Source organism: Littorina saxatilis, linkage group LG5 (assembly GCF_037325665.1).
Source record: "Littorina saxatilis isolate snail1 linkage group LG5, US_GU_Lsax_2.0, whole genome shotgun sequence".
NCBI classification, from domain to species: domain Eukaryota; kingdom Metazoa; phylum Mollusca; class Gastropoda; order Littorinimorpha; family Littorinidae; genus Littorina; species Littorina saxatilis.
Window position 1 is genome coordinate 21,509,840 of NC_090249.1, and position 72,089 is coordinate 21,581,928.

Consider the following 72,089-nt stretch of genomic DNA (forward strand, 5'->3'; position numbering starts at 1 on the left):
ATATGTTTCAGCTTAACTGTGTTCAGCTATTGCCTTCACTATCTGTGTCTTTGGCTTGGCCATATTTGGACATTACCGCAGCTTCTGGACATTGTATTATAGCTAGTACTTTCTGTACATGTTTTTAAACCTCAGGTTGTAGGTTTTGGACACTATCAGCATCACGGTTTTCCGTGGTGACCTCATGGGAGCACGTATACTTACCGGCTGCCTCATGCGCTATTCGAGACTTTCTGGATAGCTATCTGCTTTGCCAATTTGTTTCATTCTTGTCTCTCTCTCTATTTTGGGGGGTTGGTTTTGGTCACCAACTTTATTGAACGTGTGTTCTCTTTGAGTCGTGAGTTGTTTTGTTGGTGTCATGTGTATGCATTAGATACAGAAATAGCCTACTATTTTTGCTTTGTTGGGTCAAATCTTTGTCGTTAGGTCAGTGATTCTACATCTGTGTTTAATATTGATAGTGTCTGTTAGTGCATGTGCATGCGTGTTTGTGTGCGAATGCGTGTGTGTGTGTGTGTGTGTGTGTGTGTGTGTGTGTGTGTGTGTGTGTGTGTGTGTGTGTGTGCCCATTTGAAGGATACTAAACTTTTCTTTTCTATTTGACATCACTGTAAGTTGTAACGGTCTTGATTCATCCAGTCGTCACCCAGTTGCCGGTGGACACTCCAGGCATATATTATGATGCTTTGAATATTGTGAATATATAATCTGTGTACAGTATACCATTTACAATGCTGCAAATTCTTATGTCAACCATCTGTGAAATCCATGTATAAAGAGTCACTTGTATCTTATTCTGCATAATGACCCGTGCTATAGTAAATTTGACCTTTTCATTTACGACATGCTGTCTGTCACACTGTCCATGCAATTTCCCCCTTCCATGCGCCCCCACACGTGCCTTCTATTATCTCCCTCGATTTTGCTGGTAATGCCATCTCCGAACTGGGTGTGTGTGTGTCAGTGTGTGTCTTCTTTCAAACTTAATCAGTCTCAAGGTGACCTATTCCTATGACTCAATGACAGAAATCCGCAGATTATTTTTCATGTACTGATTGACTCGAGATTTTGTGTGTGTATGTGTGTGTGTGTGTGTGGGGATTATAACTTAATGCACCTTAATAAATGACGAATAAAACGAATTTTCCTCTTTATTGTTCTCCTGATTTGAAACGTTCAAGTACATGAATGAAAGGTCATGCGTGTGTGTGCGTGTAATAATGCGGTGGCGGTGGTGGTGGTGGTGGTGTGTGTGTGTGTGTGTGTGTGTGTGCCAGTGTGTGTGTCAGTGTGTGTGTGCGCGCGCTCGAGATTGCATATGCGTGCGTGTGTGCGCGCGTGAGACTGAGCGCAGGTGTGCGAATTTCCGTGTGTGCACTGCACGTGGTGTACTCTACAGCTCACAATGAGGTTACAGACAACAACAACGAACCCACCAGGGTCAAAGCGCTTCATCACCACAACCGGACAGGCATCCAGAACATTCTGTTTACGCAACATATAAACGATTGACACTGTTTGTTTGCACCATACAAACAGGTCACAAGGAACAATCAAACAAAATGAACAACCTCTTCAAAGACTTCTGTAGCGTCATCACTCAATGAAACCGGGGCTTGCAAAGCAAAGGGAATCATGTGTGTGTTGGACACACACACACACACGCGCACATACACACACACTGCCACACATACACACACACTCACACACACGCACACACACACACTGACACACACAAACACGCACGCACACACAGAAATAAAAATAAAAAGCTGTATCGCCTGCTGCAATGTATTTCCTCAGTAATTCACAAAAACATTTCAACCAGAAGTTAAAGATACCTTCAACCTATTGTAAGCTATCATGTACACCACCACAGATCAGTACAGGCTTTTACATGTTAGCCACTTGCACTCATACCATAACTCACCAGTCCCACTGATTTCTCTTCAGAGCGGAATTTGTATGTGTGCTGAATTAATTTTGTAAGTCAATCTGCAATATGAATTTAGGAAACAAAAATTCCAGCTCTGCACATAAAGCAAGATTTTGCTGATTAATTTTGCAGATTGACACAGCTTTCAGACACAAAATCAATTCATCAAAAATGATGAATAAATCGGTTTTTTCATCAAAGTCACTCTGCAAAATAAATCAGCTTGCAGATTGACATATCTTTTAAACACAACAGAAATTCAATGATGAATAGATCGTATTATCTAAAGTCACTCTGTAAAACATTGGCGACATTTGTCTTTCAACAAATTACCCATCCTGCACAGAAATGAGGGAGGCGGCAGATTCGTGGTAGGTCAGTATCCAAGCTGAAGGCTGGTATTATTTCATGTGACACAAGGACATATCCGTGGTGTTTTACACGAGGGTTAACAGTGGAAGGTAGGTACAGTGTGACTCGCTTTTAAGACTTCAAAGGACCTCTGACAAACAAGAAAAAGAGGAAGAAGAAGAGACCTACAAATATCTGAGAAAATCAGGTTTTAAAAAGGAGGGAGTCTGAAAATGGAGGCAAATTTACAGAAAAACTGGAAAAAAAGAACAGACTAAAGAGGGGCCTTTGATTGGGGGTCATAAAAAAAGGGTCCCGCTGTATCTTAAAATTTGTTTAAGTGTTTTTCTTTTTTTCTGCAAATGGATTCCAAAACCTGTGGTTCACAGATGGAGGTGACCTGGCTGGTGCGAGACAAAAACACAATCAATCACTCTTGATCTGTTCATTGGTTGCTTGTGTGAAAGGTCGCATTGTTGTGTACACATCATGTATCATCTTACGCATGGCGGGGCTGGATAGTACCAGATTAATTTGTCCCCGATTCACTGATATATCAGGCCTGAGATTCGTTTTGTGTGTGTGTGTGTGTGTGTGTGTGTGTGTGTGTGTGTGTGTGTGTGTGTGTGTGTGTGTGTATTAACGTGTGCGAGTGTTTGTGTGTGTATACGTGTATGTGTATGTGTGAGTGTGTGCGTGTGTGTATACGTGTATGTGTGAGTGTGTGTGTATGTGAGTGTGTGCGTGCGTGCGTGCGTGTGTGTGTGTGCGTGTGTAATTGTGTGTGTGCATCAAAGGTAAAGTAGAAAGACACTTTACCTGTCAGTAAACTTTCTATCTTATATTACATGTACTTATTCATCTCCAGGACTGAGAGAGAGAGAGAGAGAGTGAGAGAGTGAGAGAGAGAGAGAGGAGGAGGAAGAAAGGGAGAGAGTGGGAGAGAGATGTAATTCCTTGTCCCTGAGTATTATTCAAATCCATTTACACATGATAATGCATAATTATGTAACTGTATAATTCACATCTGGTTTAAATGCAATGCACAAAGACAAAGAACAAAGGGGGAAAAAAACAAATAAACAGCAACAGCAACAACAAGAGCAAATGCTCATATAACTCCCATTCGTCATACGTATTGTGAATCAGAAACAAATTTCCTTTTGTAACATACATATGCATACAAAAAGCTCTTGACACTGTGCTCTAACTTCAAGAAAATTATGATAATCTTGTCATTTATCCCCCTAGAGGATCAATCCTAATATTTGAGCAGTCAACCTGACTAATTGGATCAAGTCGATCTGGAGGTCCTGAAACCCTCAAGAGGGCGACGTTTCAAAGCTCTGGCTCCATACATTTTCAAAAAAAGATAATTTCCAACTTGAAAGTTGACCAAAACCCATTGCTTCTATAAGCAGGGTCCCCACTGGTTTTTAGAAACAAAATTCCATGACTTTTCCATGACTTTCCATGAGCCTCAATAACATTTTCCATGACTAGGTCCACAGGTCGCCATTTCCGAACACGCAAACTTTTTACGTCTTGTCACTGCCAGTTTTGACACTGGCTTGCTTTGCACTGAATTTGAGTCAGTTTCTACGCAGTGTCTCTTTGACAAGCAAGTCAAGCATTTGCTACGCAGTCAGATTATCGGTAATGTTTGCTGGTCCTGTCATTTCACTAAACTGGACCAGCCACTGTTTGTATCCATCTGCACTTTCGTAAATTCCGTTTCGTAACCGTCACTGTGACTTGACGAACTGTCATTTTTTTCACCGCGATACACAGTTCATTGCGATCTTCCTCGGTAATTCGTTCCAATTCCGCATACTTTTTGTTGTCAAGAAACAACTCGAAAGAAAGTTTCAAACTCATCATCCTCCATCTTGCTTGTCGAAGCGCTAAAGTACTTTATCGATGCAAAAACAAAAGCAGAAAACTTCGACGAAACCAACTCAAATGCAGCGCAGACGACACGACGAGATAACGGAAGGAAGTGAGCCTCGCTTTGGCTAAAGTGCCGTTAAAAATACCGTTATTCTCGTATGCAAATACGAACGAGAAGTTGGTCATACGAACAAGCCTTGTGCTGGCGACGCAAATCGGGGAATGGCTGGGCAACGAAAATCGCCGCTGGCGTGCTAAAGGTTAATTTTTTTTTCTTTCTTATTTTTGTTAAATTCCATGACTTTCCATGACTTGAATTGAAATTCCATGACTTTCCAGGCCTGGAAAATTAAAAATCAAATTCCATGACTTTCCAGGTTTTCCATGACCTGTACGAACCCAGTATAAGTATCAAGTGTAAAAGCAGATTTTCTCTGCATATATATTGTATATAACAGGTATACAAAGCCAGTGATCTTGATGATGGATCAGACGGGCGCAATGGCTTAGTGGTAAGACGCCGGCCTCCAAAGCGGAAGGTCGTGGGTTCGAATCCTGGCCGCGCCTGGTGGGTTAAGGTGGAGATCTCCCAGGTCAACTTATGTGCAGACCTGCTAGTGCCTTAATTATCCCCCTTCGTTTGTACAGGCAAGCACAAGACCAAGTGCGCACGAAAAAGATCCTGTAATCCATGTCAGAGTTCGGTGGGTTATAGAAACACGAAAATACCCAGCATGCTTCCTCCGAAAGCGGCATATGGTTGCCTAATTGGCATTGTCAAAACGATCAGACACATAAAAATCCACTCATGCAAAAACACGAGTGTACCAGGGAGTTTCAGCCCATGAACGCAGAAGAAGAAGAAGATGATGTATCAAAAGAAAGGGTTATAATGCAAGTACGTCCTCCCTGGCGAGGGAGGCCGGTGTGACCAACATTTGAGTGGCAACATAGTATTACAAGAGGCGAAGCCTTCAAGGCTCACGTAAGAAATCGACAAACAGTAACACAAACTCAATCACTCCGTCACACATACACACACACACACACACACACACACACAGTAAGCATAGGTGAAACTGTGCAAGAAAGCGAGACCCTGGATCTGCCAACTAGTCTCGGCCCGCTCACAATAACAATGACCGAGACTTTCAGTAATTCCTTTGCGTGATGTCTAACCCTCTTACGTCATTATGATTGTGACGTCTTCAAATAGTTTCTATCACACACGTCAAACACTTTTGACCGAGACGTAATCTTCTTATGCGAGCTTTATCCATAGACTCGGAAATGTTAAAGTTTCTATCACACACACACACACACACACACGCACAGACAGACAAAGTTTATCATCGCATAGGCTACACTTACGTGAGCCAAAAAGGTTTGTTTGTTTATTTGTTGCTTAACGTCCAGCCGACTACGCAGAGCCATATCAGGACGAGGAAGGGGGGGATGAAGGGGGCCACTTGTCAAGCGATTCCTGTTTACAAATGCACTAACCCATTACTTGTGTCCCAGCAGGCTTTAGTAAAACTAAATTAATACCTACTGGAAGATTACCAGTTTCCAGTATGTTAAAATAGGCTTAACCTATCTACTGCTGGACTTACATCAGAACACTAACAGATTAAACTATACATGAATCGTGAGACAAGCGGCAAGAGAAGAGATTTTTGGAAAAAATACAGGTGAATGAGCAAGAAGGCAGAAAAAAGAAAAGAATTCATGAAGAAAAAGAGAGCATGACAGGAAAGAGGAACCAAAAATCTACCTAACAGCAAACTAGAAAGCTCCTGCGGTTCCAAAAACAGGAGGGGCCTTTAATTTCATAACCGCAGTGCCCCACTGCGGGAAGCCAAAAAGGAACATGTAGAAAAAGACCTGAATAATAATACTAACAATCAGAATACAGTAATGCAGGTAACATCCTATTAGAAAGTTGTTAAGAAAAAGAGCAACATGACAATACAAATCACTGTGTATTGTAAACAAACACAAAAACTGTTGCTTGAAAGCTTGGAAGACAACTGAGGTATGGGACAGCAATGAACACTGACCATATTCAATGGCAAGGACCTATCGACTCAAATAAAAAGCTTCCCTATTGCAACAGCCAGTCACTTTGCAGCATGAACATTGACTGTTTTTATGTCTGGCAAATCGCCTGGCACAACAACACATGTGGTCATTCCTATATAAATTCATTTGTATGGTTTTAATAAATTCCCTTCATCAAAATCCAGCGACAAATCTAGAATCACAGAAAAAACGGCATGCAGAAATCACAGTAACAACACTACCAAAGTAAAAAGACATGCTTTCTCTATCAAATTGATGCTAATAATAATAATAATAAAAAACGCTCGCGCTGGACCCGAGTACTCTTCAGACTGGTTCGCTCCCCCAGTATGAAAGTTTTTGTCTTGTGTACGTTTAAGACCAAGTGATTGCTCTGTGTGAATTACAGGCATTCCCTTTGCTATATAAATACATTGCATGCGAGCCGAGGATGTGCTTTACAAACAAACACATATACACACTCATACACACACAAACTCATGCACACACACATTCACACACACACACACACACACACACACACACACACACACACACACACACACACACACACACACACTCTCTCCCTCTCTCCCTCACTTTCTCTCTTCCTTACACACACACACACACACACACACACACACACACACACACACACACACACACACACATGAGTACAGACTCATGCACACACACACACACACGCACACACACACACACGCACACACACACACACCCACACACACACAAACAGTAACACTAACACATGTGCACAAAATCTTGAACACACACACACACCGCGCGTATGAAGCCGGCTGGCTTCCCTTCGCTCGTTCATAAAATTAGGTCGCGCAGCAAGCGAACTCAGTGGCACACGCAGCGTATCGTGTGCTCAGGCCCAGTGACGCTGTTCTATTAGCCGAACAGCAGTTCTATCCCACCGCGAATTGCGCCCACCGCCAAGAGTCGTTTTTGTGGATTATTTCGCATTTAGGTCCCAGGTAACATTATGAAGTTTTAATACGATCAATCGGACCTATTATCAAGTTAGTGTATCAACTTTTGAACGAACTGCGCCCAGTAGTTTCCCAGCAATAAGCTGTTAAGTCGAGACAGACAGACAGACACACAATTAAAGTCTGTTGGACCCTAGTACTGCGTACTCAGGGATAAATGAGCATTTATATAGCGCAACATCATAACTTTACAATTATGCTCTTTGCGCTTGACACATTTAAAATTAAAACACAGTTATACAAGTATTTACATCTACATTCATAGTCAACAACGCTTAATTAAAAGCATACACCATCAAACATACATTACAAAAGATTCTTCCACTAACTAAGTAATAAAAACATGAATAAAATAGGTAGTAAAAAACAAGGAAATACCAGCTGAATACCCTTAATCAAACAGAACATGTTATCAACAATGCTGAAAACAGTCCTAGATGTTTATATACATAATCACTAAAACAACAAATACACTACATGTAGCCTGCTGATGGACTGAGAAAACAAAATCAGGGGTTGTATTTCTTGAAGAGGTGCGTTTTAAGTGCTCGTTTGAATGCTTGGGGTGACTGAGAGTGGCGGATGTGAAAGGGGAGAGAATTCCATTGTGTGGGTGCGCAGAAAGTAAAAGTGCGTTGTCCGTATGTTTTGGTTTTGGTGTGTGGAATGGTAAGGATGCGACAGTCAGAAGAGGCACGGAGTTGTCTTGCTGGAGAATAGACGGTGAGGAGTTCAGAGAAGTAAGCAGGAGACGAGCCAGAAAAGAAGTTAAAGCAGAGGGTGGACAGTTTGTAGTCAATGAGGGCTTGAATAGGTAACCAGTGCAGTGTGTGAAGAAGTGGTGTTGCGTGATCTTGTTTTCGTGCTTTGAGAATGAGGCGTGCTGCCGAGTTTTGGACTTTTTGTAGTTTATGCAGGAGGTACAGAGGACAGCCAGAGAGAAGAGAGTTGCAGTCATCAAGTTTAGAAAGAACAAAGGCACAGACAAGAGTGTTAGTTGTTTGAGAGGAGAGTGTGTGGCGAATGGTGCTGATCTTACGAAGCTCAAAATAAGCTGCTCTACAGACTAAAGATATATGTTTGTTAAGGGTCATGTCAGATGAAAGGGTGAATCCAAGGTTTCTAGCTGATGGTGAGAAAAGAATGTCGGTATTGCCTATTTGAACAGAAACAGATTGGGGAGAGGGAAATGTAGTGTTCTTCTTTTTGCACAGTAAGACTTCAGTCTTATCATCATTCAGTTTGAGTTTGTTATCGACCATCCAAGATTTAACATCAGTGATGCATGTCTATATTAATGTGACAGGGAAGGCTACCGCTCCTTTCACAGCAGACTCTGCACCCGAGTTGTTGGCCTTTAAAGTCAACACCGGTGAGTTGTGGAATTCTGTTTGTGATGGGGTCTGGTGGTTTCCGATTGTCTGTATGTTCATGGAAACCTTCGGGTTTGCATAACAGTTTTTATAGGGCTAAGAAATTAGCCCTAACATTTTCAATCCTGTTCGATTGCACTTCGCTTCCCGAGGTGATCGTAGTGTTACGGCACACGGTTACATCTGGCGCTTGCGAGCAGGGATGGGACTCGGCATGATATGTTCAGGTAATGGCATAATATGACCACTGAACATTTTCGTGCTGTTCCCATTCTGCGAACTTGGGATGGACAGTGGTCCCCCGGTTCGGAACTTCGGGACGAGGTTCATTCAAACGGGGGCGATTGTGACAGGGGAGGCTACCGCTCCTTTCACAGCAGACTCTGCACCCGAGTTGTTGGCCTTTAAAGTCAACACCGGTGAGTTGTGGAATTCTGTTTGTGATGGGGTCTGGTGGTTTCCGATTGTCTGTATGTTCATGGAAACCTTCGGGTTTGCATAACAGCTTTTATAGGGCTAAGAAATTAGCCCTAACATTTTCAATCCTGTTTGATTGCACTTCGCTTCCCGAGGTGATCGTAGTGTTACGGCACACGGTTACATTAAGCTGGACCATGTGATTAACCAACTCGAGGAGGAGCGTTAAGTTGATACATCTATTGTTTCTTTAAGCTGGTAAAAGTAAACCTTCTTTTGGTATTAACTTGCTCAGCCACTGTTTGACTCTTGTATCATAACACTGTTGCGGCCGATCTAGCCAGAGTAATCGTTTTTAAGACGCAGTGCATGAGTCACAGCATGAAGAGCAAAGATGTCTTTTTTTGTCGCAGATAACAATGCTGAACCTGTCTGCAGAGGTGACTGTAGCCTCAAGAATCTTGTGATCTTGGTTTTCTTGTAATCTACTGCAGTGCTCGTAGTAACAAGCAGAATCTGTGTAAAATGATATGTCACAACTTGCAGAATCTGTGCAAAATGATAGTCACAACTTGCAGAATATGTGCAAAATGATACGACACAACTTGCAGAATCTGTTTACGGTGATCATCACAACTTGCAGAATCTGTTTACGGTGATCATCACAACTTGCAGAATCTGATTACAGTGATCATCACAACTTGCAGAATCCGATTACAGTGATCACACCATTTGTAGAATCTATCTACAGTGATCATAACAACTTACAGAATATGTGTACAGTGATCGTAACGACTTGCAGAATATGACTACAGTGATCATAACAACTCGCAGAATATGACTACAGTGATCATAACAACTCGCAGAATATGACTACAGTGATCATAACAACTCGCAGAATCTGTTTACAGTGATCATAACAACACGCAGAATATGACTACAGTGATCATCACAACTTTCAGAATCTGTGTACAGGGATCATAACAACTCGCAGAATATGACTAGTGATCATAACAACTCGCAAAATATGACTACAGTGATCATAACAACTTGCAGAATCTGTGTACAGTGATCATCACAACTTGCAAAATATTTGTTCACAGTGATCATAATAACTTGCAGAATATCTGTATACAGTGATCATAACAACTTGCAGAATCTGTTTACAATGATCATAACAACTTGCAGAATCTGTGTACAGTGATCATAAAAACTTGCAGAATATCTGTTTACAGTGATCATAACAACTTGCAGAAGCTGTTTACAGTGATCATCACAGCTCGCAGAATATGACTACGGTGATCATAACAACTTGCAGAATCTGTTTGCAGTGATCATCACAATTAAACTCACAGAATCTGACTACATTCGATCATTGTCACAACTTGCAGAATCATGTCTACAGTGATCATAACAACTTGCAGAATCCATATCTACAGTTATCACACCATTTGTAGAATCTACACCATTTGTAGAATCTATCTATAGTGATTGTCACAATTTGCAGAATCAGTTTATTGTGAATGTTTGTCTTAGTGATCGCCACAACTTGCAAATTCCATCTATAGCCCTCTGTAGTTGACAGCTGTCTCCAGTTCTCTCATGACTCGCAGACAGAGCTCCTCCTTGAAGGGGAGCGTCACACACTGCACTCCCACCGGTAGTCCCACACAGTCCTCCGTGTCACAGCTCTGCCGTAGCAAGCAAAACAAACACCATTTGTTAGTGCTTGAAGGAAATGTTGCTGGCGCAATGTAATAAATATACACTCAAAACATCAGATTTCAGCAAAATGTGAGAGCTTCCGACTAACAATAATTATACAACTCTGTTATATTCATTTCATTTCATTTTCATTACTTTAGTGTCCCATCGCTGGGAAATTCGGGTCGCTTCCTCCCAGTGGAAAGCTAGCAGCAACAGAGTCGCGCTACCCAGGTGTCTGCGTGTTTAGGTGTATTCAGCCACCTGCACTAATGGCAGAATGACCAAGGTCTTTGACGTGCCATTGTGATGACACGGGGGTGGGACATGGCTTCCGTCTCTGGGTCTGCACATGTATACATGTATGCAACCTGACCAGAAAATAAACACACTTTTGGTTCTGAAAATAGTGATTTTATTCAACACAGCAAACTGAAAGCTACCTCTCTAAGACTTGTGAAATGTATATTCAAGGATATGACCGTACTAGAGTGGTGTGCATGAGACAGGGCCTAACTGGGTGGGACCCATGCAAGCACTAGTTCTTATTCGTTAAAATCTCAAACAAGTCTCAATTTCAACCAATCTGACTCAGCCCATAGTTTCCCCCCAGTTGGGCATCTTCTTGAACATCACCCCTAGTGGCAGAACAATGTAAATCTAACAGATTTTTTAATTCCAAGACGCACACAACTGTGATGCAAAATTTTTGTTGTGGAGATCTCAACATAACTTGTCACCTTTTTCAGCAACCTCTCCAGGCTGGTTCTGGCAGGGAAGAGAGCAGGATTGTTGGCATCAGCTACGTCCTGTGAGGTCACTTTCGTCACAGGCAGCACACCGGCCGCAAAGTTGACCAAGTTGTACAGCGCTAGATTTGAACCTCCAGCTGTTCAGACAAGAAAAAAATATGCAAAAGCTTTGTGATTAACACGTCAATAAAAATATGTGAAAAGTGGAGTATCGTAAAAGTTAAGACTATTGCATGACAGTTTTTTTCCCAGACAGGAATGAAACAGACATTCTATTTTGTGTCTGTCCGGAAAAGCTGACCATGAAAAACCTGCTCCTAAATTTAGTCACATGCGGTGGCAAAGTGAACCGTCTTCTAGCAGTTGTCGACAGGTCCCTAAAGTTTGGTATACCGGGGTGTATCTTCTGGCCAAACCTGTCGACATACTGTCTCTAGATGTGGAGAAATCTGCAGCATGTGTTCATGGATCACAACATGAAATGCTTAATAAAAGAAAGTTATGACCACTTACTTGTGAGCCGTCCAACATCGCAAGTTCTAGGGGCAGGCGAAGGAAACGCAGAACATATGACAGCATCTAGATCCAGAGACTTCCACTGTTCAGTGAACTTCTCTCTGTATTCCTGTCACATAAACAATTTTGTTTGACTGCATGTTTGTCATCCCCTTGTGCCCCTTCCCCCTGTCGATATGATATGGCTACATCTGCTGAAAACGGTAAACCATCCAAAGCGTAAAAGCTTATCAGTATTACCATACACAGTAAAGTTGTAAAAGGATGTTTCTGTTCACATGCAATTCTCTATCTATAAGTCCCCCCCCACCCTGCCCTCTCTCACACACACACACACACATACACACATACAAACACACACACACACACACATGCACGCAGACACATGCACTCACCAGCATTAACTCAAGCAGGTTATATAATTGCAAAATCATTTTTTTCATAGAAACTCCAAAAAAATCACCAAAGCAAAACAAGATTTGTTTCTTATGCTTCGTATACTGAATATGTTTCAAGCTTTAAACATGTGCACAGTAGTGTGTATGGTATGGGAACGCAAAGCAAGAGAAAGAATCTTTTGGGGAAACGGTGTACAAGTTCATTTCAAAGTTACTCAGTTACTTGCCTTCCCCTGAGTAATCTTTACACTACCATGACCCAAAGATTGATAAGAAAACAATATGACAAGATAATTAATCTTAAAAAACGTTTAAGAAAGATATGAGAAGAACAAAACATAAGATACATATAAATTAGCAAAGGGAAATCACGAGTTACCTGTATTTTGACCACATGGCAGAACCAGTTATATGTTCGTCTGAAATGAGAGAACAAAATGCCTTGTTCAGGAGGATCGATTTGCATAATTAAAAAAAAAAAAGATAAATAAATAAAAAAATTAAAAAAGAATGAAAGAAAAAAGTACATCAAATTACAAAGCAACTGTTTAAATATATTCAACTTTGGTTGTAAAGTGACACAGAAACACAGACACACACATACAGAGACAGACGTTGCTCGCACACATGCAAGCACATATACACATTCATGTAAGATACAGGCACTGACATACAAATAAATGACCAACCCTTCTTTCTTGAAATGGGCAACTGCTCTGCTAAGGACAGGTTCCTGAAAGTAAGAAACAAAACAAAAACAATGCAATCATGAAACAAGAAGCACAGTCGGAGCAGATCGCGACCTTCATTGACATTTCATGATTTGTGTTTCATGCATTTCTCCACAAACTAGACAAACCACTGCGTTCATTAACAAATGCTGTCTCTCACCTATTCTCCCAACTGTATTAAGTAATACAACAATGAAAACCTCAGACAACAACAAACAAGTCGCGTAAGGCGAAAATACAACATTTAGTCAAGTAGCTGTCGAACTCACAGAATGAAACTGAACGCAATGCAACGCAGCAAGACCGTATACTCGTAGCATCGTCAGTCCACCGCTCACGGCATAGGCAGTGAAATTGACAAGAAGAGCGGGGTAGTAGTTGCGCTGGGAAGGATAGCACGCTTTTCTGTACCTCTCTTCGTTTTAACTTTCTGAGCGTGTTTTTAATCCAAACATATCATATCTATATGTTTTTGGAATCAGGAACCGACAAGGAATAAGATGAAAGTGTTTTTAAATTGATTTCGAAAATTTAATTTTGATAATAATTTTTATATATTTAATTTTCAGAGCTTGTTTTTAATCCGAATATAACATATTTATATGTTTTTGGAATCAGCAAATGATGAAGAATAAGATAAATGTAAATTTGGATCGTTTTATAAAAAACATATTTTTTTTACAATTTTCAGATTTTTAATGACCAAAGTCATTAATTAATTTTTAAGCCACCACGCTGAAATGCAATACCGAAGTCCGGGCTTCGTCGAACATTACCCGACCAAAATTTCAACCAATTTGGTTGAAAAATGAGGGCGTGACAGTGCCGCCTCAACTTTCACGAAAAGCCGGATATGACGTCATCAAAGACATTTATCAAAAAAATGAAAAAAACGTTCGGGGATTTCATACCCAGGAACTCTCATGTCAAATTTCATAAAGATCGGTCCAGTAGTTTAGTCTGAATCGCTCTACACACACACACACACAGACAGACACACACACACACGCACATACACCACGACCCTCGTCTCGATTCCCCCCTCTACGTTAAAACATTTAGTCAAAACTTGACTAAATGTAAAAATGACAACAAACATCAAACCTAAATACCTACATGAAGTGTCCTATTCTGAAAGGAGACAAGGAGATGTCCTTGCAGTATGATATATCTTCTCTCTTCTTTTTCGTTCATGGGCTTTCAAATAGGGCAAACTGCAAAACCTGAACTGTGAAAACATCTTCTCTCTTCTTCTTCGTTCATGGGCTGAAACTCCCACAGCTTTTACGTATATTACCATTTTTACACCGCCATTGAGGCAGCCATACGCCGGTTTCGGGGGATGTGAAAACATCAAAAAAGCTTCTTACTGGAATTTCATTGAGTATATGTTCTCCACTGTTCGATTGGCAATCTTTTAAACCATTAATTATTGCTGAAGTTTGAATGTTGGGGAAGAAAAGTCAGTCAACTTAATTCTATGAAGTATAACCCACTAACACACACACAAAAGTGTTTTCAACAAATGTGTGCGGGTTCAGCTGTAATTATCGTCGTCGTCACGCAATTTTGGCGTAAGTCGATTTTTGGCGATTTTGACTTTTTTTTGCGCTTTGGACTAAGCAACTCATTCTCCGTTACCTGGTGCTTTCAGAATCTGAATGTGATACCCGGAAGTGGTGAAATCCACCCGTGAAGAAATAGCGTAAGTTTTGTTATGTGCAGAACGGCATAACTCTACCAAAGAATGTGTACCATACAGTCACTGACTCTACTGATCAGAGAAATATGCCACAAAATGACGTAACAGTTCGAACAGTTTTTTCTCTCTCTCCTGAAAAGTTGTAGAAATCGACTTACACCAAAATTGTATGTCGACGACGATATGTATTTCTATACATCAACAATGCCAAATTTGTCTGAATGTTCATGCAGATGAAACCTGCAGAAGGGAAATTCTCTCACCTTGAGAGAAATCATTTTTGCCAACAAGGAAAGCAGCCATCGAGGTAACAATGTCATCTTGATAAGCTTCAGTCCCCCATCAAGATAGTCGCCTTTTCTGTGTAAGAAAATGAAGCAAACCTTGAACCAAATGAAACAAACAGGAAGGAAAGGAGAAGTTAATTTTGTTTGCAGAACAACTAAAACAAAAGCAACAAGCAGCAGCTATGTATATACAGAATACAGACAGTAATCACATGTAGAGATGGAATTGAAGAAACTGATTAATATAAAATTTCAAGTATCTTGCCAACAAATAATCTGGCAAACTATTGAAGAAAAAATACAGCAAAACAAGCAAAAGCTCCAAAAGCAAGATAAATTTAAGAGTAACAGCAACAGCAACAACATCATCACCAACAAAAGCAACAACAATTATAATGACAACATCACAAGCAGCAACACCAACAATAATAACGGCAATTAACAGCAACAATGCCAAAATATGTTTTAAAAAAAAAAGCATTTCTACTTCAAATTTCTTCAAAAAGCTCTTTACAACTGTGTTCCGGCTGCAGCAATGTAAAAACCAGAGGCACCATCTCTCATGCAAGAATAAAAATCAGCTGAACCAAATTATGCAAAACCAACTGTCAAGAGTTCATTATAGCAGCCTAAAGAATGCACAACATATTTAAATTGACTCTGGCAGGACTTGTCTTTATTTCGGTAATCTTGAACTTTAGCGTGTTAAATTCATAGCTCAGAATCCAGAGGCATTTAAGTCTCCAAATTTGTAGAACCTGCACTTGTAATCATAACAAGTCATTTTAGATCCCTTTGAAGTTACGGAATGAACTCCGATGAACTGTACGAATGCATTTTGTTTACATGGGTCAAAGAAGGAATTATCCGTATGATCAGACAAGGGAGACAACTCTTTCGTGTAAATGATGTCCCATGGTTGACAACGTACGCCATTTTCGGTGCATTTTCGTCGATTGAACAACCAAATTAATTAATTATGCAAGTTTGAAGCTCAATCCGTCAATTAATTTCACGACAAATGTTCTTTGGCTTGCTTACATGGATTTGTATCAAAAATAAGTAAAGAATGTCACTGGATTCTGAGCTATGAATTTAACACGCTAAAGTTCAAGATTACCTTTATTTCTTAGTGGTTCCGTAGAATGTTGTCGTACAGTGAAACCCCCATTTTAAGGCCTCCAAGAATCTGAGAAAACCAGGTCTAACAAAGGAGGGAGTCTTAAAATGGGGGTACATTTACAGAGATTATGAACAAAAAGTCTGAAAAAGCTGGGTCTTAAAAGGGAGGGAGTCTTAAATTGGATGGGGGTCTTTAAAGGGGGGTTCCACTGTATCTGCAAGAGCAGAGAAGATGAGAGGGAGACTGACACTTTGCTTCTCAACGTCTGTCCCTGGTCGGCGCCCAGCATCGTGCCAATGAACAGCTCAGCAAACTTCTGGGAATAGTCTATGGGGCTAAACTCCACCAACTAATCAAAAGAAAACAGCAAAAACGGTTTACTAGAAAAGAAGCAGCTTTTCAAAAGGGAGATGGTGCGCGCACGCACGCCCCACACACACACACACACACACACACACACAAACACACATACACACACACCATATATTACAACTGGAGGCAACCAACTGCTGTAATTACGAGTGTGCTTCACTTGTTTTCAAATTTGTCAGAGACAAGAAGAGATTTTTCACAAAGAGTCAACAACACTACTGACCCCCAAATCCTTCCCTAACCTCCAAGGAAGCCAACAATAAAGGGCACATTTGAAACTTTAACATGTTCAGATCAAAAGTCTGGTGACTTAATAAAATAAACAGTTGAAAGAAGATACAAGACAAAATCGTTGGCAACCATTCCACAAGAGAACCTCACAATTTACAGGGAAAGCAACCTGAATCATCATCAATCAATCAATATGAGGCTTATATCGTGTGTATTCCGTGGGTACAGTTCTAAGCGCAGGGAATCATTTATTTTTTCAAATTTTTATTTTATGCAATTTATATCGCGCACATATTCAAGGCGCAGGGATTTATTTATGCCGTGTGAGATGGAATTTTTTTACACAATACATCACGCATTCACATCGGCCAGCAGATCGCAGCCATTTTGGCGCATATCCTACTTTTCACGGCCTAATTATTCCAAGTCACAAGGGTATTTTGGTGGACATTTTTATCTATGCCTATGTAGTGTACACGAAGGGACCTCGGTTTTTCGTCTCATCCGAAAGACTAGCACTTGAACCCACCACCTAGGTTAGGAAAGGGGGGAGAAAATTGCTAACGCCCTGACCCAGGGTCGAACTCGCAACCTCTCGCTTCCGAGCGCAAGTGCGTTACCACTCGGCCACCCCATCATGACAGCCAAAAAACAAAACGACAAAAATGAACACAGCAACAACCCATACTCATGTAAAATGACAGACCTCCAAATATCTGAGACAATATCGAGTCTTAAAGGGGAGGGGTCTTAACAGGGATGTACATTTACAGACATTAAGAACAGTCTTAAGGTCTTAAAAAAAAAGAGGTCTTAATTAAGATGGGGGTCTTGGGAAGGGGTGTAGGGAGGGGTACCACTGTACAACCATCACCTACAGTATGTCCAAGATCCTCCAGAACCTTCTTGGCCTCTCTTACAGCCCTGGAAACCACTGGCACTGGCGGTAAGTTGCCGTCCCATGTGTAATATCCAATTCGCAATCTGTGAGTGCTGTTCAGCAGCTTTAACATAAACAACATATGGTAAGGAAAACTTTTTTTGCTGCTGACACACTGGAACATGTTGATGTCTTCATGAACATTTTCAGTATTACTATTACATATTAGAGAATTTAAATAAAAACCATATATGCATTTATAATACACACACTGTCTATGATTTTAGTCAATTACAGCTGCTACAGTTACACACACTTTCTACCTCTCTCTACCTTCAGCGGTCCCTCTCCCTGTCTCCTACTCTCTCCCTCAATTTTTTCTCCCTCCCCGTTTCCCTCTACTCTCTCCCTTTCTTTCTTCTTTTTTCTCTCTTCAATTTGTTCTTTCTTTCTCCCCTTCTCTCTCTCCCTTTCTTTCTTTTTTTCTCTCTTAATTGCCTGTTCTTGAAATGGCTAGGAAGGAAGAGATGCATCCAGCTCCAAAATCCAGCTCCATCCCTCTCTCTGTCCATTTTTCCTCCCTCCCGCCCTCCCTCTTTCTCTCTCTCTGTTGGTCTGTCTGTCTCTCTCTCTCTCTCGATCTCTCTCAATTTCTCTCATATATCTCCCCTGCTTCGGCATTTCTATCTCTCTCTCTCTCCTCGTAAATCATATGAAATGTATAAAATGGATGAGAGTGGTAAAAAAAACTGGGCCTCAAGTGTTTGTTGTAAATTGTATGAGTATGGTTTTGGTTTTGTGTGGTTGAATCAGGGCGTTGTTAATGAAAAAGATTTTTTGTGTGTTTTTAGGGAAAGGTTGGTCGATTGCAGATGGCAAGAGTGGGATTATCATATACAAAATAGTGATAGATTTGCTGTTTATCGGACATTCTGTACTGTACATGACATTAAACCCTATCTTTTGTTGAATATGGATAGACATCTAAAGTTTATTATGACTAGGTTTCGATTAGGTATTTCAGAAATTGCTGTGCATTCTAACCGATATAAAAAACATAATGCCGATCAGTTGATGTGTCCCCTTTGTAAAGAAAAGCAAGAAGATGAAGTCCATTTTGTTTTTTGTTGTCCATACTTAAACAGATTAAGAGAAAAATTTATCCCATTTAAATATTATAAAACCCCAAGCACTTTTAGACTTAGCCTGCTCCTGGCCTCACCTCAAGAAACTGTTATCAGAAATGTATCCCTGTATTTGTATAAAGCCTTGAAATTAAGAGATGTTGTAACCTCGTAGTTAAAGACCGTGTAATATATGTTTTATTCTGTAGTGTTGTGCGATTATTATGTTATTATGTTGTACCTTTTCTGCACCTGATGAGTTATATTAGTTGCAACGTGAACCGTTTGTTCACACCCATTCATAAGGGGCTATGGCCTATTGAATAAATTATCTGCGTCTGCGTCTCTCTCTCCCTTCCTTCCACCCTCCCCGAGCGTCCCTCCTTTCTCTCTTTCTGTCACTCATTCTGTCTCTCTGACCTGTTGTTGGAATGGCAATGGAGGAAGGAATGCATCCAACTCGAACATCCAGCTCGATCCCTCCCTCCCTCCCTCTCCCACGTACTCTCTCTGTCTCTCCTGCTCCAGTTCTATCTCTCTCCCTCTCCATTCCTCCCACCCTCTCCGTCTCTCCCATCCCTTCTCTCTTTCTTTTTATCTCTTTTTCTGTCTCTGACCTGTTGTTGAAATGGCAACGGAGGAAGGGATGCATCCAGCTCGAACATGTCTGGCGATGACAGTACCCTCGTCAGCACTACCAGACTGTCAACATCCCGAGCCATTGGCCCTGGTACTCCTGAAACTGTGTGCAAAATTCTTTCTTTTCAAAGATATGTTCCAGGCAGACTACCTTGCAAGTAATAACAGATCCTTCCAGAATATTACCTGGGACAAGATCATCCTTCCATTTGAACACATACCAAAACTCTGTATCATGGCTGCTCTGTGTGCAGGATGGGATTTTGTTTTGTTTTTTGTTTTGGCTGAATTAATTTTGTAACTGACACCAGAATTACTTCGTAAAAAATTCCACTCTTCATAGGAAGCAATAATATACCCACTAGTGAAGTGGACGATATTGCTACGTCATGGGTGGTCTCTCTCACGTATGTAGGATATAATACATGATACACAGCCTCTCCAAAGTTGAATGTGAACTTTTTGAAAGAGTACTATACATGTATGTGCCTTCAGCAGTCTTTGTCTCATTGCATATATTTACTAACGTATAATCAAAGCATAGAAAACTAAAGTAAACATTCATTCTTACTTTGTGTCTGCCCCTTGGTCACAGTGTAAAATCCCATTTTACTGAAAAGCAAAAGCATTTTGTGATATACAAATATCTAAATCCAATACACAGACATTCAAACACACACACACACACACACACACACACACACACACACACACACACACACTGACACACACACTAACTCACAGACAGACAGAAAGTTTAAATGTTGGATCTCTATATTATGAAAGAAAATGCATATAATTTAAACATCTTAAAGACTTCCAGCCACATTGAACATTACTCCTGAGCATTCGGCTGGCATTTCACCTGAAAGAAATTCTTTGCAGGTGGATAACGCGTGTCCCTCAACACTCTCACCCATGCAAACAGACTCTCACCTGAACCTCCCAAGAGTAGGCTTGAGCGAACAGCAGCCACAGAAAGATGCAGGGACCCTGACGCTCCCCCCAACGTCTGACCCTATGCCAATGATGGATCCCCCTGCTCCGATGATTGCCCCTTCCCCACCTGATGACCCCCCAGGTGTGTGCAATACGTTGTGTGGATTGGCTGTGCTTCCAAAGATTGGGTTCGAACAGGTGTAGCTGAAAAATAAATTTGAACGTCATGAAAAGTATACTGCAGACCAAGTTCAAAGATTTCTTCCCTTTCACAACCTTGTTTTCTTGGATTTTCTGTTCATAAAATTGTAAATATACCTCTATAACACAAAACACATCACAATGGTGCTGGTGAACAGGTGTATCCCCCCCCCCCCCCCCCCAAGTTCCCCCTCCTAGCTCTAGACAGACAAAGATAACAACCTTAATCACAGATAATAACATTAATCGACAAACTCATTGCAAAAAAGAGCAAAAAGAACACTCAGTACAACATTGTTGTTTCAGTAAACAGCTGCATGTGTCACAACAACAACTGTATGATAGCTACGAGTTTATACAGCAGTTTATATGCCTAAGGATTCAAATCATTCATCTTACCTGAGCATAGCTTGAGGAATGTTTGTCCTAACAAATGGAATTGCCCCATGCCTCTTTAACACCTGAAAATTGATTTTTTTTTTTAAACCATATAACATCTAATTCACATATTCATAAAATAATAAATAATAATAAATATATTTTCTAAAGGGCAAGTCCCATAAATAGCTCCAAACACTTCACAATGATAATGATAATGGTAAGCAATCATACGCGGCAACTGTTTATTTCCTGGTTTGCTATTCAAATTCTCATCCTTGTTTCTTGTTAATTGTTATCAAAATGATTCATTGTTCAAGATTATGAAGTATATGGTAAACCCTTTATTTATTCATGCTGCAGACTCAGTTTTCAAGGATTAATTTGTACAATTCATTGAATTATTCAGCATGACTGGCCCTCGACTACCATCGCTAAAATTCTGATAGTGGTGTATCTCAGAGCATTTTGTTGTGTCCTGTAGCACTGTAATGCTACCCTTACACTGTGCCGAATTTTAATTCGTAATGATGGGAACATGGTCGCAAGACATTCATAAATGTTCTTAACCATTCGCCACCATTCGTCTATTGTTCCGAGCATTAGCAAAATGCTCCTAATATTCGCAAGGAAAGCATATTCTAAACTTTTTCGCAACGTACTCATAAGTATTCGCAAGCCATTCGTAATCATCGCAATGTATTCGTAGCGCTCGCAAGGCATTCGCAACCGTTAGGTCTTGTCCTTGTGAACATCTTGCGAATGGTTGTGCCTGTCTTACACTGTGCCGAATATCCTTGCAAATATGAACATGTTGTATTTGGCAAAAAATACGAATGGACGAAAAAAAAATTGAAAATTCGAAGCCTTACGAATCCTTGCGAATGTATTATGAATGTTGTGATCAGTGGCCTTGCGAGTGGTTGCAAACACTTTACAAATGAAGCGCATATGCAATCGAGTGATACGAATGCCTTGCGAGCGCTACAAATACCTTGCGATGATTACAAATGGCTTGCAAATATGTTGTTAACAAGTGAAGAATATGCCTTCCTTGCGAATATTGGGAGCATGTTGCTAATGTTCGCAACAATAGACGAATGGTGGCGAATGGTTAAAAACATTTACGAATGTCTTGCGAGCATGTCCCGATTATTACGAATTATTGGCAAATTCTATTCGCAAGGACAATTCGGCACAGTGTAAGAGTAGAATTACAAACAATGTGAATAGGTGTAATCGCTTTATTCGTAAAGTGTTTGCAAGCACTCGACTCGCAACACTCCCAAGGCCACTTGCAACATTCGTAATAAATTCGCAAGAAATTCGTATATGGATTTGTTTTCATTCGCAATTATTGGTAGAAATTCGCAAGCACTCGCAACCATTCGTAAAACATTCGCAAGAATTCGTAAGGCTTCAAATTTTCAATAATTTTTCTGTCCATTCGTCTCTTGTTTTTGCCGAATACAACATGTTCATAATCGAAAGGATATTCGGCACAGTGTAAGACAGGCATAATGGCGAGTTATTGGTTTGACTTTAAAACTGTTGGGCAAAAAGAGGCAGCTGTTACATTTGGCATGGGGAGAACCAATCATGTCCCTTCAGCAGTGATCCCATGTGGTCTTGTATAATAATAATAATAATAATACGAATATTTATAACGCGCACATATCTCACCAACAGGCGACTCAAGGCGCACATACACTCGTTCACACACACGGAGACTTAAAGTCACTAGCACACACACACACCATCAAACATTAAAATATGTACAGTTATTCAGGGTGGGATGGGGTGGGCAGTGTATAATGCATGGATTATTTGGAAAAAAGGAATGTCTTGAGTGCAGATTTGAATGATTCGAGGGACTGTTGTTGGCGGAGGGGGAGAGGTAGTGTGTTCCATTGGCTAGGTGCTTGGAAAGAAAATGAGCGTTGACCTGCTGTTTTGAGTTTGGTGTGGGGGATGTTGAGCTTGAGGGAGTCGGCAGATGATCTGAGTGTTCGTGAAGGGACATAGAGAGAAAGAGAGTCGGAGAGATAGGCAGGGGCGAGACCATGGAGGCATTTGTAGGTGAGAGTGTTGATTTTGTAGGTGATACGGGCAGGAACGGGCAACCAGTGGAGCTGATGTAGGAGGGGGGTGATATGATCTCTCTTTTTCTTTCGTAGGACAAGACGGGCAGAGCTATTTTGAATGCGTTGGAGACGAGAGATAGAAGAAGAGGGAAGACCCGCCAAGAGAGAGTTACAATAGTCAAGACGTGAGAGAATGGTGGAAGTGACCAGTTTGGCGGTAGCATCTGTGGTGAGGTATTTGCGGATAGTGGCGATGCGGCGGAGTTGGAAGTAGCAGGTGCGAGAGACAGAAGAGATGTGTTGTTTCATGGAAAGGGTGTTGTCTAGAGTGACTCCGAGGTTTTTGACAGCAGAAGACAGAGGGACAGAAGAGTCAGAGAGTTGAAGAGAGTCGGAGGTGGCTTTGGAGAGTTTGGATGTAGTGCCTATTAGGATAGCTTCAGTTTTGTTGCTATTGAGCTGAAGTTTGTTTTCTGTCATCCAATTCTGCACGTCAGTGATAGTGTCAGAGATAGAGGAAAGAAGAGATTCAGACTGGTCAGGGGAAGAGCTGTTGTGAAGTTGAGAGTCGTCGGCAAAAGAGTGGTGGAGAACGTTGTGTCGGTCAAGGATGTGGTCAAGAGGTTGAGTGTAGAGAGTAAATAGTACAGGCCCAAGGACTGAGCCCTGAGGGACTCCGCACTCAAGCCTGATGGGGTCAGAGTTCAGTTTGTCAATCGAAACAGTCTGGTAGCGGTCGGTAAGATAAGAAGAGAACCAAGAAAGAGCTGTGCTATGGATACCAAAGGTGTGCTGAAGGCGTTGAAGGAGGATGTTGTGGTCGACTGTGTCAAAGGCCGCTGATAGATCAAGTAGTGCAATGGCAGAGATTTCAGCTTGGTCAGTGGCAAGGAGGAGATCATTAGTGATTTTGAGAAGGGCAGTTTCGGTGGAGTGGTGAGGACGATAGGCAGATTGAAGCGGAGAGAGAAGATTGTTGCAAAGAAGGTGAGAGTTGAGTTGTTTCAGGACGACTCTTTCAAGGAGTTTGGAAATGAAGGAAAGGTTTGAGACAGGGCGGTAGTTGCTGAGGGTGTTTGGGTCAAGCGATGGTTTCTTCAGTAGAGGTTTGACAATAGCAGTCTTAAAGGAGTTGGGGACAGTGCCTGTTTGCAGAGAAGTGTTGATGATTTTGAGAATAGAAGGGAGGAGTTCAGGAAGACAGTCAGAGTAGAGTTGTGTGGGAAGAGGGTCAAGGTCACAGGTTTTCAAGGTCATTTCTTTGAGGACTTTCTCCAGGTCAGTGAGAGTGAGAGGCTGAAAGTGTGTGAAGGGAGTGCCTGTAAATGCAGGAGGAGTTTCAGAGTTTTGGTGTGGGATTTTGTCTAGTTTGTCACGGATGGTTTGGATCTTGTTATGGAAGTAATCAGAGAAAGCTTGAGACAGTTTGGAGGGGTCGATGTTGTTGGGCAAGGGAGAAGCAGAAGAGCAGCCAAGAAGGTCATTCATTGTGGAGAAGAGTGTTTTGGCAGAGGTTGTTTCACAGATTTTGGTGCTGTAGTGCGATTGTTTGGCGTCTGCGATGAGTGTCTGTATATCTATGGTAACCTCCTCCCCTATACATCCCTTTACCAGGATGCTTCATTTTTAAATCATTCGAGAACAGAGTACGGCTGTCTATATGACGGGGTGATTGAAATTTATAATTTAAGTGTACCATGCCGATATTACAACAAAAGTACCTGCCTCTTGGCTCGATGCTTATAATATCTGACAGATCTACCTTGTTTTGTTTTAAATCAAACTTTTCCTGACAAACCCTTTCCTGTCATTGAGGCTTTGATTCTGGAATTTGTGCAGCCTGTGTGTGTGTGTGTGTGTGTGTGTGTGTGTGTGTGTGTGTGTGTGTGTGTGTGTGTGTGTGTGTGTGTGCATGTGTGCGTGCATGTGTGTGCATGCATGCGTTTGGGAGTGTGCATGTGTGTGTGCATACATGCTTGCGTGCGTGGGTGAGAATTTCAAAACAAGTCATGATACCTATATTTAAAAAGACAAGCCTACCTGTGTTATAACAGCATCCTTGTCACACGGAACACCAATGTTGATTTGGAGACCTCCAGTTCTGTCATAACCCTGTCACACCACACAGTACACATCCTTCTATCAATAGCACAAGGCTTATAAATACAGATCAGTCTTGAGTTTTGTCTTTGAAAGAGCTGCTCCCAAAATGCTTCATTTTATCAGGTTACAAAACAAACTAGAATACACAGTTTACTACATGGCTGATTTCAACACATCTTCTCTTGCTAAGATTATAACACACCCTGAATATAAAACACCCACAGCTTCCAGATTTAGCCCAATGGAATTTTGGTCTTCACTCTTGGGGACTCCTCGAAAGACAGCGTATGGCTGCCTACATGGCGGGATGATTGAAAATGCGGACAGTTGTCGAGTCACCTTTTCTGTACCGAGTATTCTAAGCACCCTCAACCACAACAACTTGCTGACTCCACAGAGTTCATTCAACCTCACACCCACAACCCTAAATATACTTTTTTGGGTGTCACAACTTGTCATTATATGCTAGGTATTGTCTTTTATCTGCTAAATCCAAACGAAACATACATTTTGAAAACCTGGCCCATACCTTCACCCCGATATTTTCTTTCAAGCTGACAGGAATACCATGCAGCAAACGTGTCTTGTCTCCTGTTTCATCGCATGCAGCTGCTAGCTCCTAAAAAAAAAAGGAGAGAAAAAACATTGAAGAAGTGTTCTACTGGCCCATTGAAACATCTTGTTCCTTATTTTATTCAACATAATGCAGGGATGGGACCGAGTAGAAATGAAACAGCTTACTGTGGGGAGGGTCTGCAAGCTTAGAATTGTCTATAATTTGGACATTGTAGTGATGGGCTATTTTTGCGTGTGTTTAGGTTGACAGAAAAAGTGTATTCAGCGCAGATTGGCACAAAAATTACACCCCTGTTAAATTTTCAGTCCATAGCATGCATACTGCCGGGTTCCACTGCCTGCTCCAGAATTGAATATATGTTAAAAGAAAGCATGTGAATCTTTTCTAGAATCTCTAATGTTAAAATAATTAACTGGTATGTGTCATTAAACATAAAATAACCAATGAATTACAATATTTATGAATGACTCGCAACCAATGTGAACCAATGTGAGATGTGAACCACACATTCAGCTACATAAAAAAAAGAGAGTTTGTTTGGCTTCGAGTCTGAATTCTAAATGTAAAAACTATCAGTATCAGTACATAATAATGACTATACTCGAGCTACTGAAATGTAAATTTCAAAACACATACATACCTGTGCATCTGTGATGGCTTCTGTAAGACAATTAATCTTGACATTCACTTTCAGAGCCTGGAAGGGAAAGAAAAAGATTAAATAAAACCGATACCGGAAATGTTTTGGAACAGTCATCAGAACTTCGCCCTACCTTCACACATTACCAATGACCTAGACTATGGGCACTGAGATGATTGAAACACATTAATTTTAAGCAATGAACAGTTAAAAGGATTACTCAAACAGTTCCACCTTAGATCAAATAAAATTCAAGAAAGAAAAAAAACGAAGATAAAGAAAACAATTAAGACACATTCATGAAAGACAAGAATTGGACAGAGAACTCTATAGCAGCTCTCTTTTCTGTAGTAAGTGATTTGGTGGGGGGGGGGGGGGGAGAGAGAGATCCAGAGAGAGAGAGAGAGAGAGAGAGAGAGAGAGAGAGAGAGAGAGAGAGAGAGAGAGAGAGAGAGAGAGAGAGAGAGAGAGAGAGAGAAAGAGAAACAGCGAAACGGTACATGTATTTATACGTGTCAGTATGTGCGTGTGTGTGTGTGTGTGTGCATGTATGTGTGTGTGCAAATCAAGTGTGTGCAATTACATGTGTGTGCGTCTTTGTGTTCATTCGTATAAAAATGTATGTAAATGTGGTATTGTACTTCAAGGAATTCTCTAGCTCCTAGCTCTTGCATCTGACATAAAAAAAAATCTCACCAAGAATAAAAATTGATTCTGTTTTCATGTTTTAACTGACCTGCTCCTGGTAGGCTCTGAGAACATCCACTGCTTTGAGTTCTCCACTTCGCAGCTTTGACTGCAGTGTGGACAGAGATAACGACAGAATGGCCTCTTTCTGTCTTGCTGGTAATTTGTTCTGCACACAAAAATTACAGTAAACATCGGGATGGGAGGGTGGAGATGCATGGGTGGGACTACAAAATGTCATGAATCCTGAAGAACCAGATGAACCAACCTCAACCGAACCACACACACACACAAAAAAGAAAGAAAAAAGAGAGAAAAAATGCCATAATCGAATCCGGATTTCCGGCATAATTATACCGGCGTCACGAACTGAAAACTCTGCTGAACAATCCCTCTCAATGCGGTCAATGTGCATGCGCCAATCTTGGACTTAAAAAATGCGACACTTTGATCGAACGAACCATGGGTTAGGGTTAGGGTTAGGGTTAGGTTGTTCACGACCTGATTAATCGCCCCATGTTAGCGCATGCGCATTGACCGCATTGAGAGGGATTGTTCAGGCAGAGTTTTCAGTTCGTGACACCAGAAGAATCCCACCCATGGAGATGCGGTTGGAGAGGGTGACTTGAAACAAATGAAATGTAACAAAATGTATTCTTTTTTGTATGCAATATTTTGTTTTTTTGCAATATTTTGAACTACATAACTTTTTTCTTTTTACAGACAATGATTTGACATAGCTTTGCATGGCTAAATAATTGTTTCTTTTTTGCATTTTAAAACCCAGTGCATGTAGCCCTGCGCCAATTGCCAAATACCTTTTGTAACTCCTTCTCAACTTTCTCAAGTGTCTGTAGACACTGCTTCCGTTTCTTGTCAAGCTTTTTGTCCAGCTGCCGGTTGCGCCAGTACCATCGAGCCATCAGGATAGCACATGACACTGTTACTAATGTCACTGCTTTTCTCCGAACGCCACCAGCTATTCCGGAAATCGCTGGCAACTCTGGCATACTGATGTCTTGCAAGATCTATTCCATTCACTGAAAATTAAACAATTCACAGATAATCACATAACTGCACAAAATAAGATGGGGAAAACTCACAAAAGCTGGTTTTAATTCTGTCTGCCCTCTTTGAAAGACTGACACAACTATTCCCCTGAAAGTGAAAAAATACTGATCATATTTGACAAGCCTCGCCCACACTGCAGTGTTTTCCTCCTCACCCTGAGGCAAACATTCAAAACAGTCATGAAGTTTGAGTGTGTGTTTGAGTGTAAGACTGACGGGGAAAGAAAGCTGCTGATTTTATACCTACATTTCTAATTATACAGTGTTGTTCACATAGGCACAGAAGACAGTGTGGGTCAGTTGGACCTGATGGATTCAAAACATGTACCAGTATAGATCAAAATGTCCTGATCGCAAAAAAATGGTTGTGTCAGAACGTGTCCCACTTGACAAAGCTACATGTATCAGATATATTCGGCCTGGGGTCAGAACAATTGCGTCAAAATAAAATAGTATGTGTGAATGACAAAAGACTGAGCCCTGGGAACAACACCGATTTTAAACATGACAAGATATGGTCTGATCATGCACTTAGTAAAATGCTATTTAACAAGAAAAGATACCAACAGCTGTACTACCACTTGATAGTAGCTTTAAAGTTACTGTGCTTGACACTTCAAGGTGCACGTAGCTCCCAGGGCTTTCAGTCATGCCTTAGGTATCAACCAAACTAAAATTATAAACACTGCAGTTTGATTTTTTATGTAAGTGGTTAACTGATGTTGGCTACCTATCACTAAGAAGAAGAAGAACGTAAAATTAATGTTAATTTAATGTTATTTAATGGTTCTGTTTTGGTAAAACTAACGTTAAATTAACGTAAAAAGTTAACATTAGCCTACATTAATTAACCAGATGAGCAAATTAAGTTTAACTTTAACTTTTTAGGTTAATTTAACGTTTACCGCAAACGTTAATTTAAAGTTAATTTAACGTTAGCATGCCTACAGAGGTTATAAACAGAAAGTCTGAGAAAATAAGGTCTTAAAAAGGAGGGAGTCTTAAATTGTTTTGTTTTTTCGATTTGTTTGTCAGCCCCACCCGTGACCCATGGACTCTGAACCTCTGCACTAGCAGACTCTGAGACTGCATGCATGCAGAGACTGCGGAGTGATGTGGCACAAGTTGTGGACACACTAACGCTTATTCGCGAGCTTCAGCGTACACAGTGCGAAAGAAAACAACAGAGGAAACATGTTTACCTACAATGGAGATGAGAGCAAGATCTGCAAGTGTTTTACTGACGACGAGACTTTCAACCCGATTGTACTTTGTTTTTCCAGTGTTGTTTCTTGCGCTGCAGGGGACACTACTCAAGCAGACAGAGCGGAACCGTAAAGATCACGTGATCAAACAAAATGGCGACTTCCACTATTCACATAGGAAGGCTTCCAGACAACATTTTGCTCGAAATTCTGTCCTATCTTCCCGTGAAAGATCGTTGCATTAGCGGAAGGTAGGTTTGTGTTCTTAATTAATGCTTTCATTTAGTTGTAGAAACATGACGTGCACCTAAGCACATGTATGCACTGATGATAGGATGCATGCGGTATCCATGAAGTCGACTGAAGTTTTATATTTCCTTGAACTTGAAGACTTTCGGCCTTCATAATTAATCTTCTTTTTTTTTATGTGTGTGTGTTTTTACCCCGCCATTTAGGCAGCCATACGCCGCTTTCGGAGGAAGCATGCTGGGTATTTTCGTGATCAAAAGACATGAGGGGGAGGGGGGGGTTACGGGTAGGGTTGAATTAACTTTTTTACTTCTTCTCGGATCAATTAGTAGCGCCGTATTGCTGGCGCGCGCGCTCTCTGATCCGAGAAAAAAAAAGCTGATCCGAGAAAAAAAAGTTAATTCAACCCCCCTGGCGAAATGACAGCGGATTGAGCATTTATCCCGGTCAATGATGGGACAATTGGAGCTCCGTGTCAACCACCAGGGCTAGATTCCTAGCAGACAACAAAGTATATAATACCTGTCTTGTGATGAAGATTATGTTGTTATAAATTATCTGTACGTTGTGAACACATTTAAAAGCAAAAGTAAGCTTTCATGGGTCAGGGGATACATATGTTACACCTCAGATTCATCCGCAGAGACTCGAGTGATGTCATCATATTCATTGACCCAATCTTGACAAGATTCCACGCGATACCATGGTTGGACGGAGGTGTAACTTATACAGACAACTTTATTCTCTCAAGTCAAATGATAGATTAATTATATGGTGAATTTCACGTTAAATACCATGCAAACTCAACATGTAGAATTACATGCATAAACACTATACTTGATGGAGATATATTTTTACTAATCATTGAACGGATTGTTTTAATGTTGGCTTTTTAATTTCAGAGTTTGTCGTCGCTGGAGGAAAATTGTAGCAGATAATTCCTTGTGGCGCCATGTGGACCTCTTGCCATACAAGCTGAACCTGCACAAGATGTGGAAGATTATTCGAGCCCATCTGTCTGAGTGTCTTCAAACGCTACGCATTGCCAGCATGTATTTCCATTCAAGTTAGTCATGCTATCTTAGTGTGTGTTTTGTGTGTGTGGGGGGGGGAGGGGGTGTGTGGCACACGTGTGTGTATGTGTGGGTACAAAAGTGAATGCATGTTTGTGTTTATTACCATTAAAACAAGTTAAAGACTTGGAAACAGATGATTGCATGCAACATGTATTTGAGTAAAATCACACACAAAAGTTGGATTTGTGCATGTTTTGTGTTTGCATAAATCATATAATCAAAGTGAATTATTGGCTTTGTATGTATACTGGCGTGTATAACTATAAAATCTTTAATTTTTATCTATGAATTATTTTATTTTCAAGAAACTCGTGCTGAAGTGAAACCTGCGCTGTCACTGGCAATGCTGAAAGATCTGCAGGAGCGATGCCCGTCGTTGGCATGGTTACACTTGGAGCCAGGAAGAGTAACCGAAATACCCAACGCCTCTCTCCTTCCCTCCTCTCTGACCCATTTGACCTTGAGGAAGTGCTTCTGGGAGCCTCATTGGTTAAAAGGCAGCGCAGAACACTTCAGTAACCTCGTCTACCTGGATCTTAGCAATACCGTGCGTGTGGACAATCATGACATGAAGGATATCGGCCAGTTCACCCAACTTCGCACGCTCAAGTTGGACAACTGTTACAGGCTGAGCGAACCAGGTTTGCAGGAAATTGCAAAGACCTTGACCTCTCTAACGTCCTTGAGTCTGCAGTGTTGTGACACCACTGACCTTGTGGTGCACCACATGGCGCGCCATTTGACCGCATTGCGAGATGTGGATCTGTCAGGTTCTAAGTCCCTCACTGAGTCTTGTTTGCCATCGCTAGTGGAAGGCTTGACTGATTTAGAACAGCTTTCGCTGAATAACTGTAAGAATATTACTGCGAATGCTCTCATGCCATTGCAAGAGAGTACAAGTTTGAGGAGAATTTCTTTGGTGCATGTAGATGCTCCCATTTTGGAGAGCGATGTTGCCCCTTGGCGTGAGAACATGCCACATTGCACCATTAATATTGCTGTGTGATTTCTCCTTTTGCCTACTGTCCTTACATTTTTAGTGCATAGACAATGATAAAGTAGTTGATTTTGCACAGAATACTGTGAAGCTCAGAGAAAGTATTGCTACAAGTAATGAATAGTTCATGACAGCTGTTGGAAGTTCATGAAAAAAAGCAATCATTATACCTTTTGTGATCATTATACATGTGTCAAGCGCAAAGAGCATACTTGTAAAGTTATAATGTTGCGCTATATAAATGCTCATTTATTATTATTATTATGTCGTTCTGGTGCTAACATTGCACACCTTAGGGTGGAAATATACTTCTGATTATGTTTAGGGAGACCATTGCTATCAGGTTATCTATCATCGAAGTGTTTTCTCTTGATTGATCCGTGGCACCCAAAACATGTACTTTTTTGCTGTTTGTACAGGCAGGTGATAGCTAGCATATGCATTGGATATTTTTCCCATTCCTCCCTTGATATTGGAGATAGAGAGGATCAGCACACTCTCTTAAGTAACCCCCACCCCTTTAAATTATAGGGTCCTTGCATGTATACAGTATTAGCTTAAGTGATAAAGTGATTGTGTAAAACTAAAAGCAGGCTTTTGTTGTTAAAATACGTTTTTCCTTCCTGTGATATATATTGTGGCAGCTTTTTATGAATAATTTATCCAGCAAAGTAGAATAAAGATTTGCGTCAATTGCATAATTATTGTTGGTTAGTGTGTATAATTATTGTACCATTTTTGATGGCCGCAGGAGCGGACATCTATTGCAATGCGTTCGGAGAGGTGACATGAGTCGTTTGTTACCGTTCTCACGAGATCAGTTGTTGAAACCAACTTTGTTATCTGTGCTGTTCCGGAAATGAGCTGCACTTTTTTGGAATTCAAACAGTATCATGTCACTGTTGTCCCATTTGCGCTGTTTCGGAAATGAGCTGTACCTCGTCTGTCTGTTTATAGCAACACACACTGTCTGTCACGTACACTCCATGCAACTCTCTCCGTCTCTCCCTCGCTCTGCCTTCGTGTCTGTGTGTGTATCTGTCTCTCTCTCAATCTTTTTCTCTCTCTCGAGATCTCATGCGCTCTCTCTCTCTCTCGAGTCATTTTCTCTCACCCGGTGTTCATTTATCTGTTTCTCCGTCTGGAGTCACTATCTGTCTGTTATGGCATTCCATTTGTCAAATAATTATTTGGATACTTTTTCATGTTTTTTTCACCAGTTTTAGCTAAATAATCATTATTTAGAAGCTCATTTTTACAGGACCGTTTTGTTTCTTTCAGTTATACGTAGTAGTAGTTTGACCTTATTGTTTTTGTACAAGTAGAGCTCGTTCACCAGTAGCAAAGACTCACTCAGTCCGTCAGTGTGTCTGAGTGTGTGTGATGCCGGGGGGAGGGCCTCTCCCGTGACCGGCCACCTGCAATGTACGGACAGGTTTGCACTGGCCCTACAGGGTGTCCGTTCATGAGAGGGACTGCTGTAGCAGTAAAGCTAGTGTGATACATAAGTAATCAATTTATCCACTTGACTATATTCACAACAGGGACCTATCACTCTTTTTTGCATGTTTTTATGCCTACGTATTTTCAAATACTCTGCAACAAATGTAACCCAAATACAACATGTGCCCGTACACTACCGCTTCTTTTATGAAAACATTGCTTCGGCCATGTTGATTTTAATCAACCAATTTTCTTGTGTATATTGTAATTGCTTCTCTTATTATGTTTTGTATAATGGAAATACTAAATCACATGTACTATGTTCATTAAATCTAACTTCACAAATGCTTATGGTTTGTGTGAATTGACAATAGGTCACTCATGACTGCTTTTCTTTTGAATTTGAGTCTGTGGCTACAACATTTGTTTTACAGTGTCTATCTCACACACACACACACACACACACACACACACACACACACACACACGCAGAGAAGCAATATTATGAATATGTGCCTTTCGCTCAATCCTAAAAGGTGGCTGAGTGGAGTTTGAATAAATAATTTACTCTCTCTTCCAATTCAGATACACACATCATCAAGCACGCACAAATATATACATGTAGCCAAATCTTTCCTGCGTTCCCATATGTTCCAAGAGTGAAAGTACAGTGTCTTCTTCATAAGTTTACAGCATGATTTCAAAGAATCTAAGTGGGGTGCTGTGTAATTATACATCATGATGATAAGAACACACCGATATTGGTCTCTCAATTCTTCCCTGGAAAATGTTTCAATGTTCTGACATGATCTGTGAAAACATCTTGCATGCAGTATTTGTAGAAAAAGTCTCTCAGATCATTTGCGCTGTTTATCTCCACTACATCGAAGTTGTCAAACCTGCACAGAGTAAAGTCATATATATATAATTATGGTTATTTCAATGCCAGTTTCAGTCACTGATGCAAATGAACACTGACAATTAATATACACTGAGCACAAAAAGTTAAGGATACTTTTTCAGTGGTATAGCCCAGATGTTAAACAGCAGTTTTTTGGTCAGAAATATATGTGTATTTGAAGATCAGTCTTTCTTCTGCTCAAAAATGTGTTTCTGGAATCTGAGCAATATTTGGGTATGACGCCAGAGGTCCGTGACCACACCAACCCTCAAAAATAGCGTTTTTTGACGGCATGATTCACTTTCAACCGTCAAAACGATAACTTAAACTGAATGATATTTTACATTTTTTACACCAAAAAGTTTATTTGGTGTCCTACCTAACAAGTCATACAAATTTCGTTCAAATCCGCCGCGCAGTCAGGCTGATCCAGCGTGTAAAGGAGAGCGACCACAATCCTGAAAAACAGCAACAAATCCAGGGTTTTTATGGTGTTTTTGCTGGGTAGCCGCAGTTGATATGCAATAAATCTAAAACTACAAATAGCAGCCTCTCCAAATTTCACAGAACGATGACAAAGACCCTCATCAGTATATGTTCCAGTACTTAGAGCAAACAGAACCCGAGAATGGACGTTGTATTGGTTTTCCGTTAACAATTTGCAAACGTTTGTAACGTCCAAGAAACAAATGTGACATGCACTCAACTTTGTATACTTTGCAAAGAATGGTGCCATTACATGTGTGCCAAGTTTCAGAAACATTCTTTCACGGGCTCAAAAGTTATGATTGTTTGAAAAGAGGTGAAAAATACTGTCCCTGGTGTCTTTCGCGCAACTTTTTTAAAGGACTTTTACTATAATTTTGTTTCTCATTCTCCGATAGGATGCGTATATCCTTCACAGATGATGCGAACAACTTGCTTAGTAGCAGTTGCAGAAAAGAACTGTTCACGTGTTTTGAACAGAGCTGTGCTGTATAAGAAAGAAGTAAAGAAGACAAAGAATCAAAAAGACAGAATGCAGACATGACATCATATATATAAAAAAAAAGACGTCAGATGGAGGCAACACTGGGTTTTTCTCATCGTCGTCTTGATAGCGGCGAGACACAATCTGGCATTTGCTGTGACGAATCAGACAGTTGGAATGCTACGAAATAGAGCTGTGGGAAAGTTTTTAAGTCTGTAAGAGCATTGTCTCGAGGTCATAACGGCCTACTATACAGAGAACCATTATCTGTCCGTTATAACACAGGGAGAACGCCTTTTTGGTTGTCCCTTAATTCGTTAACCGTGAACATCAAGCTACGGGAACAGTCACACAAACTCAAAAAGTATAATTATTTGGAGGTCTTCGGATTATTTTTTTATCATGTATACAAACACACACATAGTCACAGACAGACAGATGCATAAACTCACGCGCTTGCACACCAGAGCACCGTGCCAAAGACAAATTTCAAAAACAACACACCTAACAGCAGATCTTATATAAAAGAAAAAGGTTTCAATCGCTGAGCTTTGTGCAATTAACCTTGATAGTGGAAAGTGTGTGTCCTGACCACTCAGCCACCTTGATATGAGTTTTGCAGACGTCATCGTCTAAAAATAGAACAGCGTAGTGGAGTGAGATTTTACTTTTTATTTCTTCAAAGTCATGAGGCTATGTCTTTTGAGCCCATGAAAGAATGTTTCTGAAACTTGGCACACATGTAATGACACCATTTTTTGCAAAGTGTACAAAGTTGCGTGCATGTCACATTTGTTTCCAGGACGTTACGAACGTTTGCAAATTTTTAACGGAAAACTGTTACAAGTCCATTCTCGGGTTCTGTTTGCTTCAAATACTAGCGCGAATCCAGATGAGGGTCTTTGTCATCGTTCTGTGAAATTTGGAGAGGCTGCTATTTGTAGTTTTAGATTTATTGCATATCAACTGCAGCTACCCAGCAAAAACACTGGATTTTTTGCTGTTTTTCAGGATTGTGGTCGCTCTCTTTTACACGCTAGATCAGCCTGACTAAGCGACGGATTTGAACGAAATGTGTATGAACTGTTAGGTAAAACACCAAATAAACTTTTGGATGTAAAAAATGTAACACCAAATAAACTTTTGGATGTAAAAAATGTAAAATATCATTCAGTTTAAGACACTGTTTCGACGGTTGAAAGTGAATCATGCCATCAAAAAACGCCATTTCTGAGGGTAGGCGTGGTTACCGACCTGTGACGTCATACCAAAATATTACTCAGATTCCAGAAACACATTTTTGAGCAAAAGAAAGACTGATCTTCAAATACACGTATATTTCTGACCAAAAAACTGCTGTTTAACATCTGGGCTATACCACTGAAAAAGTATCCTTAACTTTTTGTGCTCAGTGTATGGTCAAAATGAAAGTTCTGCGTTTTAACATTCTCAGTTCATTTTCACTGTTATCTTATTCTCAGTTTAGTCTGGGGTGACGCATAAATTCTTGTGATTTCATTTAGACAACTCACAAAAGACACCCTTTTTTTTTTTTAATAAGTGATTATCTGTGTTCTTGGATGCAATGAATAGATAAATGAATGAATAAATAATCACGAATAATGAAGGAAAAACACATATAAATGTAAGAATAAAGATGATGACAAGCAAGCCAACTCTATACAAATTACAAAAACAACAATTTTGGCTATCAGTATGGATCGTTTTATTTCTAAACTATAAAAAAGACATTCTTGATTTTTGAATGTTATCAGTCGATCTGTTTGGGATTTCTGCTCTCTCTCTTGTATGGCCATGTTGGGTTTGATGCGTGCATGCCTGGTTTTCTCCTGTAGATGGGTGTCGGCACAGAAGGTCTGCCCGCTGTCCTCAGCCAACATGCTCCGTCTTCATGGCAGCTCAAATTTTTTATCGAGGTTCTCTCCTCTAGATCCGCCGTGTTTCGCCTAGGGGCTTGCGCTGCCTAGTTGATAGGGTCACCTCGTAGAGGATGTGGTCATAGACCACGCACGGTCGGTCTTGGGATAGGGAAACGTTATGCTAGTCCGGAGGGATTACGCCACAATGGCCACCTCGCGAAGACCCAGGGTCCTAGACTAGGGAGGTCCAAGGGGGAGCACCGGGAGGGCTACCCCTCTACCCGCACCTCCAACACAATCCCTTCCCCTGGTAGCTTCATCCCCAAGGAGGAAACAGAGCTACCTGCAACACCCCGGATTTCTGCTCATTTTAGACCTTTGCCTGAATAGCAACTACCCAACAGACCTAAAATGATGCAGAGTCACACCAATGTCGCAAAGCACGGACATCATTCTCTCCTTGCATGAGTGTCCTTTGGAGTCCACATCAACATTGCACGTCCTCTGTCTGACAATGTACTCCTACAACAAGCAAAAACATTTTTGAATAGTCATGGAAAACACAAAATCAGAAGACTAAATGCAGCAATTTATCATTTATCCACACTGATAATAACTTGTTACAGATTTTTCACTTGATTAACAATTTATATTAAAAAAAAAGGCAAAATAAAAGGATTTATAGCCTAGATGATGCTCCTGAAACTCATAACACAGTTAATAGCTTGGACTTTGAACTGTACAAAAGACAACACTTTCATTTACAGTGTAACTGTGAAGAAAGGGTGCATTGAGGGAACAGCCAAAAGTGTCCATACTTTGCATGTGGACCTTCATAACAAGTTCTTTCTTTCTTTATTTGGTGTTTAACGTCGTTTTCAACCACGAAGGTTATATCGCGACGGGGAAAGAGGGGGAGATGGGATAGAGCCACTTGTTAATTGTTTCTTGTTCACAAAAGCACTAATCAAAAAATTGCTCCAGGGGCTTGCAACGTAGTACAATATATTACCTTACTGGGAGAATGCAAGTTTCCAGTACAAAGGATTTAACATTTCTTACATACTGCTTGACTAAAATCTTTACAAACATTGACTATATTCTATACAAGAAACACTTAACAAGGGTAAAAGGAGAAACAGAATCCGTTAGTCGCCTCTTACGACATGCTGGGGAGCATGGGTAAATTCTTCCCCCTAACCCGCGGGGGGTTCATAACAAGTTCATTTGGGCCAATTCGCCAGTAGAAAACAGAAGAATAGCAGGTGCACTGTCCTCTTGTCAGAGGGGCGCCTCACATGGCTGGCTTAAAGATACATACAGTCAGAGTAATGTAAGTTATCTCTTATAAGCACTGCATGTTTTTATATTTAGTCAAGTTTTGACTAAATATTTTAACATCGAGGGGGAATCGAAACGAGGGTCGTGGTGTATGTGCGTGTGTGTGTGTGTGCGCGTGTGTGTAGAGCGATTCAGACTAAACTACTGGACCGATCTTTATGAAATTTGACATGAGAGTTCCTGGGTATGAAATCCCCATACGTTTTTTTCATTTTTTTTATAAATGTCTTTGATGACGTCATATCCGGCTTTTCGTGAAAGTTGAGGCGGCACTGTCACGCCCTCATTTTTCAACCAAATTGGTTGAAATTTTGGTCAAGTAATCTTCGACGAAGCCCGGGGTTCGGTATTGCATATCAGCTTGGTGGCTTAAAAATTAATTAATGACTTTGGTCATTAAAAATCGGAACATTGTAAAAAAAAAAAAAAATTTATAAAACGATCCAAATTTACGTTTATCTTATTCTCCATCATTTCCTGATTCCAAAAACATATGGTCATGGCTCAGAAAAGGTGTCGAATTTGTGGGACACTTGAGTCACAAATACAAACTCTTGGATTACTTTCCATTTTGGGGTCCAGCAAAACTGTTTATGTGTTTAGTTGTGTCTGGGCAGTAACAATGTATTTTCATCAATTACTGCGGAATGAATTGCATTTTAAATTTTAACTGGAGTGTGTTACATAACACCGTGTCACACATTGTTTTCTAATATACAGTTAACAGTAAACCTATTACACAATAAAAGTTAACTGCATTAGTTAGTATCTACCTTGATCTTCATTTGTGAAAAGTGGCATTCCCCGACAGCAATAATCTGCATATCTAGGTACCCTAGGAATGTGTGTATGTTACATGAACACCAATAAACAAAACAACGATCAAACAAGTACTCAAAGAACTGAAAAGATTACTGTTTCAGCAGTCAATCAATTCTTAGTTCCACACACTTCATACGGACAGTCTGCAAAAAAAATCAAATCAGAACAAGATGTGAAAATGTATTCAAACAAAAATCAACTTTCTGTGTCTCACAACACAGACATTCAAAACTGCTAAATTCCTATTTATTTTACACACACAACCTTAGAAATACATGTAATGGGAAGAGAAACAAGTACATAATAGTAAAGAGTTGAAATGCATCAATGATACCGGACCCGTTATTCCCATTATCAGTTATCTGTCAAGTCATTCCTAAAAGTTTCCAATGAGTGTGTTACATTTCACCAAAAAAATCAAACTTTAGGACACTGTCAAGATATTCACATGAAAAATGCATGCAAAAGAATGAAAAATGAAAGAGCAAAACCATAACAACCTAACAATGATGTCTTATGACTTCTACCATGCTCCAATTCTCAATACAGAGAAGATTTTCTCACTTTTAACACTGAGTGTGTTACATTTCACCAAAAAAGTCTTACTTCACATTATTTTGTAAGGTATAAAGCATATATCCATCCACTTGGTAATGAAAACAATACACTGTGCAAAAAAACTTGATAAACCCAACAAAAAATCTTCAGGTTGAAGGCGGATTTTGAATTTATCAAGGAAAATGCTGTTTATTCGCCAATGAGTGTGTTACAAAACACTGTCATAACATGAACAAAACGTTGTTCATATTCAGTGCATTCAGTTAATTGTGAAATTAATTATAAGAATGACACCATGGTTGCTACACAACTATTGAAACTATTGTTGACACATTCCGACAGCAATAATCTGCATATCTCGGTACCCTAGGCAAGTGTGTGTGTTACATGAACACCAATAAACAAAACAACGATCAAACAAGTACTCAAAGAACTGAAAATTACCAATCCTTCAAAGTAAATTGTAACAAGAAGGGCAAAGCCCATACGACTCACATGCTTGACCTTGACCTTTACATGACCTTGACCTTCAGGGTCAAGGTCAAATAACTAAACCTAGCAATGACATCATACACTAAGAACTGCTTTACACATTTTTCCTACCAAAATACATGTGACCTTGACTCAAGGTCAAGGTCATCCAAGGTCATGCAACACAAAGCTGTTAATTCAAGACATAGGAAGTACAATGGTGCTTATTGGCTCTTTCTACCATGAGATATGGTCACTTTTAGTGGTTCACTACCTTATTTTGGTCACATTTCATAAGGGTCAAAGTGACCTTGACCTTGATCATATGTGACCAAATGTGTCTCATGAGGAAAGCATAACATGTGCTTTTAAGTTTGAAACAGTTATCTTCCATAGTTCAGGGTCAAGGTCACTTCAAAATATGTATACAATCCAACTTTGAAGAGCTCCTGTGACCTTGACCTTGAGGCAAGGTAAACCAAACTGGTATCAAAAGATGGGGCTTTACTTTGCCCTATATATCATATATAGGTGAGGTATTGAATCTCAAAAACTTCAGAGAAAATGGGAAAAATGTGAAAAATAGCTGTTTTTTAGACAACATTTATGGCCCCTGCGACCTTGACCTTGACGCAAGGTCAAGATGCTATGTATGTTTTTTGGGGCCTTGTCATCATACACCATCTTGCCAAATTTGGTACTGATAGACTGAATAGTGTCCAAGAAATATCCAACGTTAAAGTTTTCCGGACGGACGGACGGACGGACGACTCGGGTGAGTACATACTCACTTTTGCTTCGCATGTGAGTCAAAAAAACACTCTAATTCAAAACAATAAACGCAGACATCCTTTTCTGTTTACTTGATTCATTCCTTACTTTGTTCCAGCAAGATTTAATTAATTTTCAAGATAACTCTACAAACGATTGGAGTGTGTTACCTCTCACGATGTGCGAGTGGTGTGAGTAACACACTCAACACTGTTCCAAAAAAAAACCCCTCTAATTCAAAACAATAAACGCAGACATCATTTTCTGTTTACTTGATTCATTCCTTACTTTGTTCCAGCAAGATTTAATTAATTTTCAAGATAACTCTACAAACGATTGGAGTGTGTTACCTCTCACGAAGTGCGAGTGGTGTGAGTAACACACTCAACACTGTTCCTAAAAAAAAACCTCTAATTCAAACAATAAACGCAGACATCATTTTCTGTTTACTTGATTCATTCCTTACTTTGTTCCAGCAAGATTTAAATAATTTTCAAGATAACTCTACAAACGATTGGAGTGTGTTACCTCTCACGATGTGCGAGTGGTGTGAGTAACACACTCAACACTGTTCCTAAAAAAAACCACTCTAATTCAAAACAATAAACGCAGACATCATTTTCTGTTTACTTGATTCATTCCTTACTTTGTTCCAGCAAGATTTAAATAATTTTCAAGATAACTCTACAAACGATTGGAGTGTGTTACCTCTCACGATGTGCGAGTGGTGTGAGTAACACACTCAACACTGTTCCTAAAAAAAACCACTCTAATTCAAAACAATAAACGCAGACATCATTTTCTGTTTACTTGATTCATTCCTTACTTTGTTCCAGCAAGATTTAAATAATTTTCAAGATAACTCTACAAACGATTGGAGTGTGTTACCTCTCACGATGTGCGAGTGGTGTGAGTAACACACTCAACACTGTTCCTAAAAAAAACCACTCTAATTCAAAACAATAAACGCAGACATCATTTTCTGTTTACTTGATTCATTCCTTACTTTGTTCCAGCAAGATTTAAATAATTTTCAAGATAACTCTACAAACGATTGGAGTGTGTTACCTCTCACGATGTGCGAGTGGTGTGAGTAACACACTCAACACTGTTCCTAAAAAAAACCACTCTAATTCAAAACAATAAACGCAGACATCATTTTCTGTTTACTTGATTCATTCCTTACTTTGTTCCAGCAAGATTTAAATAATTTTCAAGATAACTCTACAAACGATTGGAGTGTGTTACCTCTCACGATGTGCGAGTGGTGTGAGTAACGCACTCAATGTAAAAAAACATATATTTCTTTTTCCTGTAATTTATTTCATTAAATTGGCATGAAAACAAAGCACAAGGTGAACTGTATGGAAAGACTATAGAAAAGGCCAGAAAAAACACATGCAATGACATGAACGCTGAATAACTTGGGAAATTGGTTGAATCGTCTCAAACATATGTCTTTAAAAATCAAAATAAAGAAAAATCTTTGTCCTAAAAAATGCAAATTTTATCAAAACAAATCACAATAACACTTCTAACTTTCAGATGAAAAAAAAAAGGAAGTAAGTTGTTATTTAGTGAAAATAACAGTGTTTCAAACTGCAGGTGAGTACGTTACATACAACGAAAAACCAGTGGTTTTTACCTTGGCCGTTTACGTCCATCTCCTCCATGCCACACTGAGTTCTGAGTTCGAGACAGTCAATGCAACTTTGTAGCAGACGATAGAACAGTTGTTTCCATCGTTGGAAGTCAGGAACATGTCGATAAACAACTTTGATTTACGTTGTTACTTTTCGCGGTAACACGAAAGTACACAACAACGAACTTAAGACTTATTTTCATTGCTTTGTCTTCTGTGTTTGTGCATATTTTTTGTTTTAAGTAGTAGATTGTTCTTTCTTGTCCAAGTTTATCGCTTAGTTCAACGTCTGTCATCATTATTAAAAGCGCGGCAAAAGCTAAAACTGCCTACGTGACTCCAAACACGAAAAGTAACATACTCACCATTGGATCTAAACTTGATCTCAGCCGACTGTTGGGGTGAGGTACTGGTTATCGTGCAGTATGTAAACAATAACTAACACCTTCTCTTTCCCTCTCCATCAAGTTCTTATCCAAGCAGTGTGTGTAGGACGCACAAATACGACGTTTCGACACCAAGTAAAAAAGTGTCCCAACTTCCGGCCCAAAAATCGACGTAAATTCACTCTACTATTGCGCCTTGCTCGAAAACAAAGTCATCAAACCTTTCGGTTTCTACCAGAATAGTAACTGTATTCATATCTGCACCCCGTGTCAGTACTTTCAAAGGTAGAATAAACCATAACTGAGCGTGTGGGGCGTTTGAATGGGGCAAGGGTGGAGTTCGACGCCATTTCTGAGCCGTGACCATATAAATATGTTATATTCGGATTAAAAACAAGCTCTGAAAATTAAATATATAAAAATTATTATCAAAATTAAATTGTCCAAATCAATTTAAAAACACTTTCATCTTATTCCTTGTCGGTTCCTGATTCCAAAAACATATAGATATGATATGTTTGGATTAAAAACACGCTCAGAAAGTTAAAACAAAGAGAGGTACAGAAAAGCGTGCTATCCTTCTTAGCGCAACTACTACCCCTCTCTTCTTGTCAATTTCACTGCCTTTGCCATGAGCGGTGGACTGACGATGCTACGAGCATACGGTCTTGCTGAAAAATGGCAGCTACTTGACTAAATATTGTATTTTCGCCTTACGCGACTTGTTTTTTTCTTCTTCTACTTGGTTCACTAGATTGGGGGGGGGGGGGGGGGCTGTGAGTCTCTTTAATACTTAATTGTTACCTGCGACGGGAGTCCCCTTAGAGGACACCTCCCACACTGAAAGGGCACTTTTTGTTGTCTCTTTGATTATACTCTTCACCATAACATACCTGTCATGACAGGCCAGCCGCAATTCATGTAGGGACAATTTTGGGTGTCCCTCAGCATTTTTGTTTAGTTTGGGCTTTTTTCTTTCTTTCTTTTTCTTTTCTATTGCTTACCTTGACAGCAGAAGCTGGTCCCTGAAGCACAATGAGAATAAGTCGCTGACAAAAGAGCACTCGTCCTGTGAGAAAGAGCTCTGAGGTCCACTTCTTGATGAGCTTGATGTACTGTGTCTTAGCTCTCATGTGGTCCAGATGCAACAGAGCCATTCTGTCCGCACTGCTCTCCCTGCTGCCATTGATCTCTTCTGTCTGCTCACTGGCTTTTCTACCCTCAGGCGCTGAGAGTTTAATTCAATACAGATTCCTTATTCATCCAAAAATGAAAATACTGATGTGCATGTTAAATACATAGCATCTGGTTACAAATCTTACATTTCACAATCTATAACAGCACTAAACTTTGCATGTATATTGCAATTTAAATTGGAATTAAGATGTAGAATTTTCTTCCTCATAAAATGGGCTTAGGTTATGTTTCGAAAACTTCAACTGATTGCTTTTTCTTTATAAAAAAAAAATCAGAATTTGTTGAATACGGTGATCGAAGCATATAATTATATATATGTATAAGGTATTTGAGAAACAAAAGTAAAGGAGGAACACAAGGCCCTATAGCTCTTACATTATTAGTCCCTGAGGGACACCAAACATGAACGACCCTGATTCCAAGAAAAAGCACACACTTGCACTGTTTCCGCCACCTCCCTGATCTGTTGTCCTCATTTTCCCATCACAGACAGTAACTTTCTGCAGTTCTTCAGACGCTAGAGAAATGAGATCCAACAACATTGGCCGATCCAGGCTATGCTCTGCAGCTTGCGTTAGCATTGTTCTGAGCTGTGTCATACCACTCCTGGAAAGCTGTTCACTCCTCACAGAAATGGAAGGAGCATTAGAAGGGTAGAAAGAAGAAAGGGAGAGGTGTAGGTCTGCTTCTGTTGAGCGGGTGGAATCATCACTTTTTTCAGTTGTAGATTTGAGCCTGACGATCACTTGTCTGCTGCCATCTGCACCTTCAAAAAGATTGTTTATGATAGTGTGTGATTTATATCTGACTACCACACCTGACGATCACCGACGCATGCATGACTACTGACTTAAATGCGTGCATTGTAACAATCAGAGACACAGAGAGTTAAGGGTGGCATCAGCACACACGGCTAAGAGATCTATAAAAGTCGATCGTTATTGACTCGTTGGTTGGTCGGTCTTCATAAAACGGGGGATATCAGAGCTAGGTCATGCAGTCGCAGTGCAACAGGCATCCATGCCAAGAAAATCGATCTAAAAGAGGGATGTGCCGTTCTTGGGAATGGTTAACTGTTATGGGAGGTAATTTGACTGTATACTGATTATGTCTACGAATTTACAAAGGGTGTGTGCAGATGTTTTCAATGGTAATTTGGAATATGGTTTTCACCGGACGGTATAGGTATATATATATATCTTTAATATGCATTGTCTTTGTCAGTTTGAATATGACTTTTTGTTATGAACTATGAAGTACACGTTTTTATGGTAGAAATATGAAGTACACTTTTTTATGGTAGAAATTCTGCACTAGAACTTAATAGTCAAGCAAGGAAAAAGTTGTAATGACTCTCACACGGAGATTGATAGTAATAATTACCATCTAAAGATTCACACACACCCACACACACCCACTGACCCACGATCTAAAAACGCACACACAAACAGGAGAAAGAGACTGACTAATCCATGTCGGATTTTCCAAGAATTTAATAACACAGACTGTTTCATAGGTCTGCTGCAAATGTATTACACGCATACCACGAGAAACTGTGATCTCTCCTGGCTGGCAGTAAATGGCTTGTATAACTTCAATCTCGTCGTCTGCCTCAGCGGCCATTTTTGAAGGGACACCACTGGCAAACTATTTTGAATGCAAAATTGCTGTAATTGTCTCCCTTCCTCCGTGTTTCATGTCAGTGCACTGTCTTCTTTCACGGCCTGTCCATCTTGCAAAAGAGAGCAACGATCCATATAAACAGTCACAAAACAATAGATTACACACACAACCTAGTTTAATTGCCTGTTGTGTGCATTCAGCAGTTTTCTTCCCTTGAATGGATTTTTTTTAAATCCCCACAAACACAATTAATGAAATAATCCATACGAATGAAATAGCCGTCTTCATAATTTCTGATTATTGTATAACCTCCATCACATTTGGCTCTGTAAGTTTGATTGTTTTCGTTTTGTTTATTTGTTATGCTGGTTGTTTTTGTTCTTGTTGTGGTGCATGCTTATTTGCTGACACACACACGCATTTTTTTTATGAGCTCTGGCATGAATTGTGATTAAATTGTATTTTTGTACCAATGGAGAACCACAGTCTACCTCATAAAATAGATAAACTGGCTGTATCTTGAAATGAATTTGTCATTTTAATGGATCTTGCCTACAGAAAATTCACACACACACACACGCACAAAACTGTGACACACACACACACCCCAGAAACACGTCAGTATATGTGAGATTGGACACAACTTTATTGTGAAAGATGAAAATGATGCCACATTACAAGACATTTGTAACTGAAACAACATTCTTAAGCCACCTTTGAAACAAATCAGAAAAGAACACTGAAAGAACATTGCGGCCATACAAAAACAGTATTTCCTGACATTACCTATACATAATGCTACCCTTACAGATGCTGTAAACCAGCTAAAAGTCGGAAGGAAGAATAACAAAAGAAATGGTCTAAAAGTACATGTACACCGTTAAAAAATACTATATGATTGTAAGTTGTTATGCAAAGTATTGCAAAATCATTCAAATAGAAGTCACAAATTTAGGACCTGCCTTTTACCACTGTTGTTAGAAATTACAAAAGCCCCAAACTATCTAATGCTGGACAACGTAATCCTTCTTTTTTTGTGTGCTGAATAGCGAATGGAAAAGTTGCCTGAAAAACAATGTAAGGAAAGACAATAAATAATAAGAAAAGAAGATCAAAAAGCTGTAAAAACAACAGGTCAACACTGTTTTTCTATTACTTTGGCTGCTTCACAACTTAATTGGTAATTCATTGAATGATTGCACCATCCATCTCACATACACAACACAAGCACAGAAAAAAACACCCACATTTTCCACAGAAAGTCACAAAAAAGTGACAGGGCATTAGGGTGTACAAGCGTGGATGAAACGACACAGGTGCCTTTGGTTACCTTCTCCTACCATGATCACAGTAATCAGTTACATGATTTTCTGAGCTGCAAACAAATCAAGCACCCTAATTAGTCTTATGAAGTGTTACTGTGAACAGACATTCCACAATGAAACATTTAAAGCCAGTGCAATCTCCCCTCTCTTCAAGGGTCTTCTAACAACACAAAGCAATGGATTTCATTTCAACGTAAGCTTAGTTATCACCCCTATGGTTGTTTTTTTCTTTCTCTTTAACAGAAGGTTTTGTGATGAAAGATGCCAACATGACTTCCATTTATACTCCAAAAGTTACTTCCCTATCACTCTCCTTTCCTTTACCCTTTTGGACATTCACAGATGGTACAGATTATGAAAAAATCCCTATTCCCTCTTTCACAACTGAAATGAGGCAACTCGGGGCAGAAATCATACTTTCTGAAAAAAGGAAACACCAACTCGTAAAGCTTCCAAAGCTATCTAAAAGAAAAAATGCAGACACGCCGACCCTGCGGAGCAATTTCCCATTGCACTGACCCACACCACTCTCTCCCCTTCCTCCTCCATTTGGACAAAGTCCAAGCCGCGGCTATAGAATGCTGCAGCCACCCTTTTCCTTGAAGGGGTTCTCACTTGGCTTGGAGAATCCACGAATCAGGTAGTCCTCCTCAATGTGGGCTTCGCAGTACTTGACCAGATCATCGATGCACTGCGAGACCCGCATACGCGTGATCTGCGCCTCGCAGCGCAATTGTTCTATCAGTCGACGCTGCTGCTGCAGCCCCTCCTGGAATTTGTTCATGGCTTCCTGTTCAGGAATGGCTGCGGTCTATCAGCTGGAAAAAAGTTACAAAGAATGTGTGTGTTAAGTATGGTGAAATTTTTTCTGAGTAGTCTGAAATGCAATACTTATTTTCTGTTCCACGGCCATGGATTTTTAAAAAAAAAAATTTTTTAAAGGAGAATATCTATCAAATGAGTGTGGGTAGGTTGGACAGGGAGAGGTGATGTCAATACCAACCTTTTGAAGAAGGGTATGTAACCTTTTCCTCGTTTGTTTGTGTATTTACTAACCCTTGTTGGATTTTTATTTTCCAATGTGTCATGGTAAAAGACATTTCAGTGAGCCAAAATGTTGCTGTCTGCAAACACGAAATGGAAGTTTTGTTGTTTTTGCATTTTCTGGTACTGTACGAAGTATGATTGTTTTTGTCCTTTTTATCCACAGCTCACACATCATGCATCAGTTTTGTTATACTGCTATGCTATGCTAACTTACTTTTTCTGTCCCCAGAACTAGAGTCTATTTGGGACATTTTTTATTTACGAGGATTTATATCGCGCACGTATCTCACCACACAAGGCGACTCAAGGCGCATGTTACCTATTAATGCCGTGTGAGATGGAATTTTTTACACAATATATCACGCATTCACATCGGCCAGTAGATCGACTGCCTTTAGGCGCTGCATCCACCTTTCACGGCCTATTATTCCAGGTCACACGGGTATTTTGGTGGACCTTTTTATCTACGCCTATACAATTTTGCCAGGAAAGACCCTTTTGTCAATCGTGGGATCTTTAACGTGCACACCCCAATGTAGTGTACACGAAGGGACCTCGGTTTTTCGTCTCATCCGAAAGACTAGCACTTGAACCCACCACCTAGGTTAGGAAAGGGGGGAGAAAATAGCGGCCTGACCCAGGGTCGAACACGCAACCTCTCGATTCCGAGCGCAAGTGCGTTACCACTCGGCCACCCAGTCCACATAACGTGGTTATATGCTAAACATTATCGTGCTGCAGTTTCTGTTTTCAAATAACCTTCCATGATCAATGGCATAATTACGTAACTACCATACCAAGACTTGGTTAGTGCAAAGAGAAACCTAGAAGCAATTAATTATCATCAATGTTGCTGGGTTTGTTTTTAACGAACGTGTGTGTGTGTCTGCATGTATGGTGTATGCTAACTCTCAAAGAGTTCCAAAACTTAAAATAAGGCATGCTACTGATTTTGCTTCCTGTGGTGAAATACATGTATGCCTAAAAATGCTTCATATGTGCTTGCAAACCTGGAGCTCGATGTTATTTTGCTTCTAACATCTGTGACTTTGCTTTTCAACAGCTGTCTCTGAATGTGAAAGATCGACACTGGTAGCAAAAACCATGCCATATCATATGCTTAGATCGTTATATGTACACACAATCTCTGCCATCAGGCCTTCACTTACATTTAGTCTGCGTATCTAGATAAAGAATTTTTCAGTCGCAATCTACACAGGACAAGCCTGCTACAGTAAATTGTGTCTGACTTTCTGAAATATGACTAAACATGGGATTCCGAGATCAACATTTTAACTGAAATGAACAAAGTGAGCAAAGCTGCTTTATTACATTTATTTTTTAATGCTGATTTTGACTAACCAAAACTTCAGCCGTGGCTGCTTAGTTTTTCTTACTCAAAAATCATGAATTGGTCAACCCACAGTGTGATTCTCCCCTGGCAGGGCTAATGCAATCTGTCCATGTTACAAACAAAATCTGACAAAGACAAACCTGTATGCACTCTAGTGAAATATTCAGTGCTGTCCTCCTAAATACAGACATGTGAATCTGAACACAAAGACCATGGGACTGAGGAATCCACACACAGTGTGGGAGGATCAATAGTGCCTGTTGCCAGGGAAACCAAGGGTGTAATCACTCAAGTCTCATTAGTGGCATGAGAGCCATCTGTCAGATAACTGTGCCTGTGTGTACCAGGTGTGTCAATAAGGGCTAAGTGATGCCAGGTTATGCTGGAACAATGTAATCTGCATCCAGGCAATGGCAGTGTGGTATTATGTTGTCAGTCTGACTTCAAGATCAAGTGTATTTATGTACGACTATACAGGGGCTACATGTTTGAAAATCTAGGGCCGAGTCCTGTACCGAATTTTGAACATCGACAGCGGCCTGAATCCCGACCTACTCTTCCTGCACGACCTTGACGGCGTCATTCAAAGCTTGGTGTTAGGGCTGGTAACTCCTTGTTTGCGCACTCATGGCTGAGAAAACTTTACTTTCAACAGGGGAAAAAATAAAGAGTTCGACAGAGATTTGAACTCAGGACCTCGAAGATTTAGGGACCAACGTCCTATCCAGTAGACTACTGCACCTGTTGGAAAAAAATGAAAAATATACGTTTTTGATATGCTATTCTTGAAGCAGATTATTATTTTATACCTCTCTCCGTTGTTTGCTCAAGAGCGAATGTAACTATTTCTTTGATAGCAGTTTGTAAACTGCACAGTTTTGTAGTGATTCGATTAGAGTTCTTTTTCTTTACTTGCTTGTTGCAATGCAAATAGAGATATGCAGACTGTGACATCACATGACACGAATGTTGTGTAGCGGCATGAACATGTGCTGCAATTCTATGAAAGTTTGAAACATGTTTGCAAAATAACAGCGAATTGTAAAGACAATTTTCGCATCAATGGAAATTCCACCGTAATATAAAATAAAATTGTAACTACATGTATTTCTTGTTTTTCACAACTGGTGCAGTAGCCTAGTTGTTATCAGATGTAGTCCCTTAACTCTCACGATCCTGGGTTCGAATCTCTGTCGGGGTCTTCATTTAATCCCATCGATCCCTCTGGAAAATAAAGTTTGCTCCCCCGTGAGAGCGCAAACAAGGTTACCAGCCCAAAAGTCCAGCCTTGTATGACGCTGTCAAGGTCATGCAGGTCGCCTTAGATGTACAAAATTCCTCACAGGATTCTCACCCCTTTCTTTTCAAACACCTAGCCCCCATATAGTCATACATACATTTGATCTTAAATAACATCATCGGTTGAGTTTTGTAAGGAAGTACAGATTTATGTCTCATCTGCTGGTACTGGTTGGCTTCGAGTAGCTTTCACACACACACACATCCAAACACGCATGCGCACATTCATCCCAAGATAATAAGAGAGAAAGAGAACCAAACATAATTTACAAACCTTTTTGACTCATTACTAAAAGTCTTCAGAAATTCAGTCATAAAGCATGTGTGTGTGATTGCATGTGTGTGTGTGTGTGTGAGGACTCAGAGAGAGGGGGAAATACAGCTTTTCATTTTTGTATATATCTGATGTGGCCAGAAATTTTTCGCCATGCAAATTGGGTTCGCTACTCTGGTCATTAGGGAAGTAGGACAAGAAGAAAGGTAGGGGTGTGTGCCTGTCAGTGGAGGAGGTGCTCAAAAGGACCATCTCTGTGGGCTCATTTCCAGTGGGGCACAACATTTTAAACTTCTTCCTTGTTCGATTCACCCTATTCATACTGGTTTTGAATTGTTCGTGAGCTTTTGTTTTCCATATAATAGTCTAGCAAGATGCCCGCCCCCCCCCCCCCCCCCCTCGCATCTTTGTTTTAAAAATAATCAATTCACAGCTTGCATTCTAAACAAAAAAGGGCCACCTACAAGAAAAAATTAAAAAACAAAAAACTTAGACACTAATAGTAATAGTACTCTGAACAGAGAACACTGAATTAAACCGAAGCCATGTCTTCGTTTTTGTAAATTAGAAATTATTTAGCCAGTCAGTCAATGTGCCTACTCAAAGTTACTAAAAAAAACCAACTAAAATACAGAGAAATGAACACACACAGTGACTCTGGTAACCATCATAGGCTTTAGTTGACTGAAACATGCAAAGCAAAAGAGAAGGAGACCGCAGTTTGATAAGAAGGTAAGTATGAAAGCCAAAACAAAGCCTACAAAGAAGGGAAAGGAATTCATGCACTGGTTTTTTCTCCTAAGGTGAGTACAAAAGAGACAGAAGTCGTTGCAACAGGAAAACAAAAACAACAATGAACACTAACTTGGCAAAGGAAACCAATAGTTTATTACATACAATACAAAAGAGAATTGTCACACTGACTAAACTCAAAATACAAACAACCAAAAAGAAATGAAATGCACAACAGGAAAGCATGCAAACATCAATCAACATCAAACCCTAATGAATGCAACTCTGAATTCTTTTGGTTAGGTTGCTGATTTCCCCCCATTAAGTGTGTTTCTTTTGAATATCCCTGTTAACAGCAATACAGGCCAAAGCATTCAAAATACATCTACTTAAAACAAACACCACTTTTACTTTCATGATAATCTTTGTCTATTCATTTTATAATTTTGCATTAATGCCATTCCTTTCACAGGTATTTCCCTAATGAACTAAGTTTAACATCATGCGTTGGTCCTTACAAGTTAATACAACACTGTATGTGCACAATTGTAACTCTGCCATTTTGTGATTATCACTTCATCTCAGATGAGCAACAGTAACTTTGTGGAGGAATACAGTACAAGTCACATCTGTGTCTAATCAATAATTGAATTTGACAACTTTCTTTCTTTATTTGGTGTTTTACTTCGTTTTCAACCACGAAGGTTATATCGCGACGGGGGAAGGGGGGAGATGGGATAGAGCCACTTGTCAATTGTTTTTTGTTCACAAAAGCACTAATCAAAAATTTGCTCCAGGGGCTTGCAACGTAGTACAATATATTACCTTACTGGGAGAATGCAAGTTTCCAGTACAAAGGACTTAACATTTCTTACATACTGCTTGACTAAAATCTTTACAAATATTGACTATATTTTATACAAGAAACACTTAACAGGGGTAAAAGGAGAAACAGAATCCGTTAGTGGCCTCTTACGACATGCTGGGGAGCATCGGGTAAATTCTTTCTCGTCCCAACCAATATGGGACTCCCGCGGGGGTGTCATGACATGATCTTTGTCTACAACTAAAAAGGAAACAAATAGAGAAAACTGTCCATCACAAAATCCTGATAAATAAGAGACCTGGGTAGCAATGGTCTCAAGTTTGACTTATCTCAACCCAACATTACATAAAATAATTTAGTAAGCAAGTCTTCGTTAAAACTTAACATTTGTAATTTTTCAGCAACTAGGTATGGAATGTTCCATGCAATTTTTTCTTCAAACAAAAGCACAAAGACGAACTCAAAAATATCAAACAAGAACACAGACCAAGCCATGTTTTTCTCATCAGAGAAAAAGGTCACACAGACATCAACAAATTGATTTAAACTGGACAGGACCGCACCTGGACCAGAGTTTAAATGAGCAAAATAAACATCACGTTTCTTTTGTCTATGTTTTCTGTCACACAAGGACAAAATAAAATAAAGGGCAAAACTGGAAAATAGAGTATTGCTGAATCGACATACTTGCAGCCTTATAATTAAATGAAACCGAAACTTTCACACATGTGCACCTTTCTCAAATCATCCGCACCACACACACCTGCCAGACTTTCAACAATTGTTCAATGTAGTGGCTACTGAGGAACCTGCTAATCCATAGCATTGGTACTTATCATTTCATTGCTGTGACAAGTATTCCTGACCCAGGCATGTTTCCCTGTACAATCACAAAGCCTTATTTCTTCTTCACACAAAAACATTATTTTACAAAGTTATACATTTGCATTCTTACTTCAACCTTATTATTTGCTATCTCAGATCTTCTCAAAAAGTGTGAATGCAATTCATAATCTACACTTCGCTTTGGAATTAGTTCAACTTTGAGCAATTCTGTTCGTTACTTTAATTCAGATTTTGGAAATGACCACCAATTCTTGTAGTTGCCCAGCAAATACGATAGTCAATTTAAGGGTGAATTCAAAATCATATCTTCGAACATTGGGTCCTTTTGTTCTGCTGATAAATAAATACCATCATTTTCATACTGATCTGCTTTTTAATTAGAAGTGTTATCCTATCCCCACCCTCCCACTGGCTAATATCTCTATAAAATCAGACATGTCTTCTTGGGTTTGAACGGATTCTCTTTCTCTGGATTTATCAGATGATCACTCTGCATGTTTGCATTACAGTAGTTGATCATCTCCCGAATGGTCTCTGAAAGCTTCACGCGCGGCTGACTGGCGTGTATCCTCAGTTGATCAATCTCCCCACTCAGTTTTCGTACAGTGTCAGAGTCACGATAAGCAGGCATGCTGATTGTTAGAGGGAAATGCAGGCCTGTAGGAATATCAACAGCAAAAAACAAAAATTACAACACTACCAAACAAATAACACAAAATAAACAAAATTAGCCGGAGAAGGGATGACGAAAAGAAAACAGAAAACAAAGTTCACAAAAAATACATCAGATTCAGATTCTTCACAATAACTGCAGAAGAACATCAAGGGAAAACAGAAATACATGCGTGAAGAGTTACAGTAGAATTACATTTACCTGAAAACCGGATGTAACTGTTAGCTCCTTGTCATAGGTCTGACTTAAGTGAATTTAATTTATAACGAACTGACTGGCATTTTGGGGATATTTTTTCTTTCCTTTGTTTTATCAATATCACCATTATAACTATCAGCTTTCTGTTTAAAAAAAAAGTTACACCATATTTTTTGTCTCACTAAGTTAAACAAGAAGGGCAAAGCCCATACGACTCACATGCTTGACCTCGACCTTTAGGGTAACTAAACCTAGCAATGACATCATACACTAAGAACTGCTTTACACATTTTTCCTACCAAAATACATGTGACCTTGACCCAAGGTCAAGGTCATCCAAGGTCATGCAACACAAAGCTGTTAATTCAAGACATAGGAAGTACAATGGTGCTTATTGGCTCTTTCTACCATGAGATATGGTCACTTTTAGTGGTTCACTACCTTATTTTGGTAACATTTCATAAGGGTCAAAGTGACCTTGACCTTGATCATATGTGACCAAATGTGTCTCATGATGAAAGCATAACATGTGCCCCACATAATTTTTAAGTTTGAAACAGTTATCTTCCATAGTTCAGGGTCAAGGTCACTTCAAAATATGTATACAATCCAACTTTGAAGAGCTCCTGTGACCTTGACCTTGAAGCAAGGTAAACCAAACTGGTATCAAAAGATGGGGCTTACTTTGCCCTATATATCATATGTAGGTGAGGTATTCAATCTCAAAAACTTCAGAGAAAATGGGAAAAATGTGAAAAATAGCTGTTTTTTAGGCAACATTTATGGCCCCTGCAACCTTGACCTTGAAGCAAGGTCAAGATGCTATGTATGTTTTTTGGGGCCTTGTCATCATACACCATCTTGCCAAATTTGGTACTGATAGACTGAATAGTGTCCAAGAAATATCCAACGTTAAAGTTTTCCGGACGTCCGGACGGACGGGCGAGTACATAGACTCACTTTTGCTTCGCATGTGAGTCAAAAATGAATTAGCACTGTACTTCATAAAAAAACCGGTATCTGTGTAAGTGCATGTACCTGTTTGTGACCATTTGTTACTTGTACTGAAAATAATGAAACACATATCTGAATAGATTTTGCTAGTCTATAATATTATTAACATACTAATTACAATAGTAACAACTAACATGCTGGTATGTTTCACACCTTCAGATATTTTTGTCACCAAGAGTTCCTTAATCCCCAAGGCAAAAATAATCCCCCCAAGAGTTAAAATAACCAAAAAACAAGCACAGTTCTCAAAGTGTGTTTTTCACTTTTTATATTATATATTATAATTACCCAATACTGATTCCAAAACTGCATCAAATATATAAGAAAAGTAGGAAAAGGACTGTTCCAGCAAAGGTTAAGGTGTGCTCTGACAACAAGTTATGCTGTACAAATATCAGAAAATGCAGTTAATTATATTTTATGATTGGTTAAAAACTAACTAACAACACAAAATTACTTGCTTAAAATAAATACAACAAATCATGCAAGAAATTACTTGACAACATCAAAAGCAGACACAGAAAACCTGACAAAATAACACTTTAACAAACTATGGTGCTTTTTGAATGAAGAAACAGCTCAGTTTTGCAAAACAGTGAATATCAATTATATTTTGCATACAGTTTCAGACACTCATTAATTTATGCTTGAATCATCCACTTATACAAAAGAACAGCTTATGCTACACTTTGTTCTTTTTGTGTGTGTTATAACTGAAGTTGTGCTTTGGGAGGTCAACCAAACTGTCGTACTTATTGGCCCACTACTAATGCTGGAAAAATACAAATTACAAGGTAACTAAGTTCTAACTCATTAACTGCAAAGTTTTTCATTCATTTCAGAGTAAGACTATGACTCAGAGTCAAACTGATTGTTCAGTGACTACAACATTTTACAAGATTGACCATTGAGTCCAAGCCAATTATTTTCAGTACAATTCAAAGATTAAATGATTATCACATTCTTAGCTGTAGGTATTGATTTTGATCAAAAACCTGTTAATTTTGTTACAGAATTCCATCATTAGTTGAACAGCTTAGAACAGCCAACTTGAAGTTGAATGTTCAACACTAAACTTGAACTTAATTTTCCAGGCCTCTGATCAGATACTTGTAACTTTCACATGATTTTGCTTCAATTCACAAATGGAGAACTGCCTTCAACTGGTTCCCCTTTCAATATGTACCATAGTAAAACAAAGAACAACAGTCTCTGTAACTGTAACTGTGTAACTGTAAGCCATTTATAAAGTGCTTTAAAGTTACTCACCTTCACACCAACGTCAAAAATGGTTTAATCAGCTTCCGTGATTACCTGCAAAAGTACACAAAATGCTGCACATCATTATCAGAATAATAAATCAACGAAATCCATTGTCACTGTGTCATCCTCTAGTGACTCTACATTTTCTGGAAGTAGAACCAGGAACTCATCACTTGTTCTGCTACAAATTATGTATGTATACATGTTAATGTTAAAGGATTAAGCTGCTAATGAATAGTGTAACCTTACTCCTAAAATAGTTTAGTTGGGCATAATGCAAGTTATCAAAAACGTCCGTTTCTACAAACGTGTATGGCTGGGTTGTTCGCATTGTTCACGCTCCACAAGATGTAGGCCTAATTTATTGTTCCATGGCATTTTAGTAATTATACTGATTATTCCGCGCATGATATACCCGTAATTTCACGAATTTCCCTACTTTCCCATGATGCTACGTCATTAGTGAACTTATTCGCCACCGTTTACTCACACCATTACACTTTTTAGCAAACTGTAATTGCTTCTGTTCGATAAAAGCTCTTCACTTGCGACAGACCACGCAGAATCAAGCCTCGACTACACGCAGCCATTGCATTACCACCACGCCCCAGACGAGGAAGGAGCAGACACAAAGCGATCGCGTCTTTCTCACCAGAATTTCTTCAATAGCCCAAGCCATTTTAGTCATTAATAACTATACCAACATTGGCTATCGTCAAATATATAAACAGGAAAGTCTTTCGTCTACAATTTTGCAAATAACTCAGAGCTTACCACAGGTTCGGCTGCAGAGAGATGATTGTAAATGTGCATCGGAAATGAGCCTCGTTCTAGAACTATCGCGAACGTAAAATTATGTCCCTGTGAAAAGTTGGAACTAGATCATGCATTGTTCAAGGTGATTCTGCGTCTCTCTTTGGCACGCAGACAACACAATTGCTTATTTACACAATTAAGCACACAAAAAGAATAATGTACTGGTCGGAGCCTCTCACAGCATGGATGAATAACAGAAATCACAGGTATAGTATCTCAGGGGTGTACCTTAACTTTCAGTTTTTGCTACCGGCCAGGGGGGCCGGTAAGTCAAAAATTGAACCGGCCCCCCCAAATCCCAACCGGCCCCCAACTTGCCGGGATTTCTTACAACCGCCCCAGCGGCTCGTCGCGTGCTAACCACATACACAAAAGACGTACATTTATACTTATAATGCATACATGTGGATTTGCACTACTAATAACTACCACAAACACACACAAAACTTGATGACTAAAATGCTATGTTTTAATATAATGATAATTAACCTTGTTTTAATAAAGAATTTAAAATAAAAGCCGCCACAAAGAAACAAGAAATCAAAACCACATTCACACCCTGTCACACAATCACACATTAAACCTCACTAAAAGTTACCCCCTTTATGTACCCCCTACCACACAATTTACAAAGTAATTTACTATGGAACTTTAGTTACCACATAAACACACACTACAAAAGAGTAAATCAGCATTTTATTTTAATTTAAATTATGTTTTTTGTTGTATAAAACCAAGTATAAAAAGCTGACTACAAACAAAAATTTTTTTAAGTTGCTTTCTTGTTTTGTTTCTTTTTCTTTATGTCTGTGTTATTAATATTACTGTAAAAGTTGCATACCAGCCAAATTTACCACAGCTTAAGTCATAAATAACCAAAAGCATTACATTTCATTTCTATTTCCTAATAAAAACAAACAGATGTTCAGATTTCCTGATCCTAGAATTGTTCACAGGTGATCTTTATGCTTTTGATTCAGCAGAGTTGCATCCCTTGTCCTATTGTTGAAGGTCTGTCTTTTCTTCTTTATCACATATAGTGGATCTGGGTGGTTTTTTTTTTTACTTCCTTAGTTGAAGGGAAATAATTGACAGCAGTAGTACTGTCACTACTTGTGCTAAGTTGGTCAGCAAAGCTGGTGTTAACATATAACTTTGGGAAAACGGTCTCATTGAGTATCCCTGCAGTCAATGACATAATTATATACATTTCCCAGAAACTGGATCAGTGGTACATAGCAGGCACATCAAAGGAAAAATACAGAGGGCTAGGGGGAATATATGTTTGCTCTGGATGGGCGGTCAGATCAAAGGCAGATGCATTGTAAAAGCTGGTTGGCCTTGAGACCTGGGTCAATGACGGTTACTTGCAATCTGAACACAGCTGCCTGTCGAGACACTGACCTTCTTACTCGGGGTCAATGACCGAGTTTTTATCTGAGAGGAAACTGTTTTACAACATGTGAAAGTCTCTGAAGAATTGGTGAGGTCAGGATAAGATAAGAGAGGGGGTGAAGTGAATAGCGCAAAGAGGGGGGGCGGAGGGGGGGTTTAACTATTTTGACTGCTGATGCAATCGCCAGCGGCTCGTGGCACTGGAGGGGTGTCATGGTCAAGTGAGGCGGAGGGGGGTAGCTGTCTAGCCAATGTGTCTGACATTGATTGATGGTAGTCCTGAGTCCTCAAAGTGGGGGAAGGGGGGGGGGGTGAGTGGGCAGTAGAGAAGTGACAGATTTTGAGATCGCCCGCAGAGATATTTGTTCGCCGGCCGTTCCGATTGACTACGTTGCCTAACGACTTTGTACTTCAGCAAAATTTGAACCCGCCCGGCGGGCGATTTCAGAGGAATTTCGAACTCGCCCCACGCGATTTGAAGTCGCCGCGGGCGAGCGGGCGAGCGCCAAACCTCACCCCTGGTATCTATGCTTTTGCTGAAATGCATTAATCTCCTCATTACCACAGGCGCCAGAAAAAAAACACGTCGCTTGAAGCTATATACAAACATTTAGTTAGTCGGTATCAAACTAAAGGATCAACACGACAAACCAGTCATCGCCGAGATTACATTTAGATAATCTCGGTTAACCCGTCCCGAAGACCTAGACGGGTCAAGCTCGTCTTCACGAAGCATGCGACCGTAGTACATGAAGTTCTTACCAGTGAACGGCCTTGATTTGATTGTTGTTGCTTTTTGGGTCCAGCGGACCATATAGGCCAAATCAGGACCCCCTGAACGGCCTATTTCCTTTCATTCTAAGCACATTTTTTAGAGTAAACACGACATATCTATATAATTTTGAATTCAGGAGAAGATGAGAAATACAATGCAGTCAATTTTTAATCGGCTTCTGAAAATTTGATTTTAATGACAACTTTAATGAGCAAACTAATTAACTAATTTTTAATCTTACGAGCTGAAATGCAATCCCATAGTCCGGACTTCGTCGAAGAATGCTTGATCAAAATTTCAATCAATTTGGTTGAAAAATGAGGGTGTGACAGTGCTGCCTCAACTTTCACACTAAAACGGATATGACGTCATCAAAGGCATCTATCCAATAAATTTTCAAGTATTGTGTATTGCTTTACTTATAAATTGTATATCAACAAGATGATTGAATCTAATTATTTATGTTTTATTGAAAAAATCCTTAAATGAAATTGGTCTCTCTGGCCTTTGGACTTTTCAAGAAAATGTTCAATACTCAAGCGCATGGTTTACAAAGAAAGTAAAAAGAAGCTTGTATGACCAGTATATCCATATATAAATGGTTTACAGAAATTGGAGAAAAAAAAATGTTTTGGAATTATCGAATGTTTAAAGATATTTTTGCATGTGAAGACTATGTCACACACCTGCCATATCAGCAATGTGTTTCAATAATGAAGTTTAGAACATTAAACAACGATTTGCCTGTACAAAAAGAACGTTATCTTAATATCCCGAGGTCAGAAAGAATTTGCACCAAATGTGTATCACAAGACATAGGTGATGAATTCCATTATTTATTTGTCTGTGATTTTTTCAAAGAAGAAAGAGCTGAGTTGTTACCACCTTACTATTGGAACAAGAGGCGAAGCCTTCAAGGCTCACGTAAGAAATCGACAAACAATAACACAAACTCAATCACTCCGTCACACACACACACACACAGTAAGCATAGGTGACACGGTGCAAGAGTGCGAGACACTAGATCTAGATCTGCCTGTCTGTAGCCTACTTACGGGGACACGACTGCCAGTTGGCCAGATCGACACTGCGCTTTCGACAGCGCTTCCTCGCGCAGACACTGGAAACACGCTGTGCAGATTAACCTGTAGGAAATCTCCTTTGCACGGTATCTTCTTTATCTATTTTTCTGGAGCTACGAAACCGAACAATGTGAAATCGTCTTCTCCGAATCGGCGAACTGCAGCTCGGTGATAACTGTTTGGATACACATTTTAACTACATACGTGCCGACGAAATGTTGATCATTGCTTCAATACTTTGAAGCTGTTGCTTGAATAATAACCAGGTAAAATTAGTATTTCGGTGTTCAGTCAAATGTTAAAGTTTCTACCACAGACATACATACATACGCACGCACGCACGCACGCACGCACGCACGCACAGACAGACAAAAGTTAGCATCGCATAGGCTACACTTACGTGAGCCAAAAAACCTAATGCACTTAAATTTAAAAAGTTGTTTGCTACTAAGAAAAAGAAATTGCTAACGAATATTTTGGACTTTATTGATAGAATTTGAAACAGTTTTTCATACATTTTTTATTTTTATTTATTATATTAGCATATATCATGATTGTATTTATTGTTCAAAATGCCCCCATGGGTTATGGACTAATAAAACTTGAACTTGAACTTGAACTTGAAATACCAGGAACTCACATGTGAAGTTTCATGAAGATCGGTTCAGTAGTTTTTTCGGAATCACTTTACACCCACACACACACACACACACACACACACACACATATAAAACATCAGAAATTGTGAAAGAAACAATTGAAAGTCAGCAGAGACTTTCTTCGGAGATTTGTTAAAATCTCTTAGCAGAGAAAGAGAAAGAGAAACAAGTCGCGTAAGGCGAAATTACTACATTTAGTCAAGCTGTGGAACTCACAGAATGAAACTGAACGTAGTCCGCCGCTAGTGCAAAAGGCAGTGAAAGTGACGAGCCTGTTTGGCGCGGTAGCGGTTGCGCTGTGCTTCATAGCACGCTTTACTGCACCGCTCTTCGTTTTAACTTTCTGAGCGTGTTTTTAATCCAAACATATCATATCTATATGTTTTTGGAATCAGGAACCAACAAGGAATAAGATGAAAGTGTTTTTAAATTGATTTCGAAAATTTAATTTTGATCATAATTTTTATATTTTTAATTTTCAGAGCTTGTTTTTAATCCAAATATAACATATTTATATGTTTTTGGAATCAGAAAATGATGGAGAATAAGATGAACGTAAATTTGGATCGTTTTATAAAAAACTTTTTTTTTTACAATTTTCAGATTTTTAATGACCAAAGTCATTAATTAATTTTTAAGCCACCAAGCTGAAATGCAATACCGAAGTCCGGGCTTCGTCGGAGATTACTTGACCAAAATTTCAACCAATTTGGTTGAAAAATGAGAGCGTGACAGTGCCGCCTCAACTTTCACGAAAGGCCGGATATGACGTCATCAAAGACATTTATCAAAAAAAATGAAAAAAACGTCTGAGGATATCATACCCAGGAACTCTCATGTCAAATTTCATAAAGATCGGTCCAGTAGTTTAGTCTGAATCGCTCTACACACAGACAGACAGACAGACAGACAGACACACATACACCACGACCCTCGATCGTCTCGATTCCCCCCTCTATGTTAAAACATTTAGTCAAAACTTGACTAAATGTAAAACGACGACATAAAGGCCACGTCACCGTCAGTAGCCTGTTCGTCATTTATACTAAAGTGCGATCTTGACCGATCAGAATGTCTAATGCTTTCCATTCTGGCTAAACTTGAGCGACGGTGTGCTAGAATGAGTGATGCTACACGACAGGGAGCGTGTCAATCAGTAGTGGCGTCAAACGGAAGGGAAATTACTACGGAAGGCTTTGCAGTATGTCTTTAGTGCGAATAATTTATTTTAGCCGCGTTTTCTTTCATTTAGTATTCGATTTAAACTTTTTTTCAATAACAATTTCAAAATAGAATCGAATGTCTAAGAAATACCAAAAAAGATCGAAACAAATCAAATCAAACCCGATAAAATCGGGAGCCAAACTGATTACTCTCGTGATATCGTGAAGTTTCTGACAGTGACAACTCGAAAACATACGTGGCATTTCACGTTGTTAAAAGCAAAAAAACGATTGTGGTTGACCAACATCGTGAATCGCGCTAACATTCGTTTCAGGCCGACAGATTGAGTAAATGTGTTTATATCGCTTCGCGCGACTTGCCAGTTGTGAGTCCCTGATTCGTCCGAGCCTCGGAATGACAGGTAAGAAAAAACGGCCATACACGTAAAAGCCGACTTGTGCTTAAGAGTGTCTGTGGGAGTTGCAGCCCACGAATTATGCAGAAGAATATAATAATATCGAGTTACGTTGTATAATATTACCCAATATTGACAAACTGTGTGATGATATCTTGAGACAGTGATATCAAAATCGAGACTGGAGGTCGAGATTTTAATATCACTGTCGAAACAGACCAATAGCAGAAGATATCCGCATCACACAGTCCGTCAATGTTAGCTATTTCTCTGGACATTTTGTGTTTACTGTAGAGACTCAGTTTTGGCTGTTCCATATCCCTCCCTCTGATTATTATTTCTTTTTGCTCACGCCTTTCTTGTACTTTTCAGTATTTCCACATGTCTTTTCTTTCAAAAATTAATGAGTCGTTTGCTCAACTAAATTCTGGGATAATTACATTTTTTTTTTTTTTTTTTGGTTGAAATGTAGGTTGTTTTTTTTTTAGTGAAGCAATAAAAAGATCGTCGATATCAAAACTGATATCGACGGAAATGTCGTCGATGTCACTTTTGCAATGAGCTCAGTTCTACCCAATTGACCAATGGAAATCTACGTAACATATGAAATAGCAATATATATCGTTATATATCGTACTAGGCTACAAGGTGTTCAAACGACTATCGTTTCGTTAAACTTACACTATGTTGGGGCTACAAGAACTTTTCATATTTAGAACACTCATTGTAAACTTCTTTTCTTTGTAAGTTATAGTCTGGATCGTATCTTATTTTCAAGATATACTTCATTGAATGTGTAGTCTTTTTCTTTTTATCATATCGATTGCCTCCCTTGATTTTATTTGTGAAAAGCTCTGAGACTTCGATACATTTGAATGCTCATTTTTGACGTGCACCCTGTAAAACGAATCATTTTCGACAGATCTCCAAGCTCTGAGATTAACTAAATGTGCCCTGGGGGCGAGGTTCTTGGTGAGTCGTTTAACTTTTCAACAAAAAACTATCCTGACATGTATACCTGCAGGAAAACCTTATTTTGTGTTTTTGCTTATCTTTCAGGTGATACATACCACATCTGCTGCTCGCGAAGATGTCTTCTGTCCTTCGTTGTGACGTTTGGAGAATCCTCCATTTGCTCTCGTGTCTCCGGTTCGATTTTGTGGTCAATAAAGTTTTTTGAAATGTGTATGAACTAGTATTGGTGCCGAGTGTTGTTTAACGTGTGTGATTGTTTGAAATGGGTGTGTGCTGGTGTGTGTGTGTGTGTGTGTGTGTGTGTTTGTTTGAAATGGGTGTGTGTGTGTGTGTGTGTGTGTTTGTTTGAAATGGGTGTGTGTGTGTGTGTGATTGTTTGAAATGGGTGTGTGTTGGTGTGTGTGTGTGTGTGGTGTGTGTGTTGGTGTGTGTGTGTGTGTGTGTGTGTGTGTGTGTGTTGGTGTGTGTGTGTGTTGATGTGTGTGTGTGTTGGTGTGTGTGTGTGTCGGTGTGTGTGTGTTGGTGTGTGTGTGTGTTGGTGTGTTGATGTGTGTGTGTTGGTGTGTTGGTGTGTGTGTGTTGGTGTGTGTTGGTGTGTGTGTGTGTTGGTGTGTGTATGTGTGTGTGTGTGTGTTCGATTTGATCGAGGCTTTTCACAATAATAAATTTGGTTAGGCACTCTCGAGTATTTGTGCTCTGCCGAATGAAGCAATGGATCAAATGTTTCTTCTGGTATACAATTGCCTAAAAGCAGTTGAGCAAAGTCGACTGATCATGATGCAGATATGTGCAAAGTGTGCAGGTATAGTGCGGTGTTGTAGATGCTACCATTGAAGCTGCACGGCACACACACATGCACACACTGCAGGGCTCCCCATAGAGCACGTCCCTGCGTCCTATACGCACTAGAAGCCGAAAACACGTACTAGAAATGTGTGGAGGGGGTCCCTGGACGCACTAACATTTCAAAGAGGGGGTCCTGGGACGCACTAAATTCCCTTTATCGTGCGTACCGTAGATACTATTTTCAGACTGCATTCGTCACCTATTACGTACTTGAGGTACAGCTTTCAGATTTTGAAAGCACCGATGTCAATTTCACGAGAAGGTCGGAAATCGGAAAGGAGGTTGAACCGATGCAAAAGTATATTATATATATGTGTGTGTGTGTGTGTGTGTGTGTGTTGGTGTATGTGTGTGTGTGTGTGTGTGTGATGTCCTCCTAGAATATATCAATGATAAAGACACTTCACAGTAAACTATGCGTGACCACAATGTTTTATGAGTACAACGGGACTTTTCGACCCTTGGGACCCTCTAAAATTCTGCAGTGGGGGTCCATGGACCCTCTAGAAACTGAAAGTCGGGGTCCCGGGATCCTCTAGGAGGGTCGTCTGTGGGGAGCCCTGCACACTCACACGCGTCGAGATACAAACACAACTTACTTTGTCCAAACCGGCACTATATAGTCAGCAGACACACAGAAGTTTCTTTCACGCTCAAAACATTGTACATAAGACACACACACAACAGTGTACAACAGACACGTGTCATACACACATAAACAAAACAGTGTACAACAGACACACACGTACTTAAAACACTGTACAACAGGCACGTGTCAGACATACACACACACACACACACACACACACACACACACACACACACACACACACACACAGCAACTGCGATCCAATTCATTGTGCTTCAAAAGATTGACACGGTAATTTGTTCCTTGTTCAAATAAACGAACGAACGCGCGCGTAGACACGTATGGAAAGCCGTTTGGCTCATAACCATTACACGCGTAATAAAAAATAAATACACGCGTAATAAATGATTAATACGCGTGTAATAAATGATTAATGCGCGTGTAATAATCATTTTTTACGCGTGTAAGAAATGATTAAATACGCGTGTAATAACTATTTCATGCGCGTGTAAGAAATGATTAAATACGCGTGTAATAAATATTTCATGCACGTGTAAGAAATGATTAAATACACATGCAGGAAATAGTTTATACGCGTGTAAGAAATGATTAAATGCACGTGGAATAAAAATGTCATACACGTGTACGAAATGATTAAATACACGCGTAATAAATATTTCATGCGCGTGTAAGAAATATTTAATACACGCGTAATAAATATTTTATGCGCGTGTAAGAAATAATTAATACACGCGTAATAATCATTTCATGCGCGTGTAAAAAATATTTAATACACGCGTAATAAATATTTCATGCGCGTGTAAGAAATAATTAATACACGCGTAATAATCATTTCTTACACGCGTATGAAATATTTATTACACGTGTATTTAATCATTATGCTATTCCATAGCATAAGAAAAAAGATAAATTACACGCGCATTAATCATTTATTACACGCGTATTAATCATTTATTACGCGTGTATTTATTTTTTATTACGCGTGTAATGGTTATGAGCCAAACGGCTTTCCATAGACACGGTGAAGTTCAGCCGAAGTTGTCAATGACTGCATCGTGGTATCTGAAACAGAGAAATTTGGTTCAGGTGAACAGTGTGTGTGTGCAGCATACAAGAGTTAAGCATAAAGTGCACGTGTAATACTCAAATTACCTGCTTTTAATTCCCAAAGGAATGTAATAAATAGAGTATTAAGGTGTTGAAGGCAAACAGTGCAAAAAAGGAAATTCAAAAGCTTAGAAATCCAACTTGCACCAATACAAGAGCAGCATTTGGAAGACTATCACAGCTGCTCTTCATTGCATAGCATGACCATGTGTGTCTTCCATCATTTACACAGGACACAACATCCAATGGATTATCATTCTGACCTTCGGATTCCAAGGAGTAGGGTCACTCTCCTGGAAACTGGTCAGTCGGGACAGCATACAAAAACATTTAAATAAACAACAACATAATTACCTTCCTTTATTTTTATGTGTTTTGTTGTCTTCAGTGTTATTTGGAGCAACAGTGTGAACAAGAACTAAAGCGTTTGTAAATTCTGTGATTTGCTTTGCACTGCAGAAGCTCTGAAATCGCCACTTTTTTCCATTCGAAAGTGTGACATGCTATCTCTGCACATACACATGCCTCAAATTTACCCATTTGATAACACATTTTTCTACAATTGTTGCAAATTCCTGTGTATGAATTTGATTTCACCCGCCCGATGCGCCCAAACGATCTTTTGATAATAACTTGGTTGCATTTGACCATGTAGAAACAATCGTCTCGCACGTCACGCCTGGTGTCCTATTTTTAGCTTCAACGCCATGCCCAAACATAACTTGTGCATACTCACACCGGTGACACTGTGACGGTTCCCCTACGCTTTGTGTTCGGTGCCCTGACCCTTTGTGTTCGGTTCCCACTCGGTTCCCACACGCCAAAATTCGCGGACAAAACATCCATTTATGGTAGTATTACGCAATGTTGCTCTCTGAGAATGGTCTTGTTAGATCTGTGAGTGTTTACACTACATGCCTAGGTGCTGTTGGATTGAAGGTTTTTGATATTTTAGCCGTTATTAGGTAGAATGCCTTCCACTTTACTGCAAAACTGCATAATTCGTAGCATCGGCAAGAAATATCCTACCAAAAAATGCCTGCTTGGAACTGTCGTTGGTCCAGCAAAAAGTTCAACATGTCTGTAGCAGACAGCCCAAGTTTCAAGATTGTAGGGCCATCCAAACAGCCGTAATAATAAAAACAACAAAAGTAGTCAGTGAAATTGGCTGTGTTCGGTCCCCACACACTTTTGTGACGTAGGCGTGACGGTTCCCATAATTCATTGTGTCGGTCCCCACTTTCTGTGTCGGACCCCACTTTCGACCTAATTTCTCTGTGACGGACCCCACAACCAGCCTATTTTGTGTCGGTCCCCACACCTTCTTGGATTTATGACTTGCCGGTTACTTGTATCATTGTATTCATTGAATCTAATTGTCTCGGAGTTATTTTTCAACAAAAACCGGCAAGGCAGCACCTTTTGTGATACCAAGTAAGTCAGATGACATCAGTATGTGAGTGTCTGTGTGTGTGTGTGTGTGTGTGTGTGTGTGTGTGTGTGTGTGTGTGTGTGTGTGTATGTGTGAGAGAGAGAGAGAGAGAGAGAGAGAGTGAGAGAGAGAGAGAGAGAGATTGACACCTTTACAGATCACTGACTCCGGTTATGCGACACTACCGCGAGCGTCACTACCGCGTGTCACACTACGGCGAGTACGACACTACCGCGTGTAACACTACCGCGTGTCACACTACCGCGAGTACGACACTACCGCGAGTATAACACTGCTGCGTGTCACACTACCGCGCGTACCACAACCGCGAGTACCATAACCGTAGAGAGAACGCATGCAAACTTACTTCTTGTGAGTTTGTGTTCTAACGGCTTTGATTGGAAGCAACCCATTCTATATGTATTCTGATAGTGTGTTCTGATCGTTTTGAGTTCTTGGTTAGCATGACAAACATTGAATTAGTGTTCAGAGAACAGACCAGGCCTTTTTGTTTTATATTTCAAGGAAACATTTCAACCTTTGCCTTCAGCCATGGAAGTCATAAAATGACACGCGGTAATGTTATACTCGCGGTAGTGTGACACGCGGTAGTGTTATACTCGCGGTAGTGTCGTACTCGCGGTAGTGTCGTACTCGCGGTAAGTTCTGTTTCCGTACCCGCGACAGCGGCAGCGACAAAAGAAAACGCGCGCAAACGCGTGACGTGTTTCCGTACTTGCGTTTTAAACATGCGGTAAAATCTGTAAACTCCCGCGTTGCCGCGCGACAACGCGAAAAAATCGCTCCAGGACCCTTTCAAAAAAATCGCGTCGCTTGCCGCTTGTCGCGCCGCTAACGCGTCGCGCGTGTGGAAACACTCCTGGTCATTTTCTATGTGCTTGATTTTCGTCGCACCGCTGGAAAAACGCTATCGCGGGTACGGAAACACAACTTTAGTGTGAGACGCGGTAGTGGTACTCGCGGTAGTGACGCTCGCGGTAGTGACCAGCACCCGATCACTCCACATAAACGCTGGTTCTGGTTGCATTGTGCCGCTGACATACAGCTAATAGGATTTTTACACCCCCGGTATAGGGGTGTGTATAGGTTTCACTCGATGTGTTTGTGTTCGCAAGTAGATCTCAAGAATGATCGTCACCAAACTTGGTGAACAGGTTCTATACATTCCTGAGACGGTCCTTACAAAAATTGGGACCAGTCAAACACACGGTTAGGGAGTTATTGGTGGATTAAAATTATACAAGGCCTGGTATAGACGGACACCCCCGTTGGTCAAAGGGAAATAACCATTCTCACTGCCACCAACTGAGAAGGTTATTTCCCTTTGACGGGGGTGTAGTTCCTATCGGAGGAATTTCTTGTTTTAATCCTTTTGTGGTATTGCTGATGATGCTGAACATGTATTTTACTAGTTTACCAATATGTATCTTTGACCCTGATAGCCTACGAAAACGGAGCAATCATGGCCCAACATTGGCCCAATGCTGAATTTATTGGCGCGGTGTTGAGCCTTAGTCGGGCCGTTGTCGTAGGCTGTCAGGGTTTATGTAGCCTTGTTCCATTGTATTCTGACTGTCATAAAGTAATTAATTTTAAGAGAAAGCAGTCATGAACACAAGGAGCTGGGAAAAGTTGCCTCTTACAACAAGCGTGGATAAAGACACATACTTGACACAGGCAAGTACTCTTTATATTTAGTCAAGTTTTGACTAAATATTTCAACATCGAGGGGGAATCGAAACGAGGGTCGTGGTGTATGTGCGTATGTGTGTGCGTGCGTGCGTGTGTGTGTGTGTGTGTGTGTGTGTGTGTAGAGCGATTCAGACTAAACTACTGGACCGATCTTTATGAAATTTGACATGAGAGTTCCTGGGTATGAAATCCCCGAACGTTTTTTTCATTTTTTTTGATAAATGTCTTTGATGACGTCATATCCGGCTTTTCGTGAAAGTTGAGGCGGCACTGTCACGCCCTCATTTTTCAACCAAATTGGTTGAAATTTTGGTCAAGTACTCTTCAACGAAGCCCGGGGTTCGGTATTGCATTTCAGCTTGGTGGCTTAAAAATTAAATAATGACTTTGGTCATTAAAAATCTGAAAATTGTAAAAAAAAATAAACATTTATAAAACGATCCAAATTTACGTTTATCTTATTCTCCATCATTTGCTGATTCCAAAAACATATAAATATGTTATATTCGGATTAAAAACAAGCTCTGAAAATTAAATATATACAAATTATTATCAAATTTTTTTTTCGAAATCAATTTAAAAACACTTTCATCTTATTCCTTGTCGGTTCCTGATTCCAAAAATATATAGATATGATATGTTTGGATTAAAAACACGCTCAAAAAGTTAAAACAAAGAGACGTACAGAAAAGCGTGCTATCCTTCTCAGCGCAACGAATACCCCGCTCTTCTTGTCAATTCCACGTGCACTGCCTTTGCCACGGGCGGTGGAGTGACGATGCTACGAGTATACGGTCTTGCTGCGTTGCGTTGCGTTCAGTTTCATTCTGTGAGTTCGACAGCTACTTGACTAAATATTGTATTTTCGCCTTACGCGACTTGTTTTATATTTAGTCAAGTTTTGACTAAATATTTTAACATCGAGGGGGAATCGAAACGAGGGTCGTGGTGTATGTGCGTGCGTGCGTGTGTGTGTGTGTGTGTGTAGAGCGATTCAGACTAAACTACTGGACCGATCTTTATGAAATTTGACATGAGAGTTCCTGGGTATGAAATCCCCGAACGTTTTTTTCATTTTTTTGATAAATGTCTTTGATGACGTCATATCCGGCTTTTCGTGAAAGTTGAGGCGGCACTGTCACGCCCTCATTTTTCAACCAAATTGGTTGAAATTTTGGTCAAGTAATCTTCGACGAAGCCCGGGGTTCGGTATTGCATTTCAGCTTGGTGGCTTAAAAATTAATTGATGACTTTGGTCATTAAAAATCTGAAAATTGTAAAAAAAAATAAAAATTTATAAAACGATCCAAATTTACGTTTATCTTATTCTCCATTATTTGCTGATTCCAAAAACATATAAATATGTTATATTCGGATTAAAAACAAGCTCTGAAAATTAAATATATACAAATTATTATCAAAATTAAATTGTCCAAATCAATTTAAAAACACTTTCATCTTATTCCTTGTCGGTTCCTGATTCCAAAAACATATAGATATGATATGTTTGGATTAAAAACACGCTCAGAAAGTTAAAACAAAGAGAGGTACAGAAAAGCGTGCTATCCTTCTTAGCGCAACTACTACCCCGCTCTTCTTGTCAATTTCACTGCCTTTGCCATGAGCGGTGGCCTGACGATGCTACGAGTAAAATGGCATTGCGTTTCATTCTGTGAGTTCGACAGCTACTTGACTAAATATTGTATTTTCGCCTTACGCGACTTGTTTTTTTTTCAATCACCACTAGAAGTCCCTGGGCAGCATTTTGCTCTGAAAACTGAATCTCACATACGACAGGTGGATCTTTTATTTTAAAAATGTGCCAAATTGCATATCTCCAAGGCCGTAAGACTAAGAGTAGATATTGGGAAGGCCAGTTCAAGAAGGTGTGGGTGGATCAACACATAATTTGCTGGTATACTGGGAACCGTCCCAGAGATAAATAATGTTATATATTATTTGTGGCATAAACTAATAAAGTTAGTCTCTCTCTCTCTCTCTCTCTCTCTCTCTCTCTCTCTCTCTCTCTCTCTCTCTCTCTCTCTCTCTCACACACACACATACACACACATACTGATGTCATCTGACTTACTTGGTATCACAAAAGGTGCTGCCTTGCCGGTTGTTGCTGAAAAATAACTCCGAGACAATTAGATTCAATGAATACAATGATACAAGTAACCGGCAAGTCATAAATCCAAGAAGGTGTGGGGACCGACACAAAATAGGCTGGTTGTGGGGTCCGTCACAGAGAAATTAGGTCGAAAGTGGGGTCCGACACAGAAAGTGGGGACCGACACAATGAATTATGGGAACCGTCACGCCTACGTCACAAAAGTGTGTGGGGACCGAACACAGCCAATTTCACTGACTACTTTTGTTGTTTTTATTATTACGGCTGTTTGGATGGCCCTACAATCTTGAAACTTGGGCTGTCTGCTACAGACATGTTGAACTTTTTGCTGGACCAACGACAGTTCCAAGCAGGCATTTTTTGGTAGGATATTTCTTGCCGATGCTACGAATTATGCA

General features: G+C 39.9%; 3 protein-coding genes and 1 long non-coding RNA gene across 5 annotated transcripts; 1 reads left to right on the forward strand and 3 right to left on the reverse strand.

The window, feature by feature from the left end:
• Nucleotides 1–1,780: 1,780 nt before the first annotated feature.
• On the reverse strand, nt 1,781–29,474 carry LOC138966542 (fatty-acid amide hydrolase 1-like). Its single transcript, XM_070338812.1, has 18 exons — nt 29,388–29,474; nt 27,934–28,155; nt 27,165–27,284; nt 26,429–26,485; nt 25,741–25,830; nt 25,149–25,220; nt 21,046–21,107; nt 20,443–20,649; nt 20,078–20,118; nt 19,485–19,609; nt 17,742–17,867; nt 16,509–16,609; nt 15,114–15,210; nt 13,107–13,150; nt 12,797–12,836; nt 12,017–12,128; nt 11,492–11,640; nt 1,781–10,738 (listed from the first exon to the last, which is right to left on the reverse strand). The coding sequence occupies exons 2-18, from the start codon at nt 28,123–28,125 to the stop codon at nt 10,610–10,612; spliced, it is 1,764 nt and encodes a 587-aa protein (XP_070194913.1). The 5' UTR covers nt 28,126–28,155; nt 29,388–29,474; the 3' UTR covers nt 1,781–10,609.
• Nucleotides 29,475–29,499: 25 nt separating this feature from the next.
• LOC138966545 (F-box/LRR-repeat protein 12-like) lies at nt 29,500–33,500 on the forward strand. Its single transcript, XM_070338816.1, has 3 exons — nt 29,500–29,641; nt 30,542–30,705; nt 31,021–33,500. The coding sequence occupies exons 1-3, from the start codon at nt 29,544–29,546 to the stop codon at nt 31,719–31,721; spliced, it is 963 nt and encodes a 320-aa protein (XP_070194917.1). The 5' UTR covers nt 29,500–29,543; the 3' UTR covers nt 31,722–33,500.
• Nucleotides 33,501–33,707: 207 nt separating this feature from the next.
• On the reverse strand, nt 33,708–46,268 carry LOC138966548 (RWD domain-containing protein 3-like). 2 transcript variants are annotated; one of them, XM_070338820.1, is made up of 5 exons: nt 45,639–46,268; nt 44,531–44,854; nt 43,902–44,125; nt 37,313–37,428; nt 33,708–34,054 (listed from the first exon to the last, which is right to left on the reverse strand). In XM_070338820.1, exons 1-5 carry the CDS (start codon nt 45,715–45,717, stop codon nt 33,925–33,927), a joined length of 873 nt encoding a protein of 290 aa, XP_070194921.1. In that variant the 5' UTR covers nt 45,718–46,268; the 3' UTR covers nt 33,708–33,924. The 2 variants fall into 2 exon arrangements, with proteins under 2 accessions (XP_070194921.1, XP_070194920.1); XM_070338819.1 differs by having other exon boundaries at nt 44,531–44,860; nt 45,639–46,263.
• Nucleotides 46,269–51,881: 5,613 nt separating this feature from the next.
• On the reverse strand, nt 51,882–57,439 carry LOC138966550 (uncharacterized). Its single transcript, XR_011455711.1, has 3 exons — nt 57,343–57,439; nt 56,575–56,619; nt 51,882–54,077 (listed from the first exon to the last, which is right to left on the reverse strand). It is a non-coding gene; the product is annotated as an uncharacterized lncRNA (long non-coding RNA).
• Between the last annotated feature and the right edge of the window lie 14,650 nt (nt 57,440–72,089).

Excerpts from the sequence above, each read along its gene's own strand:
- LOC138966542 (XM_070338812.1), bottom strand. The coding sequence starts at position 28,125 with ATGCCAGAGTTGCCAGCGATTTCCGGAATAGCTGGTGGCGTTCGGAGA. Across the intron at positions 20,119-20,442 it reads CCTACTCTTGGGAGGTTCAG|TAAAATGGGATTTTACACTG; the intron begins GTGAGAGTCTGT and ends TTTGCTTTTCAG. Across the intron at positions 13,151-15,113 it reads CAAAAATGATTTCTCTCAAG|GAACCTGTCCTTAGCAGAGC; the intron begins GTGAGAGAATTT and ends TCTTACTTTCAG.
- LOC138966545 (XM_070338816.1), top strand. The coding sequence starts at position 29,544 with ATGGCGACTTCCACTATTCACATAGGAAGGCTTCCAGACAACATTTTG. Across the intron at positions 29,642-30,541 it reads GATCGTTGCATTAGCGGAAG|AGTTTGTCGTCGCTGGAGGA; the intron begins GTAGGTTTGTGT and ends TTTTAATTTCAG. Across the intron at positions 30,706-31,020 it reads CAGCATGTATTTCCATTCAA|AAACTCGTGCTGAAGTGAAA; the intron begins GTTAGTCATGCT and ends TTTATTTTCAAG.
- LOC138966548 (XM_070338819.1), bottom strand. The coding sequence starts at position 45,717 with ATGGCCGCTGAGGCAGACGACGAGATTGAAGTTATACAAGCCATTTAC. Across the intron at positions 37,429-43,901 it reads GACCAGCTTCTGCTGTCAAG|GAGTACATTGTCAGACAGAG; the intron begins GTAAGCAATAGA and ends TGCTTGTTGTAG. Across the intron at positions 34,055-37,312 it reads GTGACTCTGCATCATTTTAG|GTTTGACAACTTCGATGTAG; the intron begins GTCTGTTGGGTA and ends TACTCTGTGCAG.